The sequence below is a fragment of the Amblyomma mixtum genome, chromosome 3 (assembly GCF_055824585.1).
Source record: "Amblyomma mixtum isolate Tamu chromosome 3, ASM5582458v1, whole genome shotgun sequence".
In the NCBI taxonomy this organism is placed as follows: Eukaryota; Metazoa; Arthropoda; class Arachnida; order Ixodida; family Ixodidae; genus Amblyomma; species Amblyomma mixtum.
In genome coordinates this window covers 361,224,312-361,296,012 of record NC_143014.1, presented here as the reverse complement: position 1 = coordinate 361,296,012, position 71,701 = coordinate 361,224,312, and the positions used below count along the sequence as shown (strand labels likewise).

The 71,701-nt window shown below is 49.9% G+C and overlaps 1 protein-coding gene and 6 pseudogenes across 1 annotated transcript; 3 read left to right on the top strand and 4 right to left on the bottom strand.

Moving 5' to 3' along the window:
* Positions 1-14,426: 14,426 nt before the first annotated feature.
* LOC149356544 (uncharacterized) lies at positions 14,427-45,214 on the top strand (annotated as a pseudogene).
* LOC149356548 (uncharacterized) lies at positions 19,281-26,231 on the bottom strand. Its single transcript, XM_089575368.1, has 3 exons — positions 25,099-26,231; positions 20,621-20,918; positions 19,281-19,310 (listed from the first exon to the last, which is right to left on the bottom strand). Exons 1-3 carry the CDS (start codon positions 26,229-26,231, stop codon positions 19,281-19,283), a joined length of 1,461 nt encoding a protein of 486 aa, XP_089431494.1.
* LOC149356547 (uncharacterized) lies at positions 26,880-27,440 on the top strand (annotated as a pseudogene).
* LOC149356545 (uncharacterized) lies at positions 28,831-43,775 on the bottom strand (annotated as a pseudogene).
* LOC149356546 (uncharacterized) lies at positions 30,740-40,636 on the top strand (annotated as a pseudogene).
* A 10,959-nt stretch (positions 45,215-56,173) lies between the features above and the next one.
* On the bottom strand, positions 56,174-67,578 carry LOC149356543 (uncharacterized; annotated as a pseudogene).
* A 1,809-nt stretch (positions 67,579-69,387) lies between these two features.
* LOC149356542 (uncharacterized) lies at positions 69,388-71,277 on the bottom strand (annotated as a pseudogene).
* Positions 71,278-71,701: the final 424 nt, after the last annotated feature.

Here is a 71,701-nt window from a genome sequence, read left to right as displayed (position 1 = left end):
AGTTGTCTCGCCAAATCATTTGAAAATGTCCTTAATATAAGATTAACTTTTGTTCTTCAATCCTGTGAACTTCTTGATATCCGTCAGTGTGGATTTAAAAAGGGATGCTCCACTACAGACCACTTAGTCCGCCTTGAAAATACGGTCAGAGAAGCTTTTATACACAAACAACACTGTCTTTGCGTCTTTTTTGATTTAGAAAAAGCATATGATACAACCTGGAGGTTGGGGTTTCCTCAGGACTTGGCTGAGCTCGGCATCCGTGGCAGAATGCTGAAGTCCATTAAAGACTTTTTGTCTAACCGCTCGTTTAATGTAAGAAGACACAAAATGAAAAGAGGGCCACCAGATTGCTACTGCTGCGGCGCCGCTCGGCATTTTGGCGAGCAAAAGCACGAAACATTGAAACGAGTCAAGGGACATGCCTGCGGATAATAAAGGTCACAGATTGGCTGTCTGGGTCCGAGATGCCGCCTGCAGATGGCGTTGCAACGCAGTTTTCCGTTGCTCCGGCTCCCGCCGCGTGGAGTATACCAATTTTGTCCCCGATAGTACTTACACCACAAACGCCAACACACGACCGCAGCAGACAAATGTTTCTGCACTTTTGCGCTCGATTTCGCTGCTGCACCAAGAACACTTGTGACAAGCTGTCAATTATTCACCTTGCGCAAGCAATAAACATTCAGTTGTTAGTCTAGGTATCTAGTTAATCACCTTTATAAGCGCCAGGAATGGCAGTGATATTATGTGCATGTGTGGGCACACTGCCTTTACAGTAGTGCTTACTCGTTTGTGTCCAACTTTCTCAAGCATATCTGCTGTTTCTCTGCAGGCGGCAGTGGCTACCCATTGGAGCCGTGTCTCCTAACTCCTGTGGCAGGTCACGCATCATCGCCATCACCAGCGGCAGAATACAACAGAGTACATGCAGCAATGCGCGCAGTCGTGGAACGCTGCACTGGCGTCCTGAAGACAAGATTCAGGTGCCTGCAGAAGTACCGCACGCTGCACCATGAGCCTGGACAAGCCAGTCACATTGTTGCGGCATGTGCAATTTTGCACAACATCTGCCTTGCTGCAGGTGAGGCTGTGGTAGGTGGCGATGACTGTGAAGACAGTGATGACTTTGATGATGACGATTAGCAGTTGATTCTGCCGACCACACTATCTACTACTCCGCCTCTATCGCAGCAGGCTCGACGCCTCCTATTTTTCCGAGGAAACGCCTTGCGCGACTCCAAGCTGCGACTTTTCCAGCAAGGCAGGCCTCAGCGTCAAACCTACCTCAACAAAGTGAGGCGTCGCATGCGGCGTCTTCGTGCCACATAGTGTGTCTGTGTGTGCGAAAGACGTTAAAGTGCAATACTGTGCGGCAACATTTTTTGGCCGTTAAAGAAAGACTACACAGGTGCAGCGTGTGTAACTCTCATTCTGCCAGAAAGGTAGGCCGCATGACGGAAGGTCTGGTCACATGGAGCTTTGCTCCCTCAACGGTATCTTCATTCTGTCACTGGAGCAGTTGATGCCACCCGTTGAAGCTTCTTGTAGCTAAGGTTCTTTTTGTAATCAAGAAAACTTGTTTCCTTAAGTGTTAAAAATCAGAAGATGGCAGTTGCGTTAGAAATATTCCTTGAATAAGGATTGTTAAAAATGTGCTATGTTTTAAGTGGAAATTGATAACTGCAAGCAGAGGCTATATTCTGCTACGTAGGAAGAAGGCATGTTTCACGTCTGTAGCTTCCATTACGCTGCCAAAAATTGCTGACGCGGAGTGCAGCAGTGTGTGTGCAACTTCTGCACTCGTGCATGGCTGGCAGTTTATGCGTCCACCTTCGCTTCCGACTTCAGTGTGCAGCTGCAACTCAAATGTGCAGTTTTTTGTGCTTGTGATGAACTATTTCTAATGCACTGTCCCCATATGTGATGGTGAGCTATGGAGAAAGGACAGCTTCGGCCGGAAAGTGCCATGGCACCAGTTTTTGTTTATTTACTCAAGATGAAGTCAAAGACCTATTTTTCAAGTATTTTACGGCAGATAAGCCAAGCACCAGGCAAGAAGAAAGCTTGTTACCAGCGGTATCATCAGAGGGTATCCGGCGGCACTGGGTTCGAACACAGCACCTCCCGCTTGTGAGGTGGATTCCCAACCGCTAGGCAATCGCTGTGGTGTTGTCCACACATGTGGACACGATCTTTGCACTATCAAATCTTTCACATTCAAGGTACAAGTTCCACAGACGTGTATGCACAAAATGCAGTGAAAGCTAGAAAACCTTGTGTATAAAAATAGTGGGTCAAGCATGTTTGCAGGAACCTGATTCGTTAAATGTATGGCATCATGTCTTCCGGTCGATCTAGCTCGTCTCATTTTTTGTTCACTTGTTCTGTAAGCATGAATGCTTGCTTGTTTGCATAATGGTACATGGTGATAGCAATGAGTCTAAGTAAGGGTGGTTGATACTTCAAAGATAATGTATTCGTGACGCAGATATGTGAGGACCCAAATGTTTGCATGATTATCAAGGAAGATCAAATTCTGTGTAAACCTGTCCTGTTCCTTCAAAAAATCTTTAATTGTAGAAATGGTCCTTTCATTGGAATGTAATTCACTCCTGAAAGGCTATAGTGATATTTTAAAGGCTGTGCGCTAAAAAGACGTTCACAGGAAAAAGGATAGAGCCGACGCTTCTTTCCTGTCGTCTCTATCCTTTTTTCCTGTGAACGTCTTTTTAGCGCACAGCCTTTCAAATTTGATTATGTACCAACTAACCCGTCAAAAAGCCTTACTTACCTAAAGATAATAATGTTCCAGCTCATGTAACCTCATCACTGGTAGAAATGAGCTTATAGAGAAATAATGTAGAAATGCATGGCCGTTAAAAAAGAAATACTATTTTATAAATGAACTTTTATTTTTGTCACCGGTAATGTCAAACTTGACTATCGCCAACAGGTTTACTGTGCAGAGTAATTTGTTTACTAGACGGAACACAAGCTCCCATCACAACCTATACCCAAGACCAAGCTGTCTTTGCTTTGTCCTGACAGTATCTTGATGCTATAGTCTGCAGTCCACTCCGAATGGGAAGTACTGGATCCCGTCCCTTTCGGCAGCTCTTTCAATGTTTGGCGCGACCTTCCTTTCCTATAGCCCTTCCTGTCGCGTATATGCCAAGTTTCTTTGGCTTTCTCACAGATTTGTATAACTGCATGTCATTAAAGTCACTGCTCAGTTCGAGGTATCCCATGATGCTGTAGTAGGGCACAATTTAAGAAAACAGCAGATGTTAACACTGGGCTACAGTATGTGGCATCCTGTATTACTCCACTAGCTGATCAGAACTGTAAATGAAATCAGCTTTTTAATGTTCGAGTTTATTAAACAAGCCAGATATCAAGATTCTAGAGGTTGTAGTTTTTTCTTGTGATTACCTTCTTGTTTAGGCAACAGGAAAAGTTTTAGCTACCGACCAATTTTTGGTCGTGCAGGATTTCTGTGCAGCGGCCATGAATGTGGGCAGGGCCTTACAGCAAACAATAGGTGCAGCAGAGTATAGTGCATGCTCTTTAAGTGTATTGCAACACAAAAGAACAAAATGCACGATTACTTTTCTTTGTGTATGAAAATAGCACTACATATCAGCCCCTCGAGGGCCCCACCAAAGCCCATTGCATGAAAATGGAGACAAAAATGTGGTGTTTCCAAAGAATAAGATGCGATAAATTGAACTTAAAATGGCATCTTGTAATGACAAAGTGTTCAGTAACACAAGCAGCACCTTTTGGGGACTCAAAACATAGTCTGTAGATGAAAGCATCATCAGGTTGCACAGCTGCTAAAGAATTTGCTGCTGTGTTGCTAGTGGATTTTTAAGTGTGTCCTCTATTTGTATCATTTTTCTTTAATTTACATTTCTTTAAAATACAATGAACAAACAGTACAGTGAAATCAGTGCAATGACACGTGCTATCAGGGAGAGAATTCCCCAGGACGCAGGAAAAGCATTCTAGGCACATAGGCGGCATGCCTGCCAGCAAACATGTATTTCCGTTCCCCACATTCATTCAAGTGCATGAGTTAAACTACCACGTCCGATCAGCTAACAACAGAGCTATATGATTTGTTTTCTCGTTATTGCGCACTGGACACTTTTTTTCCTTAATAGTGTGTGCTGCATTGCCGCCTTTTTTTTCATTTCCGTGAATCGCTGCTTTCAAGAGCATTTTAGGTGCGTTTTGTCCTAGACACCTAGGCGCATATTAGCATTGTCTCGTTATGCACAACTCAGTAACTCTTTATTCAAGATTATTTGATTCAACAGAGAACAAAACGAAATTTCTGTGTTTATTTTTCTTGCTGTGGCTGGGCTCTGTGAGCAGCACATCCACAGCAGGGATGGCCGTCTTGTGCAGTCTTTAATGCTGCCGTCAAACCTTCAATGGCTTGTGCCTGGCGTTCGCCTGCAGTCGTCACTGCTGCTGCAAGCTGATGCAGTGCTGACGTCAGCGCAGCCGTCTGGCGGTCCATAGCCTGGACAGGTGAAACATTGTGGGGCAAAAATATATGTAATTGTAGAGTGAATGAAACACGTATCAGGCCTGGAAGTAACTGCATTTGTAGAGACAGATACAACAGCCAATTATGCTCTGCCAGTGTACCAAGCCTCTTCAATGCTAGACAGTACACATATGTGCGAACGTAGGGAGATGCCTCAAGGTTAGCTATAGTTTTGATAAGTGCTTCTCTCTTTTTCAAAAGAAAATTTATCGAAAACGGTGACATCAACTGAGATATACTGACTCCCTGTTGTCCTATTATTTCTAGATTATTCTTCATCTTCCAAATTTGGCTTCCGTGCTGGATAGTATAGAATTCAGCTTATTTACAAGGATGGACAGAGCTTGCAATACTTTCCCAATTATAGAAATGCAGGTTGCTCAAGGTGATCTGTTACAAATATCTGAACAATGTGCACATTGCACTTTTAGGTGTCATTCATACACTAATGCACATCGGGCACAACTGTGCCAAGAGATGTGAGCAACAGTAAAGGTGGTAAGAAGGCCGACATAGTGTCGCTTACACCATTAAGCACAAGATCACGAGGCTGTCAGAAGGTCTTGAATTATGGTTTCAAAACCCAAACACACAGTTTGATTACAGATTGGTTTTAAGTATGATACATGCCTGTGCAATATCGGTCCGAAGACCCTTCACAGCCTCAGCCAACCTTTTTTGGTCATTGGCTATAGTCGTTAAAATATCCGCCTTTTGGGGGGTGGAGGCACTACTCCGATGGCTTGCAGCTCGTGGCACTGTAGTTATAAAGAGCAGAAACGAAAACCTTTAGTAATACGTGTTGGACGGCTAGTTTCGTAAAAGGACTTGGACCAAACAGACAGCTCTCAGTATGCTTGTCCTGTTCTCATTCTATGTGCTGCCTGTCTTGGCACTAAGTCCTTCTACAAAAATAACAGCCCACAAAGGTTTGCACAACACAGTATGGTATGCTGTATGCACAGTAGTTGCTGTCTACTGTTAATTTGAAAGAGAACAGAGCACGAACACTGGTGCTTGATCTTTATGCCTAGTCACAGAGAACAAGGTGAATGCCTCTACTAGCTGGCAATGAACAAAAAACAGTGAGTTGTGATTGACCGACTCTCAAATCTTGTGCACAAGTTTTATACAAAACTCCCATGACATACCTGATATTGAGTGCTGCAGTGGGACTGCTTGGTGTTCGACTGGCTGGTCTAGGGCTGTGGCTCCTGCAAAACATTGTCAAAAGAAATGCATAAGATGCATGAAGAAAATCAAATGTAGCAATATGTTTAAAGTGTATTAAAGCGCTACATTTGATCATAATTTTCTGTTGAGTGCAAGCTGTGCAGCGATGCATTAATTGCTTTCTCATCTCTATATATGCCATTTTGTAGGTGAGTGGAAATGGAAGAGTTCATTCTCTCTATGCACTGTGCCTGCATGGTGAACTTTCACATATGTAACAATTGGATGGCGACACAACTTCAGCTGAAGCCTGCATGATGGGAAGCGTTCTTGTTTTAGGAAAGACAACAATGACAGAAATGCCAAGGACTAGTGGCAACAGCCAATCATTAATTTGCATGCTGGCCTCACCATGCTGTCAAGCATTGCACTGCTGCCCTCACACTGGTGCTGTCACATCATAACCATCACGTCGTCCTCGTCAAGCCATTTCCATTACGTTGTAATCACGACTTAGCGGCAGTCTCATCCTTGTGGCTTGATCGAATTTAGTGCAATGCCAGGCCCAAATAATGCTGTTGAACAGGATAGGGGCCAAATAAATGGGCAAACCCAAAGAGGAGCTGCAGAAAACAGCACGTGTGCGTGATGGCCACACACACCATGCTAAAGGTGCTTTACTGAACGCAATCAAGTAGAACCTCAAATATGCAGCAAGGTTTCCCAGCCTTTGATACAAAGCAGCTTCTCAAGATGCATGTTGACTACCTTTTAATTTCATTCGGGCAGAACTGGTCTCCGCTGATAATCAGAAGTTGGATTTCTCTTTACTGGATGCTTCATGAGAGTGCCTAGATGCCTCGAAAAGAAAACCACTCTGCACTCGGCAAGAACACTACACATTAAAATTTCTGCACACACTGTTCTGCACTCACCAGTGTAGGGTCCTTCAAGAGCAGTGCCAGGCCAGAAACCCACCACACAGTCAAGGCCAACCAATATAAGCACCCCTCCCTACTACCCGTTTCACTGAAATTGAGAACAAAACGCGTATGAGTGGACGTCATGCAAAAGCAATCCCGAGATGAAAAGTTACCCGTGTAAAATTATTACACGACCACCACTGCTGCTATTCCTGCCTATATACCTATCTATTTACTCCAGTGCGTTTAAAGTGATCAAAAGTTGCTAAAAATAAAAGTGACAGCGCGGCGTCGCGACTGTATCCTGGCACAGTTAAGGAGTAAAACGAATGAGGGGAATTTCATTGCGCACATAAGGCAGAACGGCAAAGGAACTGTCTTTTTTTTTACAAATAACAACAGCAGTCTAACTTACGTGGTAGCGGCCGACACGACGCTCACGTCTTTTAGTTTGTGCGACGAGTTCTGACCAAAACCGTCGCCAACCTGCTCCATCTTTTACTGCGGCCCCCAATTGATTGAGGAGCTCTGCAACTTCTCGCCACAACCGCTTTGTTTTGCACCCTGTAAAAGATGACGATAAGTCGCTGCTCGGTCCTGCTAAACGGGGATGCTGCTCAAGAAAGTCATGCAGCTGTAATTTCTGGCGAACGGAAGCATTCCGTCCCGACCTAGCCTTTTTCGCCGGAGGTGGTGTGGAGCTGCTTTCCGCCATGCTACTACTACAGCAATTGCCCACGGTAGAGGCGTTGCTTTGCTTCTAAGCACGGACTAATGGGTTTAAATTTTCGCGGTCCATTCCAAATTTTCGCTGGCTCACTTGATGGTTGGTTGGTTTATGGGGTTTAACGTCACAAAGCGAGTTAGGCTATGAGAGACGCCGTAGTGGGGGGCGCCGGAAATTTCGACCACCTGGGGTTCTTTAACGTGCACTGACATCGTACAGTACACGGGGCTCTAGAATTTCTCCTCCAAAGAAATTCAACCGCCGCGGCCGAGATCGAACCCGCGTCTTTCGGGTCAGCAGCCGAGCACCATAACCACTGAGCCACCGCGGCGGCGCGGGCTCACTTGAGACATGTGTCTATTAACGCCTTCTGAAATATCGTCACTACGAATCTCATCTAGCCCACGCGATCTCGTAATGCAGTATATAAAGCAATACAAATAAACTTATCTTTAGTTTGCTGATGCCTTCATTGTGTTGCTCTGCGATCGTCCATCGTCAGCGCCTCTTCCTTGTGTCTTATTTTTTATTTCAAACGAAAATCCATTTACAACGGTACAGTACGTACAATGCCCTAGGACCCATAGCCAGAGGCTAGTTTCGGGTCCGTTACAATAATGTACAAAACGACACATGCGTTCATGAAGTAAAAGTCACATTCTCAACAATTTAGAGATAAGCATGAACAAGCGGGCGCAATACACACACCTCACACAAAGAGAAACAATACACCATAACTTTACATATTCATCGGGAACGTTTTCAAAGATTGCTCAAAGTTTATTTTCAGTTTAATATCGTCAGGTATATCACTCCAAATCAAAACTCCACTGAACTCTATTAGTCTTCTCCCGTAACTATTGCGACACACTGGTGAGTTGAAATGTTTGGCACTAGCCGCCCTAGTTTCCCTTTTATGTCTGATAAATATGCTATGCGGAAGTGGGTCATTAATTTCTAAGATTTGTTGAATTGTCTGCGCTACCTTTAAAGTGAATAGGGAATGAAAAGGCAGAATACGGGTTGGGTTGTCTTAGAGAGTGGTTTGCTAGCGTCAGATAATTTTGAAGAAATAATTTTTACCGCTCTCTTCTGTAATCGGATTACAGGTTCGAGATATGTAGGATACGTGTTACCCCATGACTCTATGCAATACATTAGTTGGCTCTGTATAAAAGCAAAGTAGAGTATGCGAAGCATTGAAAAATCGAAACATTCTCGCGCTTGCAAAAAAACATCACATCCATAAGGTAACTTTGTGCAATCCTGTTTTAGTTGATTTTTTCCAGTGCATGTCAGAGTCATAATGTACACCAAGATATTTGAAATTATTTACTCTTTGTAGTGGCACGCTAGACGGTAGGCGTGCAGGCTGTCTTCCTTGTGCACGCTGTATGGAAACTTTGTGACGTTCGCATTCCCACAGAATGGTTGTTAGCACACTAACAGATGTTACATGAAGAAGCACCGAGCTTCTAACAGTTGTTTCTTCAACATTGCTACTTCAGTTTTCACACGTTGCACGATGCCATCTATGAGCACAATCGCCGGAAACAATTGCGGCATTGCGTGGTTCACACGATCACAGCTCACGTAGGAACTTAAGGACCCCAGGAACAGTGGTGACCTTCGGTTTCATGTCTAATGCAGTGCCTGTTTGTTGATGCCCTACGCCGCGCCGTTTACGCTATCTACCTCGTCGCCATTGGCAGTCAGCTGATGACGGGACCATAGCGTTGGTAGCGTTCGCTCGCGTACAAAGCAAAAATTCAGGGGGCACTTTGACTGTCTAAAGTGGGTAGAGGCGGAAGCGTTTTCCGCACCACCTTCGCTGTTTCTGTGGCACTGGTGGCGTCACATATATTTGAGTACTAATTACTAAGTGATGGAAAATCACTAATTAATTGTTAATTACTTATTAATGCCTGAATACTAATTAACTGCTAATTAATGACGCTTAAGCTGCGCCTTTAGGAGTGGGACGCGACAGCGCGTTGTAGCGCTGCCAGGGAGTCCACGGAACGCCACCACCCGTTCGGCGCGATGCCTTGCCCTTTGAACGCAACCCTTTTTGAGGAAAGGAAATGGCGCAGTAATTCTCTGTCATCTCGGTGGACACCTGAAGCGCACCTTAGAGAAAGGGAGGTTGGAGTGAAAGAAGATAGATAAAGAGGAGCCGTAATGAAGAAAATGAAAATTGTATTTGAGGAAAGGAAATTACGCAGTAACTGTCTCACATATCTCGGTGGACACCCGTCAAAATTCAGGGGGCGGGGGGGGGGGGGCATTTTTTTTACCTAAAGTGTGGTCACTGATGTGTGGTTAAGATGTTAAGCTTCGACCCTAAGAGTGGAACGCGACAGCGTCTTGCAACGCTGCCAAGGAGTCCACAGAACGCCATCGCCCATTCGGTTGTACGCCTCACTCGTCGGTAAATTGTTTTTTGAGGAAAGGAAATGTATCTGTCTCTCATATCTCGGTGGACACCTAAACCTCGCCGCAAGGGAAGGGAGGAGGATGGCAGTATGTGAAGACACCGTATTCACTAGAAGCGCCTTTGTTCATTCCAAACCATCGAGCTGGCATGGCGGAGGGATAGCGTGCTCGTCTCTCACGCCGCAGACCGGGGTTCGATTCCTGAGCTCGACCAATTTCTTAATCGCTTTTATTTATTTATATGGCCTGACTAGTAAAGCTAATTAGGCTAATCGGGTAATTAAGAAATTAACTAGCTCAGTCCCACTTACTTGGAGCATCACTATACGATCCCTTCAATTGGTTGTATGGTTACTAGCCAAAGTGCAATTGGCCCCGTTTGAAATTCGCGCACTGTGACGTCACGACCGTTTCCACCAACTGAAAAGCGTGACATTTTCTGTCGACAACTGCTGCTTACAACGATGAGACATTAAAGGCTTCCGCCTTAAAATTTAATAATGCATGAATCACTCTAAAGCGCTTTAAATCCAAATCTTGCACACTATTAAAAGCTTATAAAGGTGTACTAAGTGCATTACAAAATTCAACAAACCTCGTTTGCCAAACTGCACACGCAATGCACTCGGTGGAGCGACACACAAATGAAAACTGCACCGGCGGTTGGCTCACGCGACCCGTTCTTTGTAGACCGCCCAAGAAGCCCGTGAGGTGGCGCCGATGTGATGATAAAGCACGGAATATATCCAGATAACCCAATGAAGCTGAAGGCGTGACGAGGGTGGTATTTTGTCTTGCTACCATTAGTATGGTGTACTAGAAGATGGGCTAGTGTGTTCAGGCGCCGCCGCGCACCATGCATTGGCGTGTCGCGGCGCGCGTGGAAAGTGCGGCGGCACTGCTGTAGCATGGGCTGTCGGGAAAAGGGGCGCTTTTCGTTGTCGTCTGCTAGTCAGTGACGCGTACGCGTGCATTGACGCGGTTGCTTGGTACGCGGCTCACAGAAAGTTTTTCATGTGATCCCTTTCTCGTGCTATAATTGCCGCTGGCCGTCCGACAGTGAAGAAATGCCGAATCGTCGGCGCCAACGGCACTGCTTTACACCTAGGTACACAACAGGCTACCATTGGACTAAGGGTGAGCAGCCGTCGCTTTTCGCTGTTCCAAAAGATGAAGCGTGCAGGCAGATCTAGGAGCGGAATTTGCACCGGAAAGTCAAGACCCTGGATGAAACGTACTCGGCATAAGAACTGCACTTCGAGCCATCGTGCATTCTCAGAGATTACGTGCACGTTATAAACGGAGAAGTCCGCATACCACGCGGGAAACCAGAGTTGACGCCGGACGCCGTGCCGACGTTGCTTCCCAATAACCCGAGCTAATTGTCATTGTTTTGTCAAGGGCATCAACCAGTCGCGAGAGGCAGGGCGAAAAAAAAACTGCATGCGAAAATCAGCCGATGTTGAAAAAGCATGCCACCGCGGCCGTCTGATCATGAATTGATCACGATTTCGAGGTCGCGCTTCCTGCTCGCTGCAGTATGCACAACAGTTTGTTCAGCACCCTTGTGTTCTATCTTTCCTCAGCAGCGGTACCAACTGTAAGTTCTCTGCGTCTGTACACATTGCAGCTATTGGAAAAGAATTTGGAGCCGCACTCTTAGCAAAAGAAAATATGAGGTAGTCGGGAAGAATGCAGGGCAGCGAAAATTAGTATATTAACAATGACCTGCAGACTTCATTGTGTTCTTCCTTCTAAAATTTTGTTTGAATTCAATGACGTTGTTACAATAAATTAGCGGAGCTGTTTTTCCGCCATTTTCGCTGTTTCGCGGCCGTCTGCTAGTCACTGCTCTTTTTTTTCTTCCGTGTGCGACTTGTCCTATCGCATTTAATTTTATTTGTCATGCATGTACAATGACAAACATTTACAGGGCACGTTACTGAAGCGTTGGCTTTTAAAAGGACCAAAAATATTGGGTGCAATGCACAGAACGCACCGCCACGTATCGGGAGGAGTGCATGCAGTGACAGCCCATGCTCTGGTGGCGCCGTCTCATGGCTTTCGACATCAACAGCGACAGCCGCTAGTCCTCCCTGAACACACTACCCCATATTCTAATACACTATACCATTAGTTCACTCATCTGAGGGCGGCGCCAGAGCTCGGGAAGGTTCCGAGTTTCAGCAAACTCGGGCCTTCCAGCATAGCGCCCTTGCACGAAAAACACGGCGACGCCGGTCGACACGGCCCCACGCAAATACCAGCACACCATCATTCTTCGTCCTAAGCAACCGTGCCGAGTCATAGATAGGCACTTTATACGGATAGACAGACTCATAACGCACCATACTGCGGCTCATCTCGAAGTCTCTGATGAAGATGCGATAACGGAATTTACGGTGCGCTTCTCAAGCCAGAGCAACCAGCTCGCTGTGGACGTGGTGGAATCCTAGGTGCGAAAGGCACTTCTTGCTATAGAGACCGTGACAACCAATGGAAACGACGTGCTGTTTCAAGCATACGAAACCATTGGTCATAATAAAATCAGAGGAATCATTAGAAAAGCTGGGGATATGACTTCTGAGGAACTAATCAGCTATCTGCATTGCAGCAAGTGCAAAATCCTGCAAGCGCGCCCACTTGTGGAAAAGGCACTGCCATGATAACTTTTCAAGGTAGCAGCCAACCTTACGAAGTCGGACTACGGTCATTTACGGTCCGTGTTTTTCAGCACCGTCCGCGAGTTGCGGTTTGTGATAAATGTCACAAGATTGCACACCACAAGAAGCAATGCCCCAACGTGGGGACAGCAATATGCTCCGCCTGCGCTTCGCGGCAACACGAAGAGGGCACGTCATGCCCGAACGCAGAACCGGAATGCCGGAACTGCGGAGGTTCTCATTTGGCCATGGCCAAAAATTGTCCAAAATGCCGACAAGTGAACAAAGTGCACAAAACAAAAGCATAAGCCGGCAAGAAAACAGCAACGTAAGAAAGGGCAGGCACACGAACGTCAGCACAGCCAACTCGAGAACGGAAAGGAGAAAATTTGTCTAAACGGGTTGCCGAGGCAACACGGCGCAGTTTCTACACCGGCCCAAAGGTAGCCCTCGCGCACTTAGAAAGCAGCCAAAGCACCTACGCACAAGTTGCTAAACAGGCGAACGGACACATAACAGCCAGTAATGAACATGCCTTATCAGTTTCAAGTTCGCCTCATGGGCTCGCCAAGCATTCTGCTTTTGAAGGAGCGGCAAAGTTGTCCAGACAGGAAGTAGCTCAGCTAGCGACAGCGTTCTCGCAGCTACGCCGTAATACATATCTTCCCGCTCCAATGACACCCAAAGAGTTCTAGCGGTGTCTTCAACAACGAATGGCACAATTAGAGCAGTCCATCCTTGAGAGTACAAGAACTTATTAGTAGACCCATAAAAACAAGAGTCCACACCATCATGGAGCGTCTTATGCTTTCGGGCACGTTCCCTTTTGGCACTACTCATCGTACATTCGCGGCAGCACCCGCTCTACCTACTCCTCGGGCAGCACCAAACTTAACTGCCTCTAACGCCACAGAGCCTCACCATGGCTAGCTCTTCAGGACCATTGCCATGGGAAACCGTCCTACAGTGGAACTTTCGTTCGCTTCGCAGCAAAAGGGCGGACGGGATCCCCCGGTTCATCAGCAAGCAAGGCGATAAAAGACAATTGTTTATCATCCTTCAGGAGGTGAACGGTCCAGTGCTGCGAATAGTGGGCTACGACGGATACGCCCCGTCTGAAGATTTCGCTGAACCCGCGAAAACAGTACTGTACTACATGCGGAGGGGAGCAGTACCTGTGCACACAACCAGGGTACAACGCGTCCCTAAGCGTCGTTGGTTGCCTGGTACAAGTCTCACCTCAGTGCATTCCTCGTCTTTTCCGTTTACATCGTTTCCGAAAATAGAAGGAATAGGGCTAATCACGCACCTGTTGACCTCAGCTTCATCTCCCATTTCAAATGTCTTTATCTGTAAGATATTATAGTGTTATTGTAAGCGAGGCAGACGTATCATGCAAGAAGCCTCGGAGTAGGGGGCTGGCACTTCTCACACGCTCCAAACACACACTCGCCTAGGACAGACATGTCACCAAGCAGACACGTCCCCTGATCTTACCTGGAGCACCCGTCCACAACTGTTTCGATGGGAAGTGTTAGACACGACTGCTTGGGAAGTGACCATTTCCCGATACTTATACGCTTTTGCAGAGGCCACGCCAACACGAAGATGAAGCCAGATGCCACTACGAGGCTAAGCCATACCACACATTGGGATAAATACCGTGAAGTACTGGGGCAGCAGCCTCATGTCAGGCACATTAACCAGCTGGTATCACAGCTTTGCGAAGCCAAGCGGAGAGCTACGAACAGCCTACGAGTTTCTTCTGACCACCCCGTGCCTGATCGGCATTCGCTGACCTTATAGGATAGAAGGCACCGGATTCTCGGACAATACAGGCGGTCTGGTCGTGCTGCATACCACAAAATGAGGTACTTTACATAGAACGTTCCATAGAACATTCCATAGAATATTATACTAACAGGCTCATATCAGACCGCTGGATGGAAATTTGTGACTCCATCAACAGGCAAACTAACACATCTAAAGTCTGGGCCATCCTACGTTCCCTTTTTGGCCAGCGGAGGACTTACGAGGGGGCGGTGCGCGTTGCCCTCCGAGAAGAAATCAGTGGTAAGGAACTCGCCCAACAGGCCGCTCAAGTGTTCTCCCCGCAGAGGTCTTGGCCGTCAGATACCACGTCCGCGTACGAGAAGGATGAGCCTTCCGAGGAGAGCGACCCGCTTAACAAGCCATTCACCATGCCCGTGCTGGAACATGCCCTGCAGCACGCTAATGCACGTAGTGCTCCGGCAGCCGATAAGGTGCGCGCCGCCCATCTACGTAATCCCCCCCTCCCCCCCCCCCCCCCCCCGAGTACAAGCAAGCTCTCCTAGAACAGTTTAACTCAATCTTGGATGCCGGGGTTTTGGCAGTTCTCGTTGGTCAAACCCATTCCGAAGCCTGGCAAGCCACCACATACCTTATCTAACTTCAGTCGTATCTCCTTAACCTTTTGCGTCTGTAAAGTAATGGAGAGCATGGTGAACACACGATTAATGTCGTACCTTGAAGATAACGACATTTCGGCCCCCACACAGTATGGATTCTGCCCTGGGTTATCTACACAAGATGTACTGCTCCACCTCAAAGAGGACGTCCTCGACCCTAACTCGGTGCACCGACGGGCTATTGTCGGAGTGGACATACGCAAGGCCTTTGACGACGTCCCACACATCACAATCATGACAAAAGGTTGTGACCTCGGACTGAGACGGAAAATATACAACTTCATAGCTGGTTTCCTATAGGAGCGTAGCTACCAGGTCCAAGTTGGTCAGGACACCAGTTCTATCCACCAGAACTTAGTAGGTGTCCCTCAGGGGTACCGTTATCTGCCCAACACTGTTTGATATAGCTATGCACAAGCTACCGAGGCGTATTGCTTACGTACCGGGCTTGAAGCATGCGGTTTATGCTGACGACGTCACCCTGTGGACACATCAGGGGTCCACCGGCGAGCAGGAGGATGCCTTACAAACAGCCCATGACATCATTTACAACTACGCAACGAAAACTGTTTTACAGACTACCACAGATAAAACTGCGTTTGTCGTCATTCACGGTGGCCGGATCATCATGACGAAACAGGAGCAGAAGTGGTCTTTTAAACTTTCCATCGGTAACCAGCCCATCGCACGAAAGCTGACTATCCGAATACTTGGCATGCACATGGACGAGAACTGCACAGCGAACATTTGGGTCCAACGCATCAAAAAGACTACAAAACAAATTCTGCACGTTTTACAAAGAATCAGTAACCGCACCCGCGGAGTACACGAACACAAAATGCGGCAATTTGTAGAAGCTTTTCTGGTCGCCTGCATCATGTACGGGCTGCCGTACCATCCTGTGAACCGTACGCAGTTGCTCTCGCTTGCCCGCTTACTTGAGGCCAGACGCATTGACGCAGGATTTCCGAGGTGCACCCGCCTTGATGCGCTCAAGAGCTGCAGTAAGCTGAATGACCTCTCAGAGTTTCTTGACATGCACACCCACACGCAGCGGACGAGACTTCGCGGCACAAACGCCGGGCAGCACACACTATTGCTCCTCGGGCACGATGCACACGCATTGCCCGCTTTGTCCAGCAAGACACCGCTCTAGGAAACCACGCCACTCAATGAAGGGAAGCCACTTCCACTACATATGGATGCGCATCAGCAAATGCGGCGCCGGGCTTATGGCAAGAGGCATGCTAAGGCTACGAGCTCACTCCCATCAACTGGTTTGGTTTGGTTTATGGGGTTTGACGTCCCAAAGCAGCTCAGGCTATGAGGGACGCCGTGGTGATTTCGACCACCTGGGGTTCTTTAACCTGCACTGACACCGCACAGTACACGGGCCTCTAGAATTTCACCTCCATCGAAATTCGACTGCCGCGGCCTGAATCGAACCCGCGTCTTTCGGGTGAGCAGCCGAGCACCATAACAACTGAGCCACCGCGGTGGCACTCTCTACCCTCAACTGAATGTGTTGGGTGCACGGACACTGCACTGCCTACATACGGCAGCAGCCACACTTACTACGCCACTGCGTGGTACGACCAGACAGCCGAGAGTCAGGGCCGATGCCACCATACATCGGCAGAAGCGCCATTCAGTACCCGAGCCGAGTTAATGGCCATATTAGACTACTTGGAATCGGCTCTCATCGTTTCTTCTGAAACTGACCCCATTCACCATCGTGTGCACACGGACTCCCAAGCAGCCCACCGGGCATGCGCCAACATTCTCTACACAGACCCTGTAATGCAGAAGATGAGGCATAACGCACTCCTGCTTCGCAAACGTGGTCAGCACGTTAGCATCCTTTGGGTCCCTGCGCACTGCGATATCCCTGGAAACGAGAAGTCTCATAGACTAGCACGCGCTCATCTCTCTACCGTGCTCGCCAGAGCTTCCGACACTCTTCCTCCTTCCGTCGCTACCACACCTGAGGTTGCAGATCCGGCCGCGGAGAAGCTTGTGAAGAAACTACATTGTACCGCCTACCTCACGCCAGTGGGAAACCCCCTCTCTATGCCTGCGCTTCCCCCGATGGTATTCACGCGACGAGAATTGGTCTTTCTGCGGCGAATTCAAACAGGCACCACTCTTACTCCTTTCTTGCTGAACCACTTTCATCGGAGTGGCACGACGGCACCTGTATCTGGGTCGTGCTCCAGGTGCAATAGACCCTTTAGAAAATTCACCGCCATCTGGTATGTGGCGATCGAACCGCGGTGCATCCACCATTACTTGGGCATACGGCTGTCGGACTGCGCTCGGGCCGGATTGAAAAGCACGGCCCTCGGCGAAGGCACAACAAGCGAAAATTTCTTGTTTGTCTCCTAGCCATATTCCTTGCATTGGTTCTTTGCTCCAATCTATAGTCGCGATGCCGGCATGCTGCTGTGTGCCTTTCTGCAGCCAGCGCGGCGTTAGAGACGCGCACGGAAACAAGGTGTGTATCCAGAGCGCGAAGCCCATGAATAAGCTGCATGTTTCTTCCTTCTCGTCCGTGACCCGTTCGTTTTCACGTTAAAATAAACCATATAAGTATTGCAAGAGAAGCGAAAAGTTCCTTCTACCGTGTAGCCCTTCCGCTGTATAGTGAGCATAAGCATAAAGGTGCCACCTTCGGTGCACTCGAGGACGTGCATTGTTTCCGATGCTGTCGACTGTTTCGGCGTGTCATAAAATCAAAACGTTTCTCAAGCGCGCTTGTTTCGGATTTGCTAGCATCCGCGTCTCAACCATTCATAGTGAGTTCCGTGTGCGCGAAACAGAGCATGATGAGGCAGCGCGGCGAGGAGCGCCGTCGTTCTCTCCGTTGCAAACCTGCAGGAAAAGGACGGCGACATAGGCGGAGTGCAGCAGCACAGCGGTGTGTTTTTGTTGGGTCAGTGCCTGCGGCTTAGCAAGCACTCCGGTAATCTGTCACCTTGATCTGAAGTGAGCAAACAACGCTACAACCCGAGTATTTTGAACCGACGGCTAACGCACCGGCACTACTGATCGATCGCCCGTACCCGGATCGACACGCATTTCTCCCTGCAGTGCGCCTGCTCGTAGTCGAGTCCACCCCAAGTGTTGTTAGCCCTCGTTTATCGACAGCAGATTCGTTTAGTTAAGCTAGGTTTTGTAGCTCTGCCTCACAGTCAAGGCAAAAGGAATATTTTCTCTACGGCAACGGCGATGACCGAAGCCGGTGCGCTTGCTCAGGCGACGATGGATCATGGGGAGGAGCGCACAAACTTGAAGCCTAATACAAAGCATAAGCGGCGTACTTTTCTGGGCTACGGGCAACATTTTCTGTGAATGCAAAAACCTAGCGCGACACAGGAAAAAGAGCGCGACAGCGTCGTTCGTCGCTAAAGCCTTCGCTCGAAATTTCGTGTGCATAGAGTTCAGCCTTTGGCAGCATTATTAGTGTGTTCAGAGTCATCCCACTAGCTTAGTAGAAACTAACGGTACGCGGGTGCGCCTAAACTCTTACCGCGTGACGGATGCTACCACCAGGGATAAACTTTTCCTGTGCATATGCACCCCCGAACTCTGTCTGTGCCAGGCTGAAGCGCATTCGCAGACAAAATATTACGGGCCACACTCTGTGGTTTCAACTCTTGCCTTGCGAACATACATAGGTTTTCCTCTATGTGCAAGGGCACATGCGGCACTTGCAGAAGTATTAGACATTACATTAATATTCCTAGAGGATGCTTAGACGAGCTTGATTGCACAAGCGTGGCCCATGTTATTCTGTCTTCAACTGTACTATGTACTGAAGAGATGAAGAAAATGTTCATTTTTTATTTCATTACCCTGACGAATGTGCAAGAAGACAGCATCAGATATCATGTTTTCAAAGTGCCTGTTTATTCTTTTGCATCGTGTATCTTACCAATTACTAAGTTGGCTGTACTTTTGCAGGTCTCTTTCCTAGGGTTCCCCAGAAATCCTGGTTTAAAAAAATGGATTGTCGCAATAAGGAGAGACGAGGGCAAGGAGTTCAACGTAAACAAGCACACAAAGGTATGCTCAAAGCACTTTGCTGATGGCGACTTTTGCGCAAACTACGCTACCGGCACAAGGCGCCTCACGGATGATGCGGTGCCATGCATATTTAATTTTGCACGCAAGCAAAGTAAGGTGCAAAGGAAGCCACCGAAAGAGCGTTGCGTGCAGAATGTTGCTCTGAATGGAGAAGCGATAGCAGCCAGTGGAATGCAAGCTGACGTGTTTGATGAACGTTCTGAACAGTTTCATGTACCAGCAGCATGTCTGGATGCTGAAATGGACAGCAGCTCCTTGAAGTCACAGCCGCCTCAAGTACATGGGACTGCACTGCACAAAGAGAAGCATAAGATCTGAGGCAATCACTCAAAGCAGTGAAGCAGGAGCTGAAAGTTGCTGAAGAAGAACTCCGACATGCTCATGTGGAACTTCAAAGAGCAAAACAAGAAGCAAAAGAAAAGGAAGAAGAAATAAAATCAATGAAAGAAAGGCTGTTTTGTACCAGCACAGAACTGGAACTCGGCAAAGCAACAGCAGAGAAGCTTGAAAAGAAAGTTGGAAGAAAGTTCTCGGTCGACCGATTCAAGCACAGTGATGACGATATCAGATTTTATACCGGTCCGCCATCATATGGAATGTTTAAAACAATTTTTGTTTTCTGCAAACCAGGGGTACAGGGAGAAAATATCAGACTGAAATCTTCGTCACAAGCGCACCCATTGCAGGCAGGCAGGCCAAGATGCCTCACAGTGGAAAACGAGTTTTTCCTCTTGTGAGAATGCGCCTGGGACTATTTGAAAAAGACCTTGCTGACAGGTTGTGTGTGTCAACTGCCACAGTGTCAAGAATCTCTATTACCTGGGCCAGTTTTGCTTTCACCAAACTAACAAGGACACCTTATGGGGTCACTCCGCGTCCAGCCGGCCGGGATGGCGAGCTTCCGTGCCGGCTACACGCAGGCGTTTCTCGTAAGCGACTCGTGTCCCCAACCCGTGGCGCAGAGTCACAGCCACGGCGGGATCGGATGAAATAGGCAACGACAGAGTACGCTAGGAAACAGTTTATTTACCTAGCGCAAGGGAAAGCACACTGTGGAAGAATGTTCTATCCGATAAAAGGTTCAGTAGCTTACCAAGTCGTCGTCGACCGGAGTGTAGTCGTCCAGGAGGCGGGGGCAGGCAGGGGGTCCGTCGGAGGGGCAACTCGCAGGATCGCCGCGGCAGGAAAAAGAGGCTTCCCGCCGTCCGCTGCTCCCTTTTAACCCTCCGACATTCCCCCCTACCGGTCTAGTGCGTACCCGTGACGTCACGTCCGAGATAGGCATGAGAAGAGTGGCCAGGTGCCCTCTCTCCCCATGCCTGGCGGCATGCGCGCTAGTCACGTGACTCGGCGCGGGGGCGGTGAGGGATATTTGTATATCCCACATCCTCCCCTCCTTAATAAGCCTCCCGAACAGAGAAGCAGGCGCAACGTTACTTTATCTTCTCCGCCATCCAGGGATCGAAGTTCTTTGGCCCCCGCCGGTGCACTTGTTGACGTCCGCGCCACGCCCGCACCGATCAGCTGGTCCGAAGGCTTGGCCACCCACGTGATGCCGATGTCGAAAGGTGGATCGCCATCGGTCGCCGTCTTCCGATTACCCGCTTTTGCACCGCTCCGGTGAAGGTGGTTGACCGCCTCCTTGGCCCCAGCTTCGAGAGCTTGGAGGCCAGGTCCGTGGCTGCGCCGCCCTGAGAGGCGGGGTCAGGTGGCCTCAGGGGCGAGCGCCGCGGCGCTTCTGCAGTAGAGGCCGCGGCTGGGCTGCCCTGGCATGCCTGGTTAGCTGGCGAAGGCCCAGGGCTGAAGTGATAATGGGGGTCTCGGCAGCCCTCTCTGTTTTTGGCCAGCTTGTTCTTGGGTAGGCGGCTGCGGCGGTGTACAGTCGGCAGGCGGGCAGCTCTGACGCGATGTGGCGGGTGGCAGGGGTGGCCAGGGTACAGCAGAGCGGCGGCTGCAGGTAGCGGGCTGGGCGTAGCGACGGGCCATGGGCGCGGCGCGTTGCCGAAGCTGTATGGTGGCTTCTAGTTGGTGGTAGTGATGAACGATGTCGTTCTGATGCGCCCTGCTTCTTTTCCATCTGCGCTGAAAAAGGTCAACACAGATGTAGCCAACTCCAGCAGCGCGTGCTACGTAGCTGTTCGGCCCTCTCGAGAGTCATGAGGGTTAACGCAAGTAAGTATTACGCAATACTGATCGGCATGAGCGGCCCGTACGTTCGTGCATCTAACGAGACTGCGTGTCGGCTTGCGCTTTCGCTCCAGTCCGCGCAGGCAGATTTTATTTCTGCCTACGGCGCAAGTTATAGCGGGACGCGGAATTCGCCAGCTGATCGCAGCGCTCGTTTTCCGACTGCGGCGCGGGTCGGGCTGTGTCCTGGACCCACTCATCTCGCTGCACCTAACGTTTCAAGTCGCATACGTGCACCGGTCCGCCACTCGGTTTCGACCGCAAGTCCTCTAACCTGTAAACGAGCGAGGAAAGCTTCTCTCGCACGCGAAACGGCCCGATCCATTTCTGCGCCAACGAGGCCACGAACTGCCTTTTAGCATCGCTCAGAACGTGTTGGCGCCGAAGCACCAGATCGCCAACTTCGTAGTGAACATCCCGGTGCGAGCGGTCGTACTGTGCTTTCTGCTGCGCCCTAGCAGTACTCAGGTTGCGGCGAGTCTTGCGTAAGGCCTCCGTCATCTTAGCGCGCAGCTGCGTCGCTTATTCAGCTCGTGCTGACGAAGTGACTGGCGTCTTCCTGCTGTCCGTTAGAACCCGGTCCATCGGATTTAGCAGCTCTCTACCCAGATTGAGAGAAGACGGCGCATACCCAGTCGAGCGGTTAACGGTCGAACGCAAAACGAACGCGATCTCCGGCAGATAGGAGTCCCAATCTTTGTGCCTCTCAGAGTACGCGACAAGCATGTGCTTGATGTTGCGGTTGACTCGTTCCGTGGAGTTCGACTGAGCATAATAAGGTGGTCGTTTTCTTGTGCTTAATGCGGAGTGCAGCGCACGAATCTACGAACACCTTCGTAGTGAAGTAGGACGCGTTGTCCTTTATCAGCTGCTCTGGGAAACTGAACCTGGTGAATATGTCCATCAGCTTCTCCATGATCACCCGTGCCGTCAGCTTTCTAAGGGCAAAAAGTTCAACCCACTTGCTGAAGTGATCCGTGACCACCAGCAAGAAATTGTTCCTACTCAGTGTCGTGGACTACGGTCCCGTTATGTCACACGCCGCGATTTGCCAGGGAGTCTGGCTGTTAATCAGCTGTATGAGGCCGGGCGGTCGTCCACCCCGGGGCTCCGCGCTTTGGGTAAATGGCACGAGCGGGCGTAGCGTGTTACGTCCCTTTTCATGCCAAGCCAGGTAGCAAAGCGACAGAACTTAAAGTAAGTCTTGGGGCCGCTTGCATGCCCAGCGATGCACGAGTAATGAAAGTAACGTAACAGTGCCGCTCTCAACACTAGCGGTATCACCACCTTCAACGCCTCGCTTGTGCCGTTCTCGGAGGGGATATACCTCAGCAGGACGCCGATGGAATCCAGCAGATAAGAATCCAGCGCGCTCACAACACTACCAGCTGTTTCGAAGCGCTCCGCACCGACAGCAAAACCAGCTGTCCCCGTGTGCGCGGCGACCCGGCTGCCCGGCTGCCCGGCTCCCGCAGCCCATCGAACACTTTTCGACAAAACGGATCCATCTGCTGAGCTTTGAGCAGCTACTTTCTGCTGAACACGATCCCCACGGAACTCGCGTAGTCCACGTGGTTCACGCTCTCGCCCGGGATTAACGGTAGGTCCGCGTCCCTTACATCGGCTACGGCTGGGGACTGTCCCTCACTCTCTCTTTCTGTCAGGCGGTCGGTCGCGTGACCTTCCTCGCTCTGGACAGGCGCTCGCGAGAGTGTGTCAGCCACGGCGTTGTTCTTCCCTTTGCGGTAGCGCACGGTTAAGTCGTAACGCTGCAGCAACAGGGCCCAACGCGCCAGGCGGCGGCTGGGTTCGCTGAGTGGTCTCAGCCATGTGAGCGCCATGTGATCCGTCTCGATCACAAATGCCACCCCGTCGACGTAGTAGTCGAACTTCCGCAGAGCAAAAACTATCGCGAGACATTCCTTCTCTGTCACCGAGTAGTTCCTCTCTGCCGGCGTCAGTGAACGGCTCGCGAACGCTACCGGTCGGAGGACGCCTTCATGCTCCTGAAGCAACACTGCTCCTAAGCCCAGGTCGCCTGCGTCTGTTTGAATCACAAACTCCCTGTTTAGGTCAGGTAGCTGCAACTCAGCCGTGTCCGCGAGCACCTTGGTGAGGTTGCGCAGTGCAACCTCTTGCTCGTGACCCCAACTCCAGTGCTCGCCCTTTTTCAAAAGCTTTGTCAAAGGTGCCTGCAGCGCTGCGCAATCTGAGATGAACTGGCGATATATTTCGCCATTTTCAGGCAGCGTCTGCGACCGGCTATATCTGACGGCCTCGGAAACTTAAGCAAAGCCGCGAGTTTATCCTCGCACGGCAGAATGCGGCCTTTGTCGATCGTGAACCCCAACAGTGTTATTGGGGTCGCCGCGATCTGCGCCTTCTTCGGTTTCAAAGTGATTCCCGCCGACCTCAGCCTCTCTAGGACGTCCCTAAGTGGCGCAGTTGTTTCTCGAATGTTTTTCAGTCACCACGATGTCGTCTAGGTATGCGAGCGCATGTTGCCACTTCGCATCTCCCAGAACACGCTCCATTAGGCGCTGATAAGTAGCAGGTGCTCCTACCAAGCCAAAATACATTCTCTTGAATTGGAAAAGACCTCTGTGACAAGTGAAAGCAGTTTTCTCCTTATCACGCTCATCCATTTCAACCTGAAAGTATCCGCGGCTAGCGTCGAGCGTAGTAAAGTACTTTGCGCCACCTAGGTTGGACACTAGAGAAGAAATGGTTGATAAAGGGTACGCATCCTTTCTCGTAACCTCATTCAGTCTGCGGTAGTCCACGCAAAGCCGATATGTATCGGCTTTTTCTGGAACTAAGACTACCGGGAAGCCCCATGGGCTGTTAGACCTCTCAGCAACGCCAGTGTCGATAAGTTCGTCTAAGGCGCCGTCTAGTGCTTTTCTCTTAGCCAAGCTAATTGGTCTAGCATTGCACTTCCAAGGCAGTGCATCACCCGCGTCTATTCTGTGCCTTACTAGTGTAGTGAGGCCAGGCCGGTCCGTGAATGCCGCGTTGAATTCGTAGAACAGAGATGACAAACGTGCCTTCTCCCTCTCCGATACGCTGTTCACCTCCGACAACAAAGGGTGCATTGCCCTCCCTGGCACGGCAGAACAGCTTTCTACCGCGACAGCATTCTTTGTGGGCCCTCTCTCAGCGGCGACTCGCCGCTCGCATGCCGGTTCTCGGGTCGGCGGGGGTGATTCTCCACGGTCTCCCCCCGCTTGCGTCGCGTTCGGAGCCTGCGAGGCCGCGGGCGCTTTCGCGAAAAGCTTCAAGGCGCCGGTGGTGCGCTCTCGATAGCCTCCGCTGGTTATGTCTATCACAATGCCTGTCTTGGCTAGGAAGTGTCGTCAAGAATTACAGGAACGGATAAAAAGGGAAGATGAACGAGGCGTTGTCGCCGCACGCGTCTTTCCCAGCGAACCACTATCCTAGCTGCACCGCTAGATTGCGCTGTGCCGCTCGCGAGGCGAAAAGTGGTATTGCACTCTCTCAACCGGATTTTGTTCTGACGGAGATGGTTTAGCACCTCGTCACCGAACAAAGAAGCGCTTTCCCCTGTATCAAGAAACGCGGTGAATTTCTTTCGAGCTATCGTTAGCTCAATGAACGGCGCTGGCAAGTCAACAGAACTTCCTACACGACATGCCAAAGGCGCCAATAAACCGGGGTTCTGTGTGTACGCCGCGCGGAGTCGAAGGTCGATCAGCGGCGGCTGTGGCCGTTTCCCGACCGCGTTTGCTCACGGGCGGGAAGGCGGCCACAGTCGCGGGCGAAGTGCCCCGGTTGGTGACACCAGTACCAACGGTTGCTCGGGCTCCGACGGGCTAGGCGCTCGTCGCCACGTTCCGGTCGGTCGTCTCGATCGCGATCTCGAGGTGCGGACTGTGGGGGCCGCTCGTGCGGCCACGTGTCGGCCTTGCGATCTCGGCTACGTGTGTTCCGCTCTGCGGCAGGGTGTGCTGTTCGCAACGCGTAGCTGAATGGGGCAAAAGCGTGGTCGGACAATTCCCAACCCCTCAGGACACGCTCGTCAGCAAACTGTGCTGTCGCTTCAGCTCTATACGGACTACGCCCTGAGGTGCCATTCCACGAACAGCGCGGCTCAAGTGACTGCGATGCGGGTGGCGGTGGCCGGTACGCTCGCGCTGAGAGGATGTCGCCCTGAATGCGCTTCGCCTCAGCTGCTAGTTCGTCCAGATCTCTAAACCTGCCTCCTCTCAGGTAGGCCGCGAAAGTCGGGTGCGCTTGTCGTGTGACTTGCTCAACTTTCTCCGTGTTTGTGGCGCGAGGGTCAGCGAGGCGATACAGTTCGTCCATCGCTCGGACGTACTCTAACAAAGACTCGTTGGGGTGCTGGGTGCGGAGTTCCAGCTCTCTCCTGAAACGCCATTCGTAGTTCAGGGGAAGAAATTCGTCGCGAAAGCTTGCGCTAAACTCCTCCATTGTCCTCGCTCGGTGTCCGGTTAGTCGGTACCAGCGGGCCGCTTGCTCCATCAAAGAAACAGGCACAACACGCGCGAGCAGTTCGGCGTCTGCGATTCCTGTCGCTTGCTGATAATGCAACAGACGGTCGAGGTACTCATTAGCCCCGGTTCTGTCATGGTACCCTGTGTCAGTAGGTACGTCTATCCTAACACGGGGTCCCTGGGCCGGGGCTTGCAAATTGTTTTGCAACATACCCGCTAAGCTCTGCACAACTTGCACTGCGTTCTGCAAGAGCACCTCGAATGACTGCGGACTAACGCCCCCGGAGTTGGGCGCAGCCGCTGATGGCGTCGAATGAGGAGGCCTAGGTGCCTCATTGTTCGCACCACGGAGCGGCGAGGTGCCCGATGTGGAGCCCCCCGTACCAGGCCTAAGTCCTGCCGACGCGCCCGGGGATGCAACTCGGCTATTCCGCGTGGAACACTCAAGATTTACACCTTCTAAAGGCAAGTCAAGTAGGGAGCCCTCGCTCTGTGCCGCTAGCTCTGACAGCATCAACAAAGACTGGAAGTCAAGCCTATCAGCTGTCATCCTTTGTTAGGGCTTCTACAGTCGTTCGCTCCAACAAAGTACACTGCTCAGTTGCCTTGTTCGCCCCACGTTCGGGTGCCAAAATATGGGGTCACTCCGCGTCCAGCCGGCCGGGAAGGCGAGATTCTGTGCCGGCTACACGCAGGCGTTTCTTGTAAGCGACTCGTGTCCCCAACCCATGGCGCAGAGTCACAGCCACGGCGGGTTCGGACGAAATAGGCAATGACAGAGTACGCTAGGAAACAGTTTATTTACCTAGTGCAAGGCAAAGCACACTGCGGAAGAATGTTCTATCCGATAAAAGGTTCAGTAGCTTACCAAGTCGTCGTCGACCGGAGTGTAGTCGTCCAGGAGGCGCGGGCAGGCAGGGAGGTCTGTCGGAGGGGCAACTCGCAGGATCGCCGCGGCAGGAAAAAGAGGCTTCCCGCCGTCGCTGCTCCCTTTTAACTCTCCGACATTCCCCCCTACCGGTCTAGTGCATAGCCGTGACGTCACGTCCGAGCTGGGCATGAGAAGAGTGGCCAGGTGCCCTCTCTCCCCAAGCCTGGTGGCATGCGCGCTCGTCACGTGACTCGGCGCGGGGGCGGTGAGGGATATTTGAACGTGCTCGTTCGACATTCACAAAGGTTGCGGGATATACAAAGGGAAATGCCACTATCCTTCCAAGGAAAGTATTCTGCGACAAGAGTAAACCTAGATGCAACAGAAACTAAATGTCAGGCAGCCAGCTCACTGGCACTGCTGTCAGCAACATTTTCATCATACAAATCAGCGAACACCTTCAAAGGGCTGATTTGCATCTCACCCGACGGAACAGTGACCGCTGTCTCTAGTTTGCTACCAGGATCCATTTCTGACAAATAATGTGTGAGCAAGAGTGGTTTCTCGGCGCTTCCTTTCGGTGATGGTGATTATGTCATGGCGGACAAAGGTTTCAAGATTGAAGAAATACTCGAGCAAATTAACGTGGCCTTGAACAACCCGCCTTTCCTCAGAAGAGGTGAGTTCAGTGAAGAAGACGTGAACGAAACGGAGGAAATAGCATCCCTGCGGATACATGTTGAGCGGCGCATACAGCACTTCAAAAGTTGTCACATCTTTGATAGGCTCATACCGCTTTCTCTGGGCCCCATCATAAACGAAATGTGGATTGTATGTGCTATCCTAACTAACTTCCAGTATCCGCTGGTGCAACAATGTGTTGAGTGAATGTTTCACAAATCTGCTCCTGCTACAATAAAAGGTCAGCTTTGCTTTGCTCTCTTTTTTTCGGAGCCTTGATTTTATGTTTTATGTGACTGCAAATAAGTGGTGCTTGAAAACTGACACTGAATTTTGTGAATAGGGTAGCTGTACAGCCCATTACCGTCTTCATACAACGATGACATTCTTCATTTACACGGACATTAAAGAGGAAGACAAAGGCTGCATGACTCAGCATACAAAATACAATGTGCATGCCAGAAAATCTGAGTTATGAGCAAATGCACCAATTTCACATTACATATTGACACAAGAACTGAGCAATGTAGATGTCAGTGCTCGATTTCGTCATTCACTCAGGTAAAGCAACAAGGTCTGGGTGGTCTCCTTCATGCTTTGTCGCTTGGTTACCAGAGAAGCACACTACGGAATTCTGGCATGAAAAACCCAGTTTGGCACATTAGGAGTTTTACGACATAACAGTGCAACAATAAACAAGAACAAATGGAAGGATGAGGTTGTATAGACAGGCATATAAAGGTTGAAGTCACCAGTGCCACAAAGAGTGACATGAATGTTAGCAGTGACTCGGACACTCCAAACCGGTTGCTGGATATCCATTGAACCGACGGAACAAGTATTTGTGCGGGCACGGAGCACAAATGAATATTTGTAGGATTCCCATGTATTTTTCAGTGTTGAATAAATATTTCGTCATGCTTGTCATCTCCATCACATAACAAAAACTATTCTATTCCGTCACATAAGGCACACCCCAGAGTACAGACACCAAACTTTAGTTGCTATGTTTTCTTTATGGTTGGTACCACACTAGTAAATTGCGATTACCATGTGGTACTCGCTAACGCTTTCTGGCTCTTGAGGCAGGCTGACTTTAGTCCTACAGTGAATGAAATGAGAAAGCAAATTATGCTGAAGTTTTCATGTCTCACAAGAGCTATACGAGAGCTATACGGTGGCTCAATGGTTGTGATGCTCGGCTCCTGACCCCAAAGACGCGGGTTCTATCCCGGCCGCGAGGCGGAATTTCTTTGGAGGCGAAATTCTAGAGGCCCGTATACTGTGCGATGTCAGTGCAAGTTAAAGAACCCCATGTGTTCGAAATTTCCGGAGCCCTTCACTACGGCGTCTCTCATAGCCTGAATCGCTTTGGTACGTTAAACCCCATAAACCAAACCAAACCTGAATGAAATGAGAAAGCAAATTATGCTTAAGTTTTCATGTCTCACAAGAGCTATACTTTACTCACAAAGAAAGAGGCGAAAAGCATGCAAAAATTTGGTGTCTATATTCCTTTAACTTTATTGATACGAGGTGGCAAGCCAAAGAACAGGACACGATGGCAGACGAAATACAATTTTAATGGCCGCGGACCTTAAGGGAGTTTCGAGGCCATGTATGGTAACAGCACAGAAAAAAGTCAAGTTTTCGTTTTGCAACAGCCCAATCTTGAGCAGAAAACGTGATGTGGTCAGTGATCAAGAACTGTTCAGAAAACACAACAAAATCGGTCCCCGATAAACCAGATAATCCATCTGGCCAAGGACCTGATGGTAGTAGTCATGGCCGTTGTCCAGCCTAAGCACACCCTTGCTGTCTTTCTTGAGGCAGTGTCAATCCCCCATATCGTCGGGAGTTTTTCCCTTCAAACTGTACGGGCACTTCACCTCAAGAAGGTCATGTGAAGGAGTTTCACACGGGCGCAGACCAGCCTGTCCGGTGAAGCTCCCAGCCATAGACACGAAGGGTCCACAATCAATCCACTCCGAAAGGCCTAAACATCATGACCCCTGGCTTTCATCACAGCCACGTACGGTTGCACAGCCGGCTGCTCATTCGTAATGCCGTACCTGCAATAACAGCATAAAAGAGCAAGCCAACATTTCACTTTCATCTCAAGAGGAACTTTAACCTAGAGCAGAGCTGGGTGTGCTCGCCTGATCTACAGCAATTAATCAAAGAACCGTTCGCACTGTATTGTAGGGCAGTCGGCAAATCAAATATTGAAGATAAAAGAACACATGCTGTTCTGAACCTGACTTGGTGTATATCCACAGCAAAGAAGCAAATGCTCTCTCTCCAAAGGTGGCCCTCCAACTAATGGAATCCACTGATTTTATTACATCATGACATTCCACTATTATAAAAAAACCAGCAATCAGGAAATTAGCCACAAATACTCCTTTTCACAATTCTCTGACCAAACAGATTTTTTTGGCTGTGAGGAGAGTAGAGCGCAGCTTAACCACGAGCTCTTTCTTATTCTATGAGCACAGCCCAGTGTCCAATGTGACGACACCCTTTGACCTATTTTTGAAAAGGTTTATAAAGGGCAACAATGATTTCTTTTTCAGACGTCCACGTAGTTTTCTGAAATTCTGATGGTGAGCTCTTCAGGCAAACTTCTGTAGGCCATGTCATATGGTCCACACCTGTTGATATTCCTTCATTTTCTGAAGGAAAAAAATTTTGTCCTTTGGTCATTTCTAATAAACACTGATTAAATTTATCACTCGTGGTCACCTCTTGAGCTATTCGACGTACACATAGGAGGCTTCACAGCACTACCCATGATGCCATGTGTTGTTTGAAATTCACTTTCCGTACTTTAAAAAAACAAGACCTCACTTACTGAACAGCCCTGACACGGGACAAATCCTTGTCTGCGGTAAGGTTCTGCAGGCCATTCTCTGTCCACATTGGGCGGTTGACCACAACCCCAAATGACCAAGCAGCCAATCAATGGACGCGGGCATACTGCTGCCTCGTGTTTTTTGCTAGGTCGATGGCCTCCTCGCTGGATACTTGCAAAGCCTGGAAATAAAACATATTGCCGCGAATCTTTGTAGCGTTTGTTGGTTGTGTTTATTTGGTCATGCTTCAAGGCTGCCGGCACGCCGCTTTATCGCTTCGTTTGTGACGCAAGACGCGCCTAGATTTTTCTCGATCGATCGCATCCAGGCGCAGCCGATTCTACTTTGTGCCAGAATGTTCTAGTAACTTTCCAAGCTTTATCTGAATGTTCACTATCAGCTTGAAAAAGAGCACGGCCGACAGCAGCGGGCATTCTATTCGACGACCGCCGAGCACACTAGTTGCTACGCCGCCCCCAAGTGACTCAGTTCTTTGCGGGCGCAAGTCAGCCCAAATAAAGAGTTTCGTTTTGAAGACATTCTCGCTGTGTTTCTGTTCGCCGGACTGAAGACACCACTACGTGTCATCTGGTGGAGGTGGTGACCTGCTACCCTGCTATGCCCCTCACGATGGAACCTGGCGCATAGCCAATGCCTGTCGTGCTTCGCCAGCCCCGTGAGCCACCGACTTGCCGTGGAGAACCGCACGAAGATGTGGAAGACTGGATGGACTTGTACGACCGTGTGGCAGTGCTGAACACCTGGCACGACAGCGCTACACTTCGAAATGTTTATTTTGCATTGGACGGTCCTGCCAGAACGTGGTTTGAAAACCACGAATCTTCCCTCACGACCTGGGTGACCTTCAAGATGCAGCTAGTGGGTACTTTTCCAGCGTCGTGCGTAAGGAAAGAGCGGAGGTCCCGCTGCAGACAAGAACTCAACGTCCAAACGAGACCGTAACTGCGCATGTGGAAGACATCAAACGCATTTTCAGGTGCGCCAACCCCGACATGAAGAAAAGAAGCTGTCCTTCCTGATGCGTGGCGTGAAGGAGCAACTTTTCGCCGACCTGATCCGGGATCCTCCACAAACCGTCGCCGAGTTTGAATCTGAAGCTTCAACCATCGAAAAGACCTTGGACGCCCGGAACAGGCACTACAACCGACAACTTGAAGTGCTGCCGACAAGCCCCCAGCAGATACCCTTGCAAGCGGGGATAGCCTGCTAGATTTGATACGCGAAACTGTTCGCGAGGAACTTCGTCGGTTGCTGCCATCCCCAAGGCAGCAGACGCAGCAGCCTCAGGTGTCGTCGCTCACGGACATTATCCGTGAAGAAGTGCATCATGCACTTGGCTCCCCGTCACCAACGACACCAACGGAAGCTACAGCTACGACCTACGCCGCAGCACTACGCAGTCCTCCACCTCGACGAGAACCCCCAAGTCCTCTTCGACGGGCACCAGCTCTAGAAGAATGACGTCCCCTAACTCCCACCCGCCCACCTTATGAGCGAAGCAACGGAACCAGGAAATGCGACCAGTGGAGGACTCCCGACAACCGCCCACTATGTTTCCATTGTGGCCACACTGGACACATACTTCACCACTGCCCGTACAGACGCATCGGGCTGCGAGGTTTTGCCATCGACGCCCCTCGACCGCTCCCCGGCCAGCGACCATGGGAAATTGACGACTACCTGCGCAGAGGGGAGTACGTGTCTTCAAGCCGTCTTTCCTGCTCCCCGTCGCCGTCCACTGCTCGATTTGCATCACCGGACCGCAGCTACGCCGCGGCTGTCCGAGGACGGTCCCCTAGCCCCCGTAGGGAAAACTAAACAAAGCAACCTGTGGAAGTCAGGTTGCTTGCCGAGGAAACGACGAAGATCCTCCAGCGACCACGCCGTATGAAGACACCGCATACAAAGACAACCTCGACCACGACGCGAACCATCTTCAAAACGATGCCGCCATCAAGAAAAGCTTCGACCACACGCCCCACCCACGATTCAGATACCCGACGAAGCCGTGACCCGACGCCGAAGACGACGTTCAACTCCAGAGCCAGGACATCCGATTTAGAAGTGGTTATCGACGGCCGGAAAGGCACCGCTCGAGTCGACACGGGAGCCGACTATTCGGTGATGAATGGACCACTCGCTGCGCAGCTGAGGAAAGTAACGACCGCTTGGGAGGTCCCACAAATTCGCACCGCAGGGGGCCACCTCATTACGTCATCAGGACGATTCACAGCGCGAGTGACTCAGGGGACACACATATCCCGCGACCTTCGCAGTGCTACGGCAATGTTCCCGCGAAGTGATCTTGGGCATGGATTTCCTTAATGAGCGTCAAGCGATAATTGACCTGCGATCCAAGATGATGACACTTTCCATGGACGAGGCCATTCCGTCTATGAGAACTCCGGAACATCATATTGCGCTTATTGTCCTGGAGGAGCAAGTGAGTGTCCCACCCCGCTCAAGCGTCATCATCACCGTAGGCGCCACTCAAGCGAATACCATTAAAACTATTATCGAGGGGAACATGCAGTTGCTTCTCGACCGAGGAATCGGCATCGCAAGAGGCATCGCACATTTCCGCAAACGACAAACCGAAGTACTACTACCTAACTTGTGGGTTCCTGAGTGGACACAGGCCACCAACCACCGCGGGTTCGGGCTTCGCGCGAGCCAAAGGCCCCGATCAGCCGTCACCACACACACCCTGGGGCACCGCTGCGGCGCACTCAACCTCCGCTGGGAGGAGAGCGATTCGCCGCAAAGAAATAGGCCTCCAAGTTCACACAGGAGACGTTTATTCACGTCGTCCTTTAGCAGATACACAAACACTCAATAGTTACCCTGTCCCGGGGGCGCGCGAGGAGCAAGGCTCCGCTGCGAGCACGAAGCGACTAGACTAATGCGAGCCGCTAGCACGCCGCTGCAGGACAATGTGCCCGCGGCAGTGCTGTGATCTCTCTCTCGTGTCGACCGTTGGGCCGGTTGCGAAATAGAGTGGGCAATAAACGCAAGGTACGCCTGTCGGAGGTCACTGGACCCCGCTGGACAGGCTCGAGCCGCTGCAGGTCAGAGGACACTTGCGGGCGAGCTCGAGTATGCACTGGTCTGAACGGCAAAGGCCGGTTCGGACAAACAGTAGCGTACGCACCTTACGCTGTCTCGGAGGGATCTCTGTCTCTGGGCCGCGCACGGACGGTCGCGAGGCGCGCGGCCGCCCAAGCGGGTCCCGAAATCCCACCAAAAGGCACTAATGGCAAAGGCCGTTGCGGCGCCGAGGCGGAGCTGTGGCCAAATGACAGTGATTAGTCACTTGGCCGCCTCTCCACCGTCTGAGGCGAGAGCAAGGGAAAGAGGAGAAACAATGCGGGAAGCCGGCAACAGCCGCGCAAAGGCAACGGCGGGAAGCCAGGATTCCCACAAACTTCAGCGAAGATTACCGACACGTTAACAGAGGAACGACGATTGCATTCCTCGACGAAATATCTGAAGTGCGAGACTTCTTCGTGCTCTCCGACCCATCCGTAGAAGATTCGCCTGTCCAAGCGAACTCACCCACTTTCGACATAAACCCAGCCCTGCCCGGGAACAGCCAAGACCAGATCCGCAATTTCTTTCGAAGCTACAGCGAGTGTTTCTCGTCATCGCCGAAGGTCTGACAAACGCCGATTGCCAAGCATCGCATTATAACCGACGAGCACACCCGACCTCTCCGCCAGAGCCCCTACCAAGTTTCCCCTCGAGAACGACAACCCATCCGGGACCAAGTGGAAGAAATGCTGCGCGACGACGTTATTCAGCCTTCAAAGAGCCCCTGGGCGGCACCTGTTGTTCTAGTGAGAAAGAAAGACGGTGCTCTTCGATTCTGCGTTGATTACCGGCGCTTGAACAACATCACAAAGAAGGACGTCTACTCCCTCCCTGGCATCGACGACACACTGGACCGCCTCTCCAACGCCACGTATTTCTCGTCGATGGACCTCAAGAGCGGCTACTGGCAAATTTAGGTCGATGAAAGAGATCGCAAGAAAAGACCGCATTCATCACTCCAGATGGCATCTTAGTATTCAAGGTGATGCCATTTGGTCTCTGTTCCGCACGAGCCACATTTCAGCGAGTAATAGATACAGTGCTGACAGGCCTGAAGTGGCAGATTTGACTGGTATATTTAAATCACGTCGTTGTCTTCGCCTCGAACTTTTAGGAACACCTAAAAAGGCTTCAAACAGTACTAGACGCAATCAAATCGTCCGGCATAACTTTGAAAGCAGACAAGTGCCACTTTGTCTATGAAGAGCTGCTGTTTCTAGGCCACAACGTTAGCAAGGAGGGAGTACGGCCAGGCCCCCATAAAACCGCTGCTATCGCAATGTTTCCACCACCGGCCGATAAGAAAGCTGTGCGCAGATTACTCGGACTGTGCGCGTACTACCGACGATTTGTGAAGAACTTTGCGCGCATCGCCGAGCCACTGACCCACCTGACAAAGGCAGACGTGCCATTTAAATGGAAAGTGCCGCAAGTGGAAGCCTTCAAGGAACTTCAGCGCCGTTTACAGTCCCCACCGATCCTCGCGCACTTCGATGAAAACGCTGAGACTGAAATTCATACCGAAGCAAGTAGTGTGGGCCTAGGTGCGGTCCTCCTTCAGAAAACTGGCGGAGTGGAGAAGGTCATCGCGTACGCTAGCCGTTCCCTGTCCAAAGCCGAAGCTAATTATTCGACAACTTAGAAGGAGTGACTTGCCACCATCTGGGCTACGTCGAAATTCCGCCCTACCTGTACGGACGACCGTTCAAGGTGGTCAGCAATCACCACGCACTGTACTGGCCCGCCAGTTTGAAGGGCCTGTCCGGCCGCCTCGCTCGATGGAGCCTGCGGCTCCAGGAGTTTGATGCAACCGTCGTTTACAAGTCCGGACGCTAGCACTCTGATGCCGACTGCCTGTAACGAGCCCCTATAGATGCACCACCGCCGAACGACGATGAGGACGCCTTCCTGGGACCTATCAGCTCCAGCTCTTTTGTACAACAGCAACGTGCGGACCCCGACATAAAATGCCTCATCGAATACTTGGAAGGCAAGGTTTTTTCGCTCCCCGCCTCGGCCAAGCGAGGATTGTCTTCGTTCTGTTTTCAGAACGATGTCCTCGTGAAGAAGAACTTTGCAGCGAACAAGACAGCCTACCTCCTTGTTGTACCTGTAAGTCTGCGCGGAGAAGTTCTTCAGGCCTCACACGACGAGCCGAGAGCTGGACATCTCGGGTTTTCTCGCACCCTCCGCTGCATTCAAGACAAGTATTACTGGCCCCGACTGTCTGCCGATGTCACACATTATGTGAAAACCTGCCGAGGCTGTCAGCGACGAAAGACCCCTCAAACCCGACCAGCAGGATTTCTGAACCCGATTGAGCCCCCCTCAAGGCCCTTTCAACAGATCGGCATGGACTTGCTTGGCTTTTTCCCGAAAACAACATCTGTAAATAAGTGGATTGTGAGACAGGCCTTCGGCTCCCGAACTCTCGGCGGATGGCGCTTAAGGAAGACGACGACGACAAGTGAAAAACTGTGACGATCATTGTGCGTGTGCTGGACTGATCGCTGCCTCTGGTTTGTACCGGGACTGCGCCGCTAGTCGTTCGCGTCGCAGCGCCTTGAAGGACGTCCTGTACTACACTTGGTGGAGGTGCCATCGATCCCCTCACCCTGGAGCTTCGCAGTTGTGCATTGCCTCCCATTTCTGCGATGCCTGAGACCGCCCCCCAACCTGCATCACCGCTTCCCTCGGCTGTCACCTGTTCCGGAATAGCGCGGCAGCGTGACCCAGCCTTTTTCAGCGGCACGGATGACACGGATGTGGAGGATTGGTTGGCCTCCTATGAACGAGTGAGTGCGTATAATAAGTGGGACGACAGCGTCAAGCTCACCAACGTTATATTTTATTTCTGCGACGTCGCCAATCTGTGGTTCCGCAACCACGAGGCCGACATCTCCAGCTGGGCGGATCTTAAAACAAGCCTCACAGAGGTCTTTGGCCGTCCCGCTGTGCGCAAGCTCCGTGCCGAACAACGCTTGCGCAGTCGGGCACAACAAAGCGGCGAAAATTTATCCAGCTACATCGAAGATATTGCCGACCTTTGCAAGCGCATCAACGCTTCCATGAGCGAGGCCGACAAAACTAGAAACATTATGAAAGGCATTGATGATGACGCCTTCCAAATGCTCGTCACCAAAAATCCCCAATCTGTGTCCGATGTGATCAGCTACTGCCAGAGCTTCGATGAGCTGCGGAAGCAGCGCCTTTCCACCGGGCGGGCCGGATTCCAAGACGCCACAATATCCAGCTTGGCTCTTTCCGGGGACGGTGCTCTGTACCACCCGTCGCTCTTTCAGCACATTACGCAGTTTGTCCGTGAGGCAGTCGCCCGCCATCTGTGCTTGTCTACCTGCCCACCTACTCCTGCACCGCCACTGACTCCCAACCTCCAGCGTGTCATACAGGAGCAGGTCGCCGAGGTACCGCCCTCTCCTCCTCCACCTCCTCAGCAGTCACTGATCGCGGCTCCTTTAACGTACGCTGATGCTGTTGCTGTAGCGCTAGCGTCGCCTTCACCAGCTGCTCCTGTCTACAGGCCTCCCCGCCCCCTGTTAGAACCCCAGAGACCTGTCCCTCCCACTTACCGTCCATTTGCCCGCCCACGATCACAGCCGGAGCCTCTCAACCCCTGGCACACGCAAGACAATCGCCCTATTTGTTACGCATGCGGCGTCGCTGGCCACGTGGCTCCTTTGTGCCGCAATTGCGACCATCGTCCGTACATTTATGGGCGTGAGCCGACCTACACCCTTCCGCCGTCCTCGTTGCCTGTGTCACATGAGCCGCCTCCGGATCCCTCTTCTCCTAGCTACCGTTTCCGTTCCCACCGCTCGCCGTCTCCTGGCCAACGTTTCCCTTCTTCGTTGCTCCGCCGCCCACCCGCCGCGCAAGCGGAAAACTAACGGCCGCAGTTCCGGAGGCCAGAACTGCGCCGCCAGCGACACGATGAAGACCTGCTTCCGTGCCCGCCAACATTATCGCTATGTTCGTTGAGGGAGTCGCCGTCGAAGCACTTGACACTGGCGCAGCTGTTTCCGTTCTCAGTCACACACTCTGTCGACGACTCAAAAAAGTGACGACGCCTCTTCTAGCCGTTTCTTTCCGCACCGCCAGTGCTCAGGACATTCGACGATTAGCCGCGTGCACCGCCTGCCTGCTTATCGAGCACGTCCCCTACACAATAGAGTTCATCGTGCTCGCCCGCTCATCTCACGACATCATCCTTGGTTGGGACTTCCTTTCCACGCATCACGCTGTTATTGACTGCGCCCGTGCACAGCTTGAGTTATCGCCCTTCAGTGACGCTCCCTTGGACGTACCCGGAGCTGCTTCCGCTACTGTGGTCGTCTCAGAGGACACTGACGTTCCGCTCTTTTCTTCAGTGCTGGTGCCTCTTTCTTGTGCTGCTCTCTCCGACGCAACTGTAACATATACGCCCTCTTTACGATGCGCTGACCAGAAATCTGTTTTGCTGCCTCATGCCGTGTTGACAATTATTCGTGGCTCAAGCGCTATTCATGTGTCCAACCCGTTCTCCTGCCCTACCACTTTGCTCTGTGGCCAATCGCTTGGTAGTGTTGCCGTCCTTGATCCTGCCTCAGCATAACTCCTCGTCGATAGCACGGCCGGCCTTCACGTCAGTGCCATTACGCGTGTTCCCATCGCCAATCCATCTCTTCTCGATGTTTTTCACCGTTACGTCGACGCCGCCCTGACGCCTACCGAACGGGCCCAACTTGTCACCGTCCTGCACCGTTTTGCAGCTTCGTTCGACTATCAGCAACCTTCTTTGAGCCGCGCAACCACCGTTGCCCACTGCATTGACACTGGCACACATGCCCCTTTGCGCCAACGCCCGTACCGCGTGTCAGCCGCTGAGCGCCGCATCATTGACGAACAGGTGACCGACATGCTCAATCGCCACGTGATACAGCCGTCGCAAAGCCCGTGGTCATCGCCGGTGGACCTTGTCAAGAAAAAAGATGGTTCCATCCGGTTCTGCGGTGACTACCGTCGTCTGAACAAGATTACACGCAAGCACGTTTACCCTCTCCCTCGTATCGACGACGCCCTCGACTGCCTGCAGGGCGCTGAGTTCTTCTCTTCATTGGACTTGCGCTCTGGTTACTGGCAGGTGCCGATGGCAGAGGCCGATCGCCCTAAAACTGCCTTCATCACACCCGACGGACTATGTGAATTTAATTTCATGCCCTTCTTCCTCTGCAATGCCCCCGCCACATTCCAGCGCATGATGGACAACGTACTTCGCGGGCTTAAGTGGCACATATGTCTTTGTTACCTAGATGACGATGTGATCTTTTCCCCGGATTTTCGTCTCACCTACAGCGCCTTGAGACTGTTCTTCGCTGCCTGGCCGACGCTGGCCTCCAACTCAGTTTAAAAAGTGCCGCTTTGGAGCTCGGAAGCTCACCATTCTCGGACATGTCGTGTCCAAGGATGGCGTTCTCCCGGGCTCGGCAAAGTTGCGAGCTGTAGCAGAATTTCCGAAACCCACTTCTGTGAAAGACCTCCGCAGCTTCGTCGGCCTCTGCTCCTATTTCCGCCGCTTTGTCCGCAACTTCGCCACTATCATCGACCCTCTGACCAAGCTCCTTTCCGGCCACGACCTTTGGGCCTGGTCGCCAGCCTGTGATGAAGCCTTTTCGACACTTCGTCGCCTCTTGACCACTCCGCCAATCCTGCGTCATTTCGACCCTCGTTCTCCGACGGAACTCCACACTGATGCCAGCGGCGTTGGCCTCGGTGCAGTCCTTGCGCAGCACAAGCCTGGCATTGACGAATATGTTGTCGCTTATGCCAGCCGGACACTGACAAAAGCTGAAGCCAACTATTCTGACACCGAGAAGAAATGTTTAGCCATACTGTGGGCGATCGCCAAATTCCGCCCTTACTTGTACGGGCGCCCTTTTGACGTTGTCACCGATCGCCACGCCCTCTGCTGGTTGTCGTCTTTGAAAGATCCCTCAGGTCGCCTGGCGCGCTGGGCTTTGCGGCATCAAGAGTACGAGATCCGCGTTGTCTGTCATTCCGGCCGTAAAAATGCCGGTGCTGATGCCCTCTCACGTTCCCCTCTGCCGTCGAGGCAGCGCCTTGTATCTCCGCCCTGCATTCTTTGACGTTTGAGCCCGCTGGTATGGCTTCCGAGAAACGCAGAGACCCGTGGATCGCTTGCCTCTTGGATTTCTTATCTGGCCAATCCTCTCGACCTGCTTCCCGTGCTCTCCGTCGTCAGTCCCACCATTTCTCCATCAGAGACGAGCTTCTTTACAGCCGAAACTACCTTCCGGATGGTCGCAAGTGGCTGCTTGTCATTCCGACCCATCTGCGCGCCTTCATTTGCTCTTCCCACCACGATGACCCCAGTGTGCTCATGCCGGCTTCTTGAAGACCTTCACCCGCCTACGACATCGGCACTACTGGCGTGGGATGTACCGTTACGTGCGCAAGTTCATTCAGTCCTGCACCGCATGCCAGCGCCGAAAAAACCCTCCTCGTCGACCCGCCGCTCCTATGCAACCGCTGCCTTGTCCAGTGCAGCCCTTCGAGCGTGTTGGCATTGACCTCTACGGCCCTCTTCCCAGCAGATCAGCCAGCAACCACTGGATTATCGTCGCCATTGATCATCTTACCCGCAACGCCGAAACGTCGCCTTTACCATCTGGTACAGCCCACGATATTGCGTCATTCATCCTCCATCGCATCATTCTTCGCCATGGTGCTCCCAAAGAGTTGCTGAGCGACAGAGGTCCGGCCTTTCTGTCTGAAGTTGTAGAAGCTCTCCCTCATAAATGCCGCATCGTTCACCGCACCACCTCCGCCTACCATCCACAGACAAATGGCCTGGTTGAGAGTTTTAACCGCACTCTTGGCGACATTCTGGCCATGTATGTAGCTTCCGATTACTGCAACTGGGACCGCGTTCTACCTTTTGTCACATATGCTTATAACTCCGCTGCTCAAGCCGCCACCGGATTCTCTCCATACTTTCTCCTCTACGGCCGTGAGCCTTCCTGTACAAAGGACGCTATTCTCCCTTACCGCCCTGATGCTTCTGAATTCACGCCTATTTCTCAAGCCGCCACTTACGCCGAAGAATTCCGTCAGCTTGCCCGGTCTTTCACTTCACACGCCCAGCAGCAGCAGAAAAGCACCCGTGATTCCTCTGCACTTCTTCCCACTTATCTTCCTGACTCTTTGGGCTAGCTATGGGTGCCTTCAAGTTCCGGCCTTTCCTCCAAACTTCTCAGCAAGTACCACGGCCCCTCCCGCATTCTTAAGCAGACTTCCCCCGTCAATTACCTCATCGAAACCCTTACCCCGTCCACTGACCTTCGCCGCCGAGGCCGTGAAATTGTTCACACCAGCCGCCTTAAACCATACTATGACCCCGCCGTCGTCACATCACCCTAGGTCGCCAGGATGGCGCCTTTTCGCCCGGGGCCAGTTGTAAGACAGGCCTTCGGCTCCCGAACTCTCGGCGGCTGGCGCTTAAGGAAGACTACGACGACAAGTGAAAAACCGTGCCGATATGCTCGTGTGTGTGCTGGACTGATTGCTGCCTCTGGTTTGTACCGGGATTGTGCCGCTAGTCGTTCGCGTCGCAGCACCTTGAAGGACGTCCTGCACTACAAGATCATTATAGCGACCGACTACCTGACCCGCTACGCCGAGGAAAAACCCTACCGAATGGAACAGCAGCAGAAGTCGCCAAATTTTTCGTGGAGAACATTCTTCTGCGACACAGCGCCCCCGATGTGCTCATCACTGACAGAGGAACAGCATTCACGGCGGAACGGACGCAAGCCATCCTCCATTACAGCCAAACCAGCCACCGGCGAACAACTGCATACCACCCGCAGACAAACGGACTGACCGAGCGCCTCAACAAAACCATCGCCGATATGCTTGCCATGTATGTCGATGCCAAACACAAGACCTGGGACGTCATCTTGCCTTACGTAGTCTTCGCCTACAACACCGCAGTGCAGGAGACCACCCAGATGACGCCTTTTAGGCTCGTCCATGGCAGAGAGGCCACGTCCACGCTGGATGTCATGCTGCCGAACGTTACGGAGGAAGATAACGTCGACGTCGCCGCCTACCTACAACGCGCAGAAGCAGCCCTAAGACTTGCCCGATTAAGGATCAAAGACCAGCAGCGGACCGATGCCACACGCTACAACCTACGAAGACGCAACGCGGAATACAAGCCAGGAGACCGAGTCTGGGTTTGGACGCCCATTCGCCGCCGAGGATTGAGTGAAAAGCTTTTGCGCCGCCGTTTCGGCCCGAACAGTCGAGCGCGATTTGAAGGTTATTGTGCGAGCGTCGACCGGGAACATGAACAGCGCCACGGCCAAGAATTCTCTGCTGAGGCGAGGGAGGTATCAGGCCAGATTCCCTCACTCTTTTTTCTGTTCCTTTAGCAGCCGTCACTCCCTGCAGGCCTATCAGTTTCTTTTTTTTTTGGTTCAGCGAACAGGCAGTGATCGTAGTGCGCACGAAGTATTGTTCGGTATTATCTGAAATTGGACTCTACGAAACTGCATCTAGCCAATGCAACGTCATTGCTGCTGAGCCAGGAAGAAGGGGTGACCAAGAACCACGACCAAGTTATGAGGTAACCAAGTGCACACTTTATCGCAACAAATGGAAAGCTTAGAATAGAGAGAAAGGGCGGTGGTTTTGTCGCGGGGGTGATGGTTGTTGTATGAAACAGCGAACGAGGGAGAGAAGAGTGCGAAATCATGATTTTTCCCGTTCCAAAACCGGCCTCCAGGTGCCTGGAGTGCTAGGCTGGTCGACGCTAGCGCGATAACCTTCAAATCGCGCTCGACTACAAGGTTCTTCGTCGGCTGGGTGAATTGGACTATGAAGTCGTCCCTGACCAAATGACTGCATCCCAGCGACGCCGCGTACGACCAGAAGTAGTCCATGTCGTACGCCTAAAGCCCTATCATGCATGCTAAAAGACGCCGTGTTTCCACTTTCGGTGTTTATTTTTGCACAACCCGTTTGTGATTGTTTATAGCCACATAATGTTCTAAAGCATCGATTCGATGCTTCTTTGAGAGGGGAGTAATGCCGCGAATGTTTGTAGCGTTTGTTTGTTGTGTTTATTTGTTCATGCTTCAAGGCTGCCGGCACGCCGCTTTATCGCTTCGTTTGTGACGCAAGACGCACCTAGATTTTTCTCGATTGATCGCATCCAGGCGGAGCCGATTCTACTTTGTACCAGAATTGTCTAGTAACTTTGCAAGCTTTATCTGAATATTCGCTACCAGTTTAAAAAGAGCGCGGCCGACTGCGGCGGACATTCTGTTCTACGACCGCCGAGCACGCTAGTTGCTACGCCGCCGCCGAGTGATTCAGTTTTTTGCGGGCGCAAGCAGGCCAAATAAAGATTTTCGTTTCGAAAACATTCTCGCTGTGTTTCTGTTCGCCGGACTGCAGTCACCACTACGTGACAATATTTTAGATGCCACCCAGTGCGTCCTTGGCCTCATTGAGTCCTGCACGAGGTGGATCAGCAGGCCATTTACTCGGTTATCTCCAGCCTCTAGGTAAAAGGTGCACATACCTTAAGGATGGCTGCTTAAGCGGCAGGGAAACCCCCATCTTGCAGGTGCCACTTGCGACACGACTCAAACAGTCGTGGTGGAGTCGGCATTTGTGCAGTGCCAGCATTTGTGCACACTATTTCTGGTGCCACGTGGACTTGAAATCAATGTGGCGCAAGAGTAATAAAATGATGCAAAGGACTGCCAACTGGTGTCGGCCCAATTTTTGAAGACGCTTGAACAAGTTCAATGCTTTCAAGGTGTCTTGAAAATGGCGAAAGCACAGTTCACCAATGCTTGCCCCAAGTGTCCTTATTCTTGACGAAAGGTCCTCAAATGGCTGGGCGTGCTGTCTTGCGTCATAAAACATGGTGCTTACTGGCTTTGAGAGGCCACCTTGTCGTACGCTCCTCCAGTCCACGAACTGCAAAGGTAGAGGTGCGAGTGGGCTGCTAGGAGGGCGCCTCCACTGCTGTGGCAGCTCGGTGCACGCTACCTCTGGTGGAGGTTCCTTATAGCCATTGGCCTTTAGTAGCAACACTAGCTTTAAAGCGGCTACACTGTGGCTACACGCTTCACAGGCGCCAGCTGAGCAATCGCATCTTGCAGACGCCACTGATCCACAGCTTTTCAAAGTGAGGCAGACCTTATAGGGCTTTGACGCCTGCCTCTGGCTCCGAAAACAAGTGCACTTGACATGCATCTCATGAGGCCTGCAAAAAAAAAATACGAACATTTCATGTCAACCATTTGCACGAATTTTTGCCCACTACATACTGATACTGGTTTTTTGTACAGTTCCCATTATAGCTCCATGCAATCTACTTGGTGAACTATATATATGCCAAATAATGATGCCTGCTTGAAACTGCATTACTATATGTAGAGCTCACAATATATGTTTTTTTTTCATGTACTAGTATCCTATGGTGCTCCTGCTGCTCTTGTATGGCAGCAGCATGAACATACGTTTGTAGCGAGAGCGTCATTCGGCCGACAGAATGAGACATGCTGTCAGCGTGGAGGTTCCCCGCAGACTGTCTGTTTCTGAGAAAGGAAAACGAATTCTAAAGGATGTGGGAGTCAAAGAGAGAGTCAGAGAGATATCTCAAAGGGCAGAGCGGCTAGATGTTTGTTAACTCTGCAGCGCGCCTCCAGCGACCGACGAGCGGCGCAGATGCGCCAGGTGTCTTGAGTTACCGAACACACGGCACCGGCGTGCCGCGTCGCTTCCCGCTTGCTTCGTTTACACGCTTGATCCAAGAGAACTGAGAGCAGCCCAACGCAGAGCGTTTGCAGTCACTGGAGCAGAACACTGCACAGACGCAGACTTGTCCAGAGCGCCCGAACTGAGGCCCGCGAAGCAAGAGATGAGAAATTTAAAAACGAGTGCTTTTACGGGTAATCCTAGCACGCAATCGCTACAGCACAGCCAAACGAAGCATAAAAAACCGCAGTGCTCACAACAAAGCAGCTGCGGCAAGACTTCTGGTTACTTGTGTAACACACCGCTCCAGAACTCTACAGACCAGAGTGCAAAGCTCAACGCGGCTTCAGACAACGGTAAGTACGAGCGCGCGTTCGTATAGCATTTTCGCGCAACATGACGCCTTATTTCTAGTTTGTGCATTAAAGGTTGTTAAACACGCTACCCTCATATTTTTCCTGGTGAGAAGACATGCTGCGGTTCGCAACTAGATTTAAACACGTTCTCTGAAACTGATGTGCAGCGCAGACGCGCTTCAGTGGTATGCACGGACGTAGCAGAAGCAGTAAGAACGCGAATTTTTGCATGTCCGGGAGAGAAGCGCTAATACTGTACCTGAAGGATGACACGGCAACGCGCACTATCGACGGATCGCAGTAAGTCTCGCATACCAGCTTGTAACTTCGCTGAGAAGTGCGGCCGGACGGAGCGCGCACACCGTGGTCATCACAATAGGAGTCCAAAAGCCTTTCCGAAAATCCGGCCGGGATGATAGTCAGGTCCCTCAACCACTGCTAATTTTCCGCCATCACTTTTACAAACGCAACGAAAGTGGTGTAGACTTGCAACGAGGTGAAAACTGGCACAAAGGTTGTGCAAAGATGCCCAATATATAACGCACTGTGCCGACGGAAGTTGCTGGTGATGATGCCTGCCGAGTTGCCAGAGTGAATTTTCTAAAGGGTCTATTGCCATGCGGATCTTAACCACCTGTTCTGGGAATGTCCTCTGTACACACCATCTCGTCTTCGAGCCCTGGCTGCCGTTGAACGGGGACCATGGCCTTCTTCTATCTGGACCTGGGCCTGCCCCATTGCCTCGTCTCGAGATCGTGCCATCGAGCTCTGGCGGGCACTCCTCGTGTTCATCCAGGACTCGGAGGCGCCGCTGATCAGCGATCGGCTCCGCAGTGCTCACCAGAGGCACGCAGCCTCCACTTAGCTGACTCCCGGGTTTTAATAAAACGGAGGCAGCCTTACCCTTTCTCATTTACAACACCCCCCTCTCTTTCCACCGTAGCGCTTTCAGCGCATTCTAATGTGGAGTAAACGTGGTTTCAATCAATCAATCTGTTGATGAAACCGAAACAGCGTCAAGAAGAAATTCAGATGTAAATTATTCATTGGTGTTAGGCAAATACCACGGGTTGCTCCATGTATGCCAATAGCATCGTTTTAAAGAAGAAAACACGCAAGCAAACATTAGGTGTCTGGCCCTTTATTCAAATAGACCAGTGCTAACAATTTGATTAAAACCATTCGGAAACATTTGAAAGGGGAGGAACAATGACTCAATATTTCACTTAAAGGGACTAGGCAATGAATTCAAAGTGACTTGTAAATGTTTTTAGTACTTATAAATGATGCTAAGAAGCAGTCACACCAAGTATGAGTCTTCGGAACTGAGCCGGCAATTCATTATAAATTTTTAAGAACCGCGTTTTTTTTTTAATTCGCGGGCCGATTGGGGTCTTTGTAGTGACCGATTTTGGAACTAAAATCGTGAAAATAGACGTCACTAGTCCCGTGACGTCGGCAGGCCACCACATGCTGTCATTCGCTGGAGCCACGGCAGCCACGACGTCACGGGCACGCTTCCGGTAGCCGTGAAAATCGTCTGCTCGAGCCGCCACGCGACCCCCTCGGGCAAGCGCGAGCCACGCATATGGCCTTCACGCATATGTTTTCAATTTACCTCAGCCGCCTCTTTCTGTCGGGAGTTCGGGAGCCACTCGTAGTGCCTTTGTCGCAGTGACAAGCAGAGAAATTCGACGCGCCGCAATCCAGGAAGGCGAAGACAGACCAGAGAGACGCTGCGGACGCTGCTGCTGGGGTGCTGGGTGCGACAACGGAAGTCGCAAACCGAACGTCAGTGAATGACGTATTCATGGGCGGGGCCCAGTCCCAGACCTGTTTTCTTTATTTTTTCCTGGTGCTCCGCGTGTACGAGTTGAGGGGGGAGAGGAGGAGCTTGATTTTTAATCGTCTATAACTTCGTTGTTATTGATGCTAGCTCAAAAATTCTAGCGCTGGGGTGACGAATGGTGGAATGCCTCTCTCTCGTCTGCTTTACGTAATCTCAATTAATTTCTTGCATAGTCCCTTTAACCCTGACGTCCAATGCTTTAGAATTGGTGCTCATCATCATCAGCCTGACTACACCCACTGCAGGGCAAAGGCCTCTCCCATGTCTCTCCAATTAACCCTGTCCTTTGTCAGTTGCCGCCACTGTATCCCCGCAAACTTCTTAATGTCGTCCGCCCACCTAACTTTCTGCCGTCCGCTGCTACGTTTGCTTTCTCTTGGAATCCACTCCGTTACCCTTAAGGACCAGCGGTTATCTTGCCTTCGCATTACATGCCCTGCCCAAGCCAATTTCTTCCTCTTGATTTCAACTAAGATGTCATTAACCCGCGTTTGTTCCCTCACCCACTCCGCCCTCTTCCGATCTCTTAACGTTACACCTATCATTTTTTTTCCATAGCTCGCTGCGTTGTTCTTAACTTAAGCTGAACCCTCTTTGTTAGCCTCCACGTTTCTGCCCCATAGGTGAGTACCAGTAGTATACAGCTGTTGTATACTTTTCTCTTCAGGGATATTGGTAAGCTACCATTCATGATCTGAGAGAACCGGCCATATGCGCTCCACCCCATTCTTATTCTTCTAGTTACTTCCCTCTCATGATCCGGATCTGCGGTCACTACCTGCCCTAAGTAGACATATTCTCTTACTGCTTCCAGCACCTCGCTACCAATTGCGAACTGCTGTTCCCTTGCTAGGCTGTTGAACATTACTTTGGTTTTCTGCATGTTAATTCTTAGCCCCACCGTTCTGCTCTGCCTGTCTAACTGATTGATCATGCTTTGCAGTTGTTGTCCTGACTGGCTTAGCAAGGCAATGTCATCAGCGAATCGCAAATTACTCAGGTATTCTCCATTAACTCTTATCCCCAACTGTTCCCATTCCAGTCCCCGGAATACCTCCTGTAAGCAGGCAGTGAAGAGCATTGGCGAGATCGTGTCTCCCTGCCTGACACCTTTCCGTATTGGAATTTTATTGCTGACTTTATGGAGAACTATAGTAGCTGTGGAATCGTTATAAATATCTTCCAATATTTTCACATAACACTCTTCTACACCCTGATTCTGCAATGCCTGCATGACAGCTGAGGTTTCCACTGAGTCAAATGCTTTCTCGTAATCAATGAAGGCTATATATAGGGGTTGGTTATATTCTGCGCATTTCTCTATCACCTGATTGATAAAGTGAATGTGGTCTATTGTCGAGTTTAATTTACGAAAGCCTGCCTGATCATTTGGTTGACTAAAGTCCAAGGTTGTCCTAATTCTATTAGCGATTGCCTTAGTAAATACCTTGTAGGCAATGGACAATAAGCTGATTGGTGCTAGTGCAGCACAAAAGGTTCAGTTAGGTTTCTTCCCAGAAATGAGACTTCATTCAATTTTGCTGTCCAATATACTGGGTGTCATTTTCGCCCTTTCCAGAGCAGACAGATTCGGATGGGTAAACGTATGCGCTAGACCATCTCTAACTGTCTAAAAAAATTGACAGTGGCTTAGCTCTTGTTAAGCCTGGATATACAAGCGAAAAGCTGCACTTATGCATTGTTTGACGTCATGGCTGTCGCAATTCACGCACAGTTCACTGGGAGCAGCACGATAACGATGTAAGCAAGCGCGTTATATAGCTCTCCTTCTGCATGCGTAGTAACTGTGGTAAATACGCGACTGCAACCAAAGGGCAAACGGTGGCGAGGAGGCGAGCGCGCAGTAGCCCAGTCCCTCGCTACCACTTCTGGGTCTTTTCCTCCTTCCATGGCGAATGTCTGCGCCTCTTCTACGGCCGCCGCCGCCGCTCACGCGTTCTCGCAACGCCTTGCGCAAGAACCTTCTCTTGGGACGGCGGCGGCGACCGCGCGGCAGCGGCGAAGGGTAAAACGGTGGCGAGGAGGAGAAGTGGCGACGTAGCGCGCGACGTAGCGCGCGGCCTCTTTTATGGCCGCCGCTACCGCTCACGCGTTCTCGCAACGCCTTGCGAAGGAACCTTCTCCTCTTGGGACGGCGGCGGCGACCACGCGGCAGCGGCGAGGGGTAAGCCAGTGGCGAGGAGAAGTGGCGACGTAGCACGCGCCGCGGCGGCGCCGAGGGATGGCTGACGGGAAGCGTGGTGTTGACGAGCCTAGTGAAGCTTTTCGCTTAAAAAAGGCGAGGTTGCAAGACAAGTGGGGCTGATCCTGGTCCAAAACCGGTTCGGAACGGGTCCTTTGAATTGTTTCTGAAACGTTTCGGTTCGGGTTCAGTTACAAGATGGCGAAAAAATTATGGGTTCGGTTGGGTTCCGGGTGAAAATTTGGGTTCGCTCCTGGCTTCGGGTTCAGGTTCGGCTCCTGTTCAACACCATGATTTATTCTGAACTTTTTCTGTGGCGACCAGACTGCCAGCGCAGTCTCGTACAGCAACGATTAGCGCAACGTAATTGCCAAAGATAAAAATAAACTTCTTGACAACCAACATCTAATCAAAGGATTGATGCCATGTGTGCATGCCACTAGATAAGGCACTAAGGACTCTAAGGATAGCGAAGAAGGCACCACATCCAGAGAAAGAAAGGCGCATTTTGAATGCCGTGGATTCCCTGCAAGGAAACTACTCACAGAATAAGAGCGCTTAGCCCATTCTTCGCGATGCCACGTAGAGTTTTCAGGAGCTCGATCTAAAGCTCCGTCAAGCCGACAAGTAGAGGGGCTTCGCCGTCCTCCCGATGGGCGTCTTCATGAGAAGGGGAATGAAGCTATGAGCAAGAACTTCAAGTTGACGGCTGTGAATCCGGCCAAGGCGAAGAAAACAGCTTTGACACTTCCGAAAAAGGTGGGACTGGAAAAACTGCACCACGAAGGCCAGATAACGAAGGCCTAGCCATTGAACGTAATTTTTGAGTCCCAAAACCCACAAAGACGTGTGACCGTTTAGAGCCATTGTCCCAGAGCGAGGTATACAGAGTCGACCACACTTGCCTACAGTGGTGAGAAGGATGCTCGGCACTGCGCCTGCGACGCCTAGGGACCATCATCGGGTTCGAGATGTGTTGGCCGATAGCACCACGCGCGTGGACGCCGCGGCATTCGCGGGCGGCCAAGATACAGGCCTGCGTGATTGGCAGGTCGTGAGCACCGGCTTTTTATCACTTAACGAGCACTGCCAGCTCAGCTGCGAACGTGCCACGGCTAGAATACTGTCGGTGCGCAACGCGTTCGAGCGATGAGATACCGCCGGAACCATGCATGCGTCCTCTGTCATGGGAGTTTGCGCGAAAGGCCGAGTCACACTGCGGAAACAGTCGGCCGACCCGCCCGGCAAAACCGCGTTTTCGTCGGGTTGGCGACCCTGTCACACCGCGTCAACACGAACAGTGGGGAAACGTGTCGCCGTCTCCCGCCGGCATGTGTCGGCCACATGTGCGCCACTTGTTCAGAAACTCCCTGTCACACCAGAAAAACCAGTTCCGTCGCACTCCCCGCCACTTCTCTGCCTTTGCTCGCGCGCTCTCTTCCGTGCGCGATCGCTGCGTGTGTACAGCCGCGGAAATTGTAGACACCTTGCGCTGCCGTAGCTGCTTATGGTTTTGCAGAATGTCGGAGGAAGTATCGCCGTGCGCGGCTGCTGCAGCAGCATCCTTGATGCTATACTGCGCCGTCGATTCTGACTCGGACGACGAGCCGCCACCGCAGAAGAAACCGCGCTCCAAATGGATGATGGACTGGCTGCGAAGGGCGCCTGAGCAGGGCGCTTTCGAAAACTTGATGCAATAGTTTGCCCTAGAAGATGCGGAGGGGTACCGCCGCTGGATACGCATGGACACCAGCTCGTTCGAAGAACTTTTAGCCCTAGTGAGACCAGCAATCGAAAAAAGGACACGAATTTCCGCCTTGCCATTCCTGCTGCAGAACGACTGGCCATTGGACTGCGATACATCGCCACAGGTGAGCTCCTAGCTTAAAATTTTTTGTCCGCCGCAGTTTCTTATGCTCGGGAGATCACTACGAAAGCTTCTTCTCTAAGGTAGCCTCGTTCGCTGTCGTATTTACGTGAAGTGCACACTCCCAAAGCGATGTGCCCGCTTGTGGCATGAGTAGGCATGAGCGATAGTCTCTCTCTTAGCAAAACTAATTTTGCATGTGTTCTGTCATTATCTATCCGTTCTATGAATACATCTCAGCTAATTTGTTGATCTTTGACCTCGTTTTCAGGAGACAGTCAAATGTCCATACAGTGGCAGTTCAGAAGGAAACAAAACAGTATCTGGGATCATGCAAGATGTATGCAAGGCCATATATGCCGAACTAAAGGAGGATTTATTGAAGGTATGTAAATGGTGCAATTTGTCGGCTCTGCGACTGAAGTGAGACTATGCAGTGTCACTTCTAAACAATTTTTTTTGTTTTAAGAACTGAGTGACACGTCGGTGCGTTCTTTGGAGATTAATTCTGTAGCTAAAATTAACTCATCAACTGTCTAGTTTTGATTTTTTGGGGGAAAGAGTATATTGCAAAATTCAAGGCCATCAACATCGAAGATGTGCAGTTTTTGCAGTTTTATCGAAAATGTGCTTCAAAGTTTCAGAATTATTATTATTAGTGGTTTTATTAGTGCTAGCGGGAATAAAAGGACAGGGAGAAGACAGGAGAGCTTAGAAAGTCAAAATTGTGCATTTCAAAGCTGTGTCAGTTGCCTATCCCAAGTCGCTGTGCGTAGTACTGCCGCCGAAATCCTGTTAACTGGTTCTACGCTGTAAGATACACAATGTGCGTCTCTATTTGCAGCATTAGAAGTGCTATCGCCCCCATTTTATAAATGTGCAACGTGGGAAAGCCAATTCAATAGCTTTGAGGTGCGTATTTTTTGGCGTTTCATATTTTGAACCACATTGCCGATAAAGAAAATATACTGGGTTCACTATAGATGTTGACGGCCTTCAATTCTGCAACATAATCTCTTCTCATAAAGTAAAAATTAACAGTTTTATTGTTTTTTAGGCAAATAATTATTGGGGTCTATCACGTACATGCCTGCCTTGCTGTACAGTCCACTTAAACAGCACTGACGTAGTTGTCACAGTTTCTGAAAATAAAAATCTGTAAACGTTAAAAAAAATCATCTGGTATTGTTTTGAAATTCATCTACATGAGGTGTTTTGGTTATACAGAATAATTTGATCAAAATTTTATATGGAGCAATTTGTTAGTGTATTGAATATATTTTTGTGATAATTTAATGCAAAGTTAAAATTCTGCAATTCCGAATAATTATCTAACCTTACACTTCAATACACTTATTAGTAGAGGTAATAAGAAATCATAAAAGTGTAGCGGCATCCTCTGTGGTTTGCCAGACCAAAAAGGTTCAACTTGATCACTTGTAGGCGTGGTGCTTATTGGACCTCACTTGGCTTTAATAAAGCAGCCAATCTCCACCGACCTTCCAGGTGGCAGGCAGAAAAATTGAACCGCTAGACTTAGTCACTGTGTCACACAGCTGAGAATTCTGCTGTGGAATATGAACGACCAGCAAAATGTCTCTTGCAGGTTCCTAGCCGCCCCGAGGAGTGGAAAGCCATAGCACAGGGCTTTCAGGACTTATGCCAATTCCCACACTGCATCGGAGCTCTGGATGGGAAGCACATAGCTATAAATCCACCAGCCAACTCCGGTGCACAATACCGGAACTACAAGGGATTTCTTAGCATTGTGCTTATGGCACTGGTGGATGCGGAGCTAAATTTTGTGTTTGCTGATTTTGGCCGTAATGGCCGACTAAATGACAGCAAAGTTTGGAGTGAATGCGAGATGAAAAAGGCCTTGGAGGTGCAGCCATCACCGTTGCCCTGTGCTGAAGTCCTGCCGCTCTCCAAAAGGACAGCACCATATGTCATCGTTGGTGGTGAGGGTTTTGGTCTAAAACACTCCTTAATGAGGCCATATCCTGCTGGTGAGCTGACCAGGGAGAAAAGAATTTTTAATTGCAGGTAAGCACAGTACTGAAGTTTATCTTGCCATTTAACCAATGCTACTAATATCACAACTAATGCACACGCTCAGCGCAAAAAAAAAGTAACGTAGCGATTCATTCACCCTGCACTAAGTTTTATGCAGTTGTGTGACTTGTCATGAGGTTAAATGTCTGCTTGCCTTGCTTCAAATACTATTTTGGATGACGTGAAAATAACAAAAGGAGTAGATTAATAACAAAACTTTTATTTAACATGAATAAGTACCCATGAATGCTTGCAAACAACTTCAGAACTTGGTAGCAGACCACCAGTCAGCGTTGCCTTATTTCTATTTTTGCGATCCGTTTCAGACTTTCCCGCGCTCGACGGACAGCGGAAAATGCTTTTGGAGTGCTTGCGAACCGCTGGCAAATTTTCCGCGCCCCACTTCGACACTCTCCTGAGCGAGCGGAAGACATTGTGTTTGCTACACTAGCACTGCACAATCACTTGCGCTCGAAGAAAACCACTCAGCAACTTTACATCCCTCAAGACAGTGTGGATGTAGAGGACGTTTTGACAGGTATGTGCGTTTTGAAACTGCTGTACATGATGAGAAAGCCTGAAACACAGAGCTATCTAATGCAGTGTATGTGGCACACACTAAAATGATTACAAGGGCACTTATGGCTTGAAGATCACAGGCTCAGAGAAAATTTCTGCAAGGCTTTTCATGAACCGTTCAAGCCTATGAGCCTGTCTCTTGACTGATACAAATCTATTATTATAACCAAGAGTGTTAATTTTTCGTATGTATGTGCTGCTATCTGATACAAAGTGCACGTACGCAATGGCTCTTGGAGGGATGGTGTGAGCCCATCTGGAGCCATGAGCCAGCTCGCAAGAGTTCGAAGCAACCACTCCGTCAATGCCAAGGCTGTCCGGGATACGTACACGGAGCACTTTGTGACGAAGGAGAGGTCAGCTGGCAGTGACGCCTCGTTGCCTAATCAGGAGCTTCTGCCACAATGAAGGCGTAAGTTGCACGTTCTTGTTGTGCCTTGACAGCCTGACTATGATGCGTTTGCTCCACTTTTTTGCTCTTCATTCACCATGCAGTGTAGTGGAAATGTAGCTTTATGCAACGCTCAAAGTATGTTTTTTAATGATTGGTTTATTCAGAAAACATTACAGCGCAGCTTAGGGAGGCATGCTAATGGCAGGAAAGTTGGTTGAGTAAGCTGCGTTGCCCTGGCTGCAATAGTAGCACAACAAGATAGGTAAAAATTTATCATCTCCAAGAATAATATTTTGGTACAAGGCTATGTAAACTAAGTATCTGCTTTTCATTTCATGAAAAGAGACTTACAAAATCACTATCTCTATACTAACATCACAAAAGGAAATCAAAGATGGGTAAAATAATAAATATTGTCCCAAAGCACTGCATGCTTCTTCCACACCTCTGTTGAAAAAGAGACTTACAAAATCACTATCTCTATAATAACATCACAAAAGGAAATCAAAGATGGGTAAAATAATACACATTGTCCTAAAGCACTGCATGCTTCTTCCACACCTCTGTTGAAAAAGAGACTTACAAATCACTATCTCTATACTAACATCACAAAAGGAAATCAAAGATGGGTAAAATAATATTGTCCCAAAGGACTGCATGCTTCTTCCACACCTCTGTTTAAAAAGGGACTTACAAAATCACTATCTCTATAATAACATCACAAAAGGAAATCAAAGATGGGTAAAATAATAAATATTGTCCCAAAGTACTGCATGCTTCTTCCACACCTCTGTTGAAAAAGAGACTTACAAAATCACTATCTCTATAATAACATCCCAAAAGGAAATCAAAGATGGTTAAAATAATACACATTGTCCCAAAGCACTGCATGCTTCTTCTGCGCCTCTGTTGAATTTACATAAATTACACACATACGACATGCACTGACATAAAAATGACTCACTTCACACAACAAAATGACATACCATAACATCTGATGACACTACTTCAATTTTAATTTCGGTTGTAGAACAATTATAACACACAACACCGTATTCAATTAGGCACATGTGAATTTTGTTTGAGTCCCCACTCAGCCTACGTCCCTGATCATTCATCTGCTTCCTGTATAACTTGCGTGTTATGAAGTGCCATGCTATACTTTACAATGGCAGTATATCCTGCTAAGTAGGCCATTTGTCTGTGCGGCCCTTCAGGCACCTGCCGCAGTGCATTGGCCATAGTTGCGGCAAAATCGTCGCACTCATCTTTTTGCCGAGCGGCTCTTGCAGACTTATTTAAAGCATGCACTGCTGCTTCTATAAGTAGCTTCTTTTCGCGGCCACAACTTTCTTTCTGCTTTCTTTTCGCAGGCTCTCTCCGATGAACAGTGGGTGGAGTGGCTGAAGCGCCCCTCGAAGTGCAGCCGTTGTCTGCAGGCCCATCGTTCACCACGACCGCAGTGCCTACTGCCTCATCTTCTATGTTGTCAACAGGCTGCTGCGTCTCATCTGAGCACAACTGAGCGCTCTCTGTTGATCCGGCCTCTTCGTTCTGTTTTTCAACCTGCGACTGTGAAATAAAGCAGAAGTATCGCGGAGTTTCACTTTCATTCTATTCCTTCCAACTTGCTGAATTGTTTATTTTTGTTTGGGCTAGTAGTGGAAGTATTTATTTTATATCACCATATTATACATACAATACGGCCTTGAGGATGGGCTAAAGAACGCAGACAAAGTATGCCGCTTGATGAGACCTACAACCCGGATTACATATTGTGACACCAGAGGCAGAACGGGAAAAACATATGACAAAACACTTTTACAATGTGTGCACAGTGGAGTGAAAAGAAAATTTAAGGTGTTACCATATTATTCAGTAGCAAGCAAAACAATTTTCAAAATAAATACAGCAGAGTAGGAAAATCAAAGAGGCTGTGAAAATACAGCATTATTAAAACAAGTAGTATAACAGGATAACGCAAATTAATCCGCACAATATCAACAATTTCTGGCATTAAGATTATAGAGAGGATAAAAACATCTTCAGTTTTACTAAAGACAAACACACTGGTACTTTGTTGTGCAGTTTCTACAAGGGATTGGCACACCTTACACATGGTTGCAAGGCGGCTACCTGACCTTTATTAAATAGTTAGCTCTAGATCTTGTAGTGGATAGGGAAACCACATGTAAATCAGATGCTATATTCCTAGAAAGGTAAGTACTGCGGAGAGAAATGAAATCGTGCTTGATTTTGTAGGAAATATGGACCATCAAACTTAAGTTGTTGCAATGAAAACGATTGCCAACATAAAAAGTTTCGGAATATTTCTACAGCTGGGCCTGTACACAATGAATGTAGGGCTCTTTTGTTAAGCGAAAATAAGCTATAATATAGTAGGTACGCTATTCGCAGAATGGCGCTGAAGAGGAATAACATTACCAAATAAAGGAACTGAGGGGAAAAGGCACGTCTAGACATCCATGCACAAATATGGCAAGTGTTGATTTCCCAGGCAGAGTGCAGTGCCCAAGAAAACTGGCTTCACTGAAGGGCAAAGTTGTGACTTACATTCGCCGATGCCATATTTGACCGACTGTCACGCTTCGGGCATCCGCTCAGCAGAAATACGAGTTCCGAGTAGTGGACCCATCGTGGCACATAGATATCCTCTTGTCCGGCTCCTCATTTTTCGCTCGCTTTAACTTTCCGGTTTTCGCGCTGGAACGTCGAGCGCAGGTTTGAAAACCTCACCTTGACTGCTGCGGCTGCAAAAAATAAGGCATCACCTCTTTAAAAATCTTGAAAAACAATAGACACAATGATGGCCAGCACGACACCACACCTAATTTTGTTTATCCACAGTACTGCTAACTACAGGTTCCAGCTGTAGCAGAGTGGGGTCTGCACATTTACAACAATAGAAAAAAATAAGAAGGCTAAAAAAATCGTATCATGTGAAAAATACGACTCAGAAATGGTACGATAGAAGGCAAAACCGAACAATTACAATTGTAACCAGCTTGATAAATGTGCAAGACCAGCGCAAAAAACGCAACACACAGAATTAAACAGGGGCTACATGCGTCTGCTTTTTGCGTCCTGTGTCTACTTCAATGCATTCCGTATTTTGCGCTGCTGTTCCACGATGCATTGCCATTCCGGCCGGCTTTTTGCCCAATTGAAAAATAATTGGAGACGTGTCACCTTAAGTTCACATCAGTACAAATCACGCCACAATCTCGACAGATTCATCAACTTTGTTCCGCCCTGTCAGAGTAAAAAAATGCATAATTATACACATCATTCTTGCAATGAAACTGGAACTCAGTTAAATTATTCTGATTGCTATTTCATAGGGGGGGGATTACAGCGCTGCTTTCTTGTTCATCTCACGTTCAAAAGGAGCAGGACAGGTAACTCGCGCTCACCTGTGAAGTCCGGTCCCAATTTGGTAGCAATCTCTTGACAAGCAGACTCTTTCAAATCACGCCGATGGTATTTTGGGTCTGTGATATCCCATAAATATCGCCTCTCTTCAACCATCCCGGTAAGGTCACTTTCCTGGCGGCTGGAGAACGACGGCAGCATGTTTACGGGAGCAACTGGCACACTCGTCTGCTGTCGCGGCTCCTGCTCGAGTGGTTCTATCTCGCGCACAACCCCGTCAAGAAACTGCTAGTGCTCGCAGCCGAGGTAGGCTCTACACATGGCACAAGACATTCCTTTTGGCTCCCTACAAAGCCGCATTCGTCAGAAGTGTACGCTTGCTCACAAGAATGCGACGGGGATCGTAGGAAACGTGCTTCTCCACGGCGGTGGCATCCGCCAGCCGGTGGTGGCCACGGCAGCCACCCCGCCTGCATGCGCCCGCCTGCAAGACGCCGTACGCATGCGGTAGGCATGCGGTTGCTATCATGGGTCGCACAATGTCCCATAAAGCCATCTGCAGTGCAACATGGAGGCCCATGGCCACCGCCAGCAGGGCGATACAGGTTTTTTACAAAGAAGGCCGCATAGCCGACGCTCCACGCGGGCGTCCTACAAGGGCGACGTCCGTTGAAGAAGACCGTTTGATCATTGCTGCGGCGGTCGCTGACCCTTTCCTGACTTCTAGGGAAATTAAAGACGAGCTTGGGTTGTCTCATGTAAGCGTGTCAACCGTTAAAAGAAGGCTTCATGAATGCGGAATCCACAGCATGGTCGCGGCCCAGAAGACTCGTCTCGAACAGTCGCACAGGGAAGCTGGACAGGAGTTCGCTTCATCTTGCGAGTCATGGACACCAAACAACTGGCGTGCTGTGATTTTCACAGACCAAGCCACCTTTTACACCAAGTGGGACGTGTAGAAGAGATGTTGGCGGCCTGAAAGGTGTCGGTGAGCGCGGAATAATCCTTTTCAGCATAAGCTAAGCCCTGGCCATATGCCCCTTAATCTATTATCCACACCGGCAAAATAAAGAAATAATTTACGACACGATTCGCTATGGAATTTTATTATATTATTGTTTACTGTAGTTCTTAAAAAATGTTAGTTTTGAAATTTTTTCTTACTTTTGCTTGTTACAGTTACTGGCATAAGTCAAGATGCCAGCCAAATTCCAAGCTTCAGACATTGGCTTTGATCCAGGTATCAAGATTACTTTGGAGCTCTCAAATACCTACCATAACTGCCGGAGAAAGCAGCACATGACAGAAGGGTGCAGCCCATAGGCGACAATTTATCATGCTCTTGAACGTTTCTACCATTGTGAGCCGAACATTTCTGCCGATGGGTGCGTATAAATTTCAAAAGAACAAAATCAAGTGTCAAAACATGACTTTTCATGATGCTGTGAAGCGCTGCTAATCTACCGGGTTAAAAAACACGGCTTTATTGTTTAGCTTTCCGTGACGCGTTTTCTGCAACCAAGAAGACTGCGGTTCAAGTCGTAATCAGTAGTGCCTGTGCTGCCCGGTTGCAGTTAGCAGGATTCAGAGAAACCAGCGTTTATAATGCATTCAATTCTTCACTAGAAAAGTATACCATATAAGCATTTGGACATCATGTGCTGCCTAATCTGATCTATTTGCTTTTTCTTCGCACACTTTCAATGCATTCCAGTGAATACGAGCAATATGTATGGAACGTTCGTTCAAGCGGCCGTACCTCTGTGCATGTTTTGGGAGCAGTAAGCCAAGCTGGCCTCGGACCACTTTACCTATTCACGGATGGGATGACATCCGGGGCACACATGACTGTCTTGGGGACTGTTTTGGTGCCATATGTGCTTGATGGCCCTTTCCCTGATGGACTTTTCCTGCTGCAGAAGGATGGCGCACCGACACACACAGCCAAGTAGATGGACTAGGAATCATGGTGGTGGACTGGCCAGCAAGAAGCCCTGACCTCAACATAATCGAAAATGTGTGGGGTATCATTTATTTATTTATACAAAATACCTTTGCCGCCGCGGTGGCTCAGTGGCTATGGTGCTCGGCTGCTGACCCAAAAGACGCGGGTTCGATCCCGGCCGCGGCGGCTGGAATTTCTTTGGAGGAGAAATTCTAGAGGCCCGTGTACTGTGCGATGTCAGTGCACGTTAAAGAACCCCAGGTGGTCGAAATTTCCGGAGCCCTTCACTACGGCGTCTCTCATAGCCTTAGTCGCTTTGGGACGTTAAACCCCACAAAACCAAAACCAAACAAAATACCTTTACCAAAATGAGTTCCATCTAGTATGTCAGGCAGAGTGGCACTCGTATTTCTTATATTTTTAACATATTTCCAGACTTTCTTTGGGTTTATTTTTAGCCTTTGCCCAAGTCTGTTCAACTAAGCCCTTTTAGCCTTGCGTATTTCATTGGGTAGGTTCTTAGTTTGCTTTTCATCCCGGAATACAGAGTTAGCGCAGGCGTATCACAGTGTCGACGAAACAGGCGTTTACGTCTGTTAATCATAGCTCGCAACTCTCTATTCATCCAGTGCTTATCGCCACGGCGCTTAGCTGAAATGACGCGAAAAGTGTGCGTCAGGGATAAGATTTTAGTTTTAAAGAAGCTCCAGAAAGAATCTATATTCAGAGAAGATCCATGTGAAAGAAATTGAGGAAAAAACGCATCGAGCGCCTGCGATAAGGAACCGTAATTTCCCTTTTCATAAAAAAAAAACACTTTGCGTGGTTGAGACTGCTGGCACTTCATTGCAATACAAGACAATTTTGCTAGAACTACATCATTGTCGCTTATACCTGGCAGCGTTGTGACAGATTAGACTAGGCTGGCGTCACTGCTGAAAAGAAGGTCTAGCACATTGTCACTGGTAAAGCCAAGTCTCGTAGGGGTTTGAACGAAATGAAATAATGAGTGGGCATTGATCACCTCACGGAAAGCGCTACATAATAGGGATGTAGTGCGAATTACTGGTTGCAAAGAAGACCATTGTACGCTAGGTATATTAAAATCTCCGCCAAGAATAATGCATGTTGCCTTTAAAGCAATTAATGCGTTACTAAGTTGAAAAAATGGCTCTGCACTGGCAGAACCTGGAGGCCTATAAAAAGAACCAACTGCTAAGGAAGTACCATCTCTCAGCAGAATTCGGCACCAGACAGCTTCACAGAAGTTCTCAAGGTTGAGCGACGTACTTCTTAAACTGCTATGAACAAGTATGAACACACCACCTCCGCGTGCATTGCCATCCTACCTATACGCAGTATAGGTGGTAGGAAATATTTCGCTATCGCTTATGTTGCTGTCCAGCCATGACTCCGTTCCAATTACCACATGTGCATTTGTTATTTCCAGAAGCGAGTGAAATTGGTCAGTTTTATTTTTTAGACTACGGCAGTTAACGACACTGCAAACAAGTTCACTTTCAATAACTTTTCGAGGGTTAACTGAAGGGCTCGGTGATGGCTATTGCTCTACGCAAGTGATAGTGTCTGTTTCAATGTTGTACATGAAACTTTTATTGTTCAAGTGTAGTTTATTAAACCGCAGTTTCAGTTTTCCTCCGCGTTCTTTAGCAAAATGTATAAGTTTTTTCCTTTGTTGTCGAACTTTAGCCGAATAGTCCTCGCTTATCGCCCAGTTAGTATCCTATAGTTTTCCAGAATTTGGAAGGACACAGGTATTTTCATGATAGTTTCGAACATCTGCTCTTCCTGCTCAGCAGACAGAGGCCCTGGGGTTTGTTCTACGTCTCCCGCAAGCAAAAGCAGTGTCTGCGAAAAGTGTGCGTATCCTGAACAAATCGCGGTCACATCGTACAGAAGGTGAGACAGCATGCACACAGCCACTTTGGGATCCAGCGCCGGTTTTCTAAACGGTTTTCCCTTAACAGAAAGGTAGGAGTAACCAACCTGAGAAAGAACATGATGTAAGCGTCTGGCTGCCATGTCGGCGCCAGATCCCGGTTTGGCTGGGTGCGTCAGGCGTTTATATAGGTCACGCTTGTACAGTGGGCTCCAGGGTTGCTAGTCGATGAATTGTTCAAGCGCCGGTAGCGCTGCAAGGTCCAGCGGTGAAACGTCAGTCCAAAAAGCCAGTTCAGCAGGACGGACATGCTCGGTTACGGCGTCATCATTCAGCGCAGGCAAGTCGATACCGCGGCAGCATCGAAAATTGCCATCATCTGCAGGACCTGAGAAAGAACATGATGTAAGCGTCTGGCTGTCATGTCGGCGCCAGATCCCGGTTTGGCTGGGTGCGTCAAGGGTTTATATAGGTCACGCTTGTACAGAGGGCTCAAGGGTTGCCAGTCGATGAAGTGTTCAAGCGCCGGTAGCGCTTCAAGGTCCAGCGGTGAAACGTCAGTCCAAAAGCCACTTCAGCAGGACAGACATGCTCGGTTGCGGCGTCACCATTCAGCGGCAGGCAAGTCGATATCGCGGCCGCATCGAAAATTGCCATCATCTGCAGGACCTGAGAAAGAACATGATGTAAGTGTCTGGCTGTCATGTCGGCGCCAGATCCCCAGATCCAGGAGCCAGATGAAGAAGAGTTTGTCAAAAAAGGCTTGTCTTAGCACCGCGAGTTGGGGTCAACTTTGGGTAGTCATAAAGGAAGAATGGGAACGACTGCGGCTTTTTCCTTATCTCGTAGATTAGTTGTACTATTCGGTTCCAAAGAGAATCCGTTTCTTAAAAGAACGGCGAGGAGGTCCCATCTTTTACGGATGTCTTTTGTTTTTCTGAACAGAAAGGGTCGCCAAATTCTCGATAACATTTATTATTGTTATAATTCATGTTCTTTTGTATATTGGTTTCTTTTGCGTGTGTGAAGTTTATATTTCTGTGTTTTCTTTTGATATCACTAGTAAAAATTATTTCATTCGAATGCAGTAAACCATTGCAACATCACAATTTTCGGTAGGGAAGTTCTCCACCTGTTGCTTCTATTTATCATTCCTATGGCACATCCCCAATGTGGCATGCTAAGCAGTCATTAACCTGCGAGCCGAAAATGTTTTTTGCCTCGGAAATTCATCAGCCTCACAAACGATTAACTCAATGCAAAAAAAAAAACATTGCAACACTGTTATCTTTAGCATCTCTTCGACCTTGAAAATACAGTCTCAATAAATGTATACCCACATGCTTAAGGGGGTTATATCATGTGTCGCAGTTTGAAAGCTGTCAGCCTAATGCAGCATTTTTTTTCTGACTTCGTGAAAACGTATTCCATTCGTTAAGGCCGATTCGCACGACGGACCGTTCGCCCACGGCCCGCGCACTACGTGTGCATGCGTCAGCACATTGAGGGGAGGGCGGTCGGCGGCCATCCATCCATGCATCCAGCGCGCCTCTCAAAGTGCTGACGCATGCACACGTAGTGCGCGGGCCGCGGGCGAACGGTCCGCGCACTACGTGTGCATGCGTCAGCACTTTGAGGGGCGCGCTGCCGGCCGTGATAGGCCGCGGCCGGCAGCGCGCCTCTCAATGTGCTGACGCATGAATACGTAGTGCGCAGGCCGCGGGCGAACGGTCCGTCGTGTGAATCGGCCTTAACCAGACTGTTTCGGGGACGCATGCTTCCGGCGGTATCGCATAGCTCGAACGCGTTGCGCACCGCCAGCATTCTTGCCGTGTCACGTTCGCAGCTCAGCTGGCAGTGCTCGTCAAGTGATAAAAAGCCGGTGCTCATGACCCGCAGATCACGCAGGCCTGTATCTTGGCCGCCCGCGAACGCCACGGCGTCCACGCGCGTGGCGGTATCGGCCAACGAATCTCAAACCCGGTGATTGTCGGTATGCGTCGCAGGAGCAGTGCGGAGAATCCTTCAAGCCACTATAGACAAGTGTGATCGACTCCTCACTCTTAAACAAGTACCTTCAACGACACCTTTCGAAGCTGTGCCCGGAAGGTCTTCTCAAGCTCGACAGCTCAGGGACCCGCGTAAAGACCCTTTAGGAGGGACGGCAGGGTGTCAACTGTGTGATATCCGTGGACATCGGGGAATTCTATTCAATATCACAAGGGGAACTGTCCAGTGCCGTGCATGACGAGCTCGGCTTGCACGGAAGTGTAGCATTTCAGAACAGCTGTGGTGTCACCGTAGAGTACTTCCGTTAGCCGCCGCGGTGGCTCAGTGGCTATGGTGCTCGGCTGCTGACCCAAAAGACGCGGGTTCGATCCCGGCCGCGGCGGCTAGAATTTCTTTGGAGGAGAAATTCTAGAGGCCCGTGTACTGTGCGATGTCAGTGCACGTTAAAGAACCCCAGGTGGTCGAAATTTCCGGAGCCCTTCACTACGGCGTCTCTCATAGCCTTAGTCGCTTTGGGACGTTAAACCCCATAAACCAACCAACAGTACTTCCTTTAGCTACTGGCCGCTTACCTAGATTATACACTTGTGTGCTTTGAGGTATCTTCATTGGCTCGTGTTTTACCGTCTGCTATCGCACCAACTAGAAACAGCTCACTCGAGCGTAGTAAAAGTCGACCATTGTAGACGACTTTCTAGAATCTTTTCATTTATCGGAAACCTGTAGCTAAAAGCTGCACAGACAAACTTTTGATGTCGTTTAGCAATTGTGTGGAGCGATTGTGTTTTACTGTGGAAATTCCGAAAGACAAAACCCTTGAATTTTAAACTTACCAATTCTGTTTAGTAAGGCTGAGATCTGGGCGAGTTGGTATGCATTCATACTGGTGAACAGTTGATAGACAGCGCTTGTCTTGTTGTTGTCCCGCCTTTTTTGCGCTGTTCACCAGTATCAATTCTGTTTAGCCACGACCATCATGCATGCTGGGTATACATGCCGAATTCAACAGGAAAAAGGCGCAAAAGACGGACAAAAGAGACAAACACAACAGGACCAGGCGCTGGTCCTGTTGTGTTTGTCTCTTTTGTCCACGTCTTTTGCGCCTTTTTCCTCTTGAATCATGAACCAACTAGCCCAAACTAGAGTTCTTCTTGATACATGCCGAAGTCAAGAAAGTCACTTCTGCCTTTCCATTCGCAGCGCTCCAAGCTGATAAAGTGAGGTGCGGTGGCGCCTTGCTTCAAGTCAGCCTTGGCTGTCTTGTGAGCATATGATAGCTGCTTCTTTTGCCACATAGGTCGAGAAGCTGGTTAAATCCGGCTACCCGAAGGCTCTGGTGCAGGCTGTACCAGAACCGCTTTTAAAGAAGACCAAGTACTTTTATTCTGATCCATGCCAGCCGGAGCACCCATCCCAGAAGAACAAAAAGTGTGAGATTATGCCCTACCAACACAAAGTCTCGCATAATCTCACGAGAATTGCCTCAAAAGTATAGCGTAAAGCTAGTATTCTCTGCGCCGAGCAACCTGTCGCAGCTATGCAGATTTTTAGATGAAGGGCCACGTCGCCGTGCTGATTGCCAAAAGAAGCACTAACATGTGTATGTTACCTGCCGCACGAGTGTCGTCTTCCAGATACCACTCATCTGTGGTGGAGTCTACATCGGCCAGATCGGCCGGTGCATTAATGAACGCCTTTGGGACAGGCGGTGGTTCGAATCTAGCCCTCCATTGTAAGAAATGCGCAGGCTGCTCCCCTGCACTGCACAGAACTACTCTCGAAATACGCGAAAAAAAACAGCTTGAGCGAGAGATATTGGAAGCCTCGCTCATTTGCTGCATGGTGGAAAGTGCGTCAGTGGTACCTCAGTGACACTGCTACAGAAAGAGTTGCGTTTATGTGCAAGTAAGGTTAGTGGTTCGGCCACGCTCCTCATTGTCCCATCTAGTGGTATGCACACGTGGCATCAATCTTTGGCGATTACATTGCGCGTCATTGCTGTATGAGACTGCGCAGGCAGTCTTGTCAGCGTAGAAAAGGTTCAGAATCAACACAGTTTCGAGTATCGTTTGTCCCATCCAGTACTCTTGTTCTTAAGAACTATAGATTTGGCGAGTTAGTAACAATTCATGATGGTTCAAGACAGCAAACAAACAGGAGGGACTACCAGTAGGGGCATACAAAACTGAACTTGCAAGTGTGTTTTATTGGAAGTAAACACGTCAATCTAAGTTCTGACACAACTCACAAATGTTAAGTCCTGACGCGTGTACACTTGTTCGTTGTCTTTCAAGCGCCTGCTGCTGTCCCGAAAGACGCAGGTTCAATACGGGCGCGGCAGTGGAATATCGATGGAGGCGAAATTCTAGAGGCCCGTGTGCTGTGGGATGTCAGTGCACGTTAAAGAGCCCCACGTAGTCTAAAATTTCCGGAGCCCTTCACTACGGCGTCCCTCATGGGCTGGGTCACTTTAAAAAGCTAAACCCCGATAAATCAAACTTTCCGGGCGCTTTCAAACTTTAGGATGGTATATCGACTAGCACAGCAGACAACTTTCTTCCGCGTCTCTCATAGCCTTAGTCGCTTTGGGACGTTAAACCCCATAAACCAAACCAACTTTCTTCCCCAGACTAATTCTTGAATACAACAAACTGCCACATGGTATCTGTAGAAATAAAACCAGCGCAAACTGCGCGGCAGCATTTAGGGACGATGGTTGGCAGTGAACAGCGCGTTTATTCATGAGAACAGCGCTTAAATAGCCTCGCTTGCTGAGAGGGTACTGGCAGAAGACAGGGGGAATGCAGGATAAGTCCAATATGTGGAGTGCGCTCGCAGCAGCTTTGCTGGCGCCAAACCAAAGAATACAACATTTCTGCCCTTCTAAAATTGGAACCATTGTACTGGTTTCTTTGTCCTGGTCGAACGCCTGAGAATGCCCTGAAGGGTATCAGTAGGGCACTCCTTTGTAGCTGGAGCTGGAACCACGCCCTGGTCGTCGGCTGCCGGATGCTCAGGGCTTTGCTCTAGCTCCGACCCCGTAGACTCGGGTTGCAGACCAGCACTGGTCAACTTTCAGGATTACCGTCCGACTGCGCACTTGCCGTGGCCTCTACAGACGCAGTCCCTGGCGTATACTCCTGACGTGACGGATTTGGTCAACGTGGCGCCGCACTGCTCCCAGTGGCGTGTCCCTGCTACTAGTCTCGCCCCCGAAGTGGACTGTACACGCCCAGGCACCCTTCGTTGGCCGGCACAGTAATTCCGCATGTATACGCTGCTGCATGGCGAGATGGTCCAGTCGTCAATGTCCGCCAACGACTCCGCAGCTCTGGGTGGCAGGCATATGAGTCTAGACAGAAACGTAGCTGATAGCCGAGAAGCATCTCCGAGGGGGACCTTCCTTTTTTTTTTGGGGGGGGGGGGGGGGGGGCGGGAGGGGGGGTTCCGCCTGTAATTAAATAACAACCCCATGAGGCCATCTTCGACTTCCCGTCTCGCATTTTCCGCAATCCGTGCTTGATGGTCCGAGTCGCTCTTTCCGCTGCTGCATTAGATTGTGGATAAAAAGGCGCAGTACAGGTGCCCCGAAAGTAATACGGAGCACACGAGCGGTGGCTGAAATTGAAAAAACTGCAGGCCAGCGCGTTCTATCAGCAGATGCGCGGCAAAGAGCGAAGGGGGCGTCGGCACATCCGGCTGACCCATCTCAATAACATGATGCTCGCGTTATCGCCTCAACGAGCGAAGCTGCGCTGGTACCATCCCTGCCCGCCAGGGGCGCTTTCAATACCTCATGGTTTGTTGTTCGTCGGGACCGTGCAGAAATGTTTGCCATCGGCACCGTGCGCTTTATGCTTCGTCAGGAACTGCATTATCTTTGTCTGTGGAACAGCTGAAGTTCGTGCTACTCATGGCGACGAGTTTGTGCGCCGCCGAGTATAAGCCCTCGAGCACGTTTTGGCAATTTCGGTGAAAACTTTGCTTCGCTCTAGGGAACGCATGACAAAAAAAAAACAATAACATGGATGTGCTGTCCTTGATAAAAATAGGTGCTCAACGGCATAGCAAGTGGGCTAATAATTCAAGACCAGTTTCTTCAACACAAATTCACTTTCTTACACTGGAGAACAAAATGTTCAACAAATAAAGGTAGAAATGGGTGGCAGAAAGGAGACAGTTAAAAAAATAACCTCCAAAAGTGCAGTTTAATGCAACTGAACAGTCCCGTAACCGGTAAAGCCGCCATGCAGGTTGACGGCACAGGTCAAGCGCCGAAGACAATCGTACAAGGAGTCCACGTCTCTTTCGGAGGTTGTCCCACATCTTCTTGAAAGCCTGCCACCCAAAGGTCATCTGGACTCGTTCTGCGGCTGATACGAGGTAAATTGCTTTCCAACGTTCACCAAACGACCTCATCTATGTTCATATCGACGTCCTTTGGCGTGCACTTCAACAGCAGCAGAGCCCGTTCTTCTAGCAAGACTTTAATGATTCCCGCAATGTGGATGGGACTGCAGTCTTTCTTCTGGAAGAATACATCATCGTCCAAAGGGCCGTCCAAGTCATATTTGATGAGATAGTGGCCGAGCACGTCGCAGTCGCTGGCTTCCTTCATGCTGTCACCTTGATAATCGATGAGAAGAAGGCTAGGCACTTTTTGCAAGACACGCCCACACGCACATAAATATCAGCGAACGTTGTGTAAATTCCCATTCGACGAAAAATGCCGCCCCGAGTTCCACTAGATGTCAGACGCGAAATTGTTCTATGCGCGCAAAGTGTGCCGCAACGAGAAATATGCCGCAGGACTGGAAGCTCGATGACTGCAGTGAATCGTACAATACAACTTACAGGGATGAAGGTGGCAGCATTGGCGATGCTACACGTCCAGGTCGCGAGCGGTGCACTTCGGCTGAGGCTGACCAACTGATTGTCGCTGCAGCCGTTGCGGATCCTTTTCAGGGCGCAAAAGAAATTCGAGATGCCCTCGGTATAGACATCAGTCTGAGCACCATTCGGAACCATCTCCATGAAGCCGGATTAAGTGGATGTGGGGCGGCGCAGAAGCCGCATTTGACGGCAAGACAGGAGGCACAGCGCCTAGCATTTGCTCGCGCCCACGAGCAGTGGACTGTCAACGACTGGCGACAAATCATCTGTGCAGATGAATCGACTTTCTCTTCAAGATAGGACCAAAAGCGGTTTGTTTGGCGTTCATGCAATTGCAGGTATGTCTGAATAAGATTCATTTGTGTGAAGTAAAGAGCACAGCGGTATAAAGCGCAGTAAGTCATGGGCAAGTAAAAGTAGAAAATGACACTGTTATTCTTCGCTAGTCCTCTCGCAGCAATTATTTAAGTTCTGTAAGCCGAAAAGTATTTTTCTTTTTCTGCGGCCTGACAACCATGATTTTGAGTTAAAGGCGTTTTTTAATCACGCATTACGTAGGAGCTAATCAACGCATTATTTTTTCGCACGTAGGTACCTGCCCGACTTCACGACGCAAGTACTCAGCAGTGGTCGTTGTGCCGTGAGCGTCTGGGGAGCTGTCAGTGCAGAAGGCCACGTACCTTTTATTAGACTGCCATCAAAGTTTAAAGGGGCCAGCAACTGCGACGTTCTGGACCACTATCTTATCCCGTACGCGCTGGACGGGCCATTTAAAGATCGAGTGTTCCTCCTGCAGCACGACTATAGCCTCGTCCACACTGCGCGAGTGGAGAAAGCCTTGCTTGAAGAACGGGCTGATCAGATATTGGAGTGGACTCCAAAATGCGCCGACATTAACATCATTGAGAATGTTTGGGGGACTCTAAAAAATAATCTTTCTCGTATCACAGCACGCATCCAGATGAGCTCTGGGAGGCCGTCAAGACAGAGTGGGACAACCTTCGAGAACAACCCGGATACGTCGACTCTTTATACGAGTCCCTTCCTCGGCGCATGGTCCAAGTCATTAACGTGAGCGGGAGCTTCACCCGTCATTAAACTTCGAGGTTGCTTAAAAAGTGCCTCTGGAAGTTGTTTTTTTTTAATCGCCTCTGCCCTGTTGCCCGTTCGTCTTTGCATGTTTGCAAAATATAGCCGATAGGGGACGTCTAAATGAGAGACAAGCTCGTTTTTTGTTTGCCTTTTTTTTCTCCATTGTAAGAAAGCAAATTTGTGCCAATAGAAGTGATCCTTAATTAGTTCAGTTGCTATACTTTTCGCCCCGATCTTTACAATGAGAACAACGAAGGCAACACATGCATGTTGTTCTTTCTTTCATGCCCTTCCTTGAGCCAAGAAGAAGTTGACCACATTTTCCAAAGCGACGGACGAAGCGTCTGTATTCTATAGCTCGCGCACAAACTCGACGAACGCATCATGAGCTTGTTCATCACGATAAAAGCAGCACAAACTTCACGACTAACGCAGAAAGGGAAGGCGATCAGGGTTAGACGTTCCATTTCCATTTCCAGACGTTCCAGCGGATTGTAGAAGCCGTTTTCGCGTGCTTCATGGGCCCTGCTTCAATCCGCTTCGTGTGAGCATCTATCGCTACTAGTGTCATCTCGCCGGCTAGCGAGCGTGCAAAATCGATGAGGATCAGAGACCACTGATCAGCTGTTTTCGGCCATCTCGCTGGTGGGGCGGCGGTGGGCATGGACAGGTTTTCCATGAAGCTTCCGCATTGCGCCGACAAGTATTGAATGTCCCTGTCCAGCCCCCGCAACCAAAACAATGACCTTGCGACAGATTTTGTTGTCGAGGAACCCTGGTGTGCTCATGTAGGAGCTGCAATATCTTTGCGTGAGCTTTGCGCGGTATCTCTGTTGCTGCAGTAGATTAGAAGGTGAGCTAGCGATAGCTCCAGCTTGCGATAAAAAAAAATGGCAAGAAGACTCGCGCCAGTCCCTTAGTGGTGGGAGGCCACCCGTGCACGATAAAATTCGTGATTCTGTCCAACATCGGGTCCTTGGCAGTCAGCTCCTGCAATTCGTGAGTTGTCACTATGCCTTCCTCCAGGGTTTCCAATGAAAGGACGTATTCCGGCGGTTCACCCTCGGTCACCGGTTCCGTAGTCGGCGCTCGCACTCTGCTGGGGGCACCTGCTGTTAGTAGCTGATTCCCTTGCACGTACTGCAGCTTGTACTGATAGCCACCCAAAAATAGTGTCCACCGTTGAATTCGTGCGGCGGCCATCCGTGGCGTCTGGCGGTCATGCCTGAGCAGTCCCAGCAGTGGCTGATGATCAGTCACCAGCGTAAACTGGCGACCTAGAAGATAGTTACGAAAACGGGAAACGCCAAAGGGCTAGTGCTTCTCGCTCCAGCTGGAAGTAGTTTTTGCTCCGCTTTTGCTAGCGTTCTAGAGTGGAACCCAATTGGCCTGTTCATTTCCTTTTGAATGAAAAAGCACTGCGCCCAAGCCACAAGGAGATGCCTCACATTCTAGTTTCAGCTCCTTATTAGGATCAAAATGCACGAGAAGTTGTGCGTTCTTCAGGATTTCTTTTGCTCGCTCGAACGCCGACTGCTGCGGTTGTAGCCACTCTCAAAAGTCTCTTTCATCCACCATCTGGTACAACGGGCTCAGCACAGTCGACATATTTGGCAAGAACCGTGAGTAGTACGCGAGCATACCAAAGAACGAACGCAGCTCGCTCACGTTACTTGGGCGGGGGATTTGCATAAACGAGTCTGCGTTCTCTTCGGTGTAGGCCTTGACGATCGATACGATGCCCAAGGCAAGTGACCGAAGGCTGCCGGAACTTACATTTGTCGACCCTAAGGTTAACCCCATGCTCTCTCAACCGTTCCAACACATTCTTGAGCCGCTCCTCCTTAACACCTTTGCGTTCCGACACTACCACGTCGTCAAGGTAGGCTTGGACGCCTGGCAGCCCCGCGAGTACTGCGTCAATCTTCCTTTGGAAAATATCTGGGGCAGGAGTTATGCCAAACGGAAGTCGGTTGAAACGAAACAGTCCGCAGTGTGTGTTGATGACGCACAGTCCGCGTGACACTTCGTCAAGGGGGACTTACTTGTATTCGTCCTGCAAATCCGAGGTGCTGAAGTATTCACCACCATTTAAGCTTGCGAATATATCCTCAACAACTGGGAGTTAATAATGCTCCACATCACTAGCAGGGTTAAACGTTACTTTATAGTCGCCGCGTATGATTACGAAACCATCCTTCTTCAAAACAAGCTGTTTTCGGCCCATTCTGAATTTTGCAGTGTGGATAAGACCTCACGAGACACTAACCGAACAATCTCGCAAGCTACTTTATCATGGAGGGCGTAAGACAGTGATGTGGCATTACAGAATTTAGATGTAGCCGTTTCCTTGAGCTTTAGGCTGGCTGGTGGTCCTTTGATGAACCCCTGGTCTGCCAAAAAGACGTCCTCATACTCGGCGAGCAGTCTATTCACCATGTTGTCACCTGGGTTGTTTTACCTTGTAACGTTTGGCGCAGTGAGGTCATCAATCGGTACACACGTCTAGCCAAGGGCCGCAATCAAATCACGGCCACAAAGGCTTGGTCCTCGGCAATCAAGCACAATAAGTGGACAGGATACGGGCACATTTTTGTATCGCACCGAAAGTTTCATTTCCCCAAGCACCGGCCGTTCTCCCGTGTAACAAAGCTTTACTCGTGATTCCAAGCGCGGCCTCTGTGCGCGGTGTCGGTCGTAAACTTGCATTTATATGAAGCACATTGGAGATCACGTATCCACTTCCATGACCAGTTCTATTTCCGCCCACCAAAATGTGCGGCGTACTGGTGGTTCCAGGCCGTTTTTCCTTCCAGAAATCAACGACCAGACTTGTGCCTCGTCCATATTCTCTGTGCATGACGCAGTTCCAACAGCCAGAGCCTTTACACTCGCGGTTCGCCTTGCAGCAACTGCATCTGTTGCGGCTCTGCCGTATTTCTTTCTTAGGTGACCGCTTCGCCTGCAGCGTAAACACCGTGCATTAGCCCAGCGGCAGGCGTTGTCATTCTGCTTCGTGCTTCCACATCGTTGGCACTGTTGCACCGCGCCGTTGATATTGTTATCGCCGGACGATGAGTGATAACGAGATTGAACTCGGGAGCACCGTCAGTAGTTCTCCACTCATGTCTTTTGCACCGTTGTCGGCTGCTTCTGCTGCAGTTGTCATTGT

What these genes read in the sequence shown, in the direction of transcription:
- LOC149356548 (XM_089575368.1), bottom strand. Translation starts at nt 26,231, where the DNA reads ATGACAGCTGATAGGCTTGACTTCCAGTCTTTGTTGATGCTGTCAGAG. An exon ending in CCGCACGAGCGGCCCCCACA is followed by an intron (nt 20,919 to 25,098) that starts GTCCGCACCTCG and finishes ACATCGCGTCAG; the next exon opens with AGCTGCCCGCCTGCCGACTG. An exon ending in CCGGAGCGGTGCAAAAGCGG is followed by an intron (nt 19,311 to 20,620) that starts GTAATCGGAAGA and finishes CTCTTTGTGCAG; the next exon opens with TGCAGTCCCATGTACTTGAG.